A 63,122-nucleotide genomic window follows, 5' to 3' on the forward strand; every position below is an offset into this window, starting at 1 on the left:
TGTTACACTTCTGAATTCTCAGCGGCATCTAGGTACAAATTAGCAAAACTTTCCTCAAGTTCTTCATCCTCTACTAAGTTCTGAAGTCTTGCTTCTGCAGCCTCCCAATCCTTAATGCAAGAAAGCATCTCGATCGTCTCCGGTTTCAATCAACGCCGCCTCTCCTCGATGATCCTGCCAATAGTGTTGAAAACAGATTCTGATGAAACTGTGGGAACAGGAACAGAAAGAACATATCTAGCTAAGATGGATAGAACTGGATAAGTTCTTTTATGCTCATGCCACCAGGATAAGATGTTGAAGTTATCATCAAAATGGGTGACAGTGTCACTGTCCAAGTAGGTAGAGAGTTCATTGCCAATACCCATACCAGTTGCAGTAGTGCTTGCTGCTTGCAGCAAAGCACTTGCAGATGACCTTCTAGACAAAGCAAGAGGTAAAGAGGGAGGAGGGGTGGAGAAAGAAGTACTAGGGAGATCATGAATTCCAAAAGCAAATACACCAGAATCTGAACGAGTGGAAAAAATATCATCCCAAGCACTAGTTTTCTTACCAAAAGTGGATGGAGGTGGAGGAGTTTGCAATTTTACTGCACCAAACTTATCATCATACAGTTTAAATGCAGTAGACAGTTTAGCTCTAACATCAGTGAAGTAAGCAGAATAATCAATACCAGTAAGACTAGATAACAACCTGAGCACATTTTGAAAACCTTTCAATTTAGCTCTAGGGTCCAATATGAATGCAACAGAATAAAGCATAGGAATGTCTCTCCAGTACTTAAGATAGTAATCTTTCATAGGAACAACAACATGCCTAAGCAATTCATCATTTTCATAATGTTTAAGATGCTTAGCAATCAAAATGAGCTGATGCAACATAAGTGGATAGGTAGGATAATAAACACCAGATAGTGCAACAGTACAATTATAAAAGAGTTCAAAGAAGGATAGCATACTCTGTGCAATAGTCCAATGATCTTCTGTCAACAGTAAAGGATCTCTTTCACCCCTAGGATAGTTAGTCTCAATGAAAACATTAAATGTCTATCTGTAAGGGAGCAAATGCTTGAGCATGAGATAAGTGGAGTTCCACCTGACTTCCATGTCCAAACCAAACTTTCTAGGACGAACATTCACAGCTAGACAAAATCTCTTAAATGCAGCAATGCGCTAGTTAGAAGCAATGATGAAAGATATTGCAGATCTAAATGCATCTAGATATGGCTCAATCAGATTAATGGCAGATTTAACCATGAGATTGATGATATAACCAGCACAACGCTAATGTAAGAACAATGATCCAACATAAGCAGCTAATTTAGGACTAAGTTTCTCCATAGCAGTAGAATTAGCAGAGGCATTATCCAAAGTAACAGAAAACACCTTTGAAATCAAACCATACTCCTCTAGCACACTAGTCACACGGTCAGAATTGTTCTGGCCAGAGTGAGATTCATCAATAAGCCTTAAACCAATTAACCTCTTCTCTAATTACCAATCAGCATTAACATAATGAGCAACCACACTAAGGTAACCTTCCTTAGCATTACCAGACCAGATATCAGAAGTGATAGACATAGATGAAACGGCAACACATGATTCAATAAGCTTAGCATGGCAATCAGTAAAGTACTTGCACATATCTCTAGTGGTTGATTGCATAGAGACAGCAGAAAACCTAGGATTATGAGCAAGTTTAATATACTCTTCAAAAGCAGGAGATGCACCGAAACATAGAGGAAGATCTAGTCTAGAAATCAAACGACATAGTTGAGTACGAGCTACCTCAGCAGAGTAATCCCATTGACGGATAGAACCGTCAGGGTTGAAATGGATCAGAGACTGGGAATTACGAACCTTAGCCCTCCTGTTTGGGCATTTCTCAACATGCCTGTTGAGATGGCCAGTGCCAATGGAAGATCTAGCAGCATATATAATGCCACAATGATTACACTTGGCAGAGACCCTTACCTTCTTCCCATTGATGTCCTTGAAGATCTTTTCAAAGTCCTTCCAGCACTCAGAGGTGGTGGAACGGGACCTCTTGGTGCCGCTGCTCACCATGTCTGGATCAGCATCAGGTGCTTCTTGACCAGCAGGTGGTGCTTCAGTCGCAGCTATGTTGATTGGATCGATAGCGCTGCGACCGAAGAGCTCGTCCCGCTCTGCCTCCATGTCACTCTCATCATCACCTCGCTGGCCCATCATCCGAAGCTCGTCGTTGATGGTGTGCTCCTGGAAATCATCGCCGCCGTCCATCGCCGACGCTCTGGTCCCTCAACGGATCAACCAGCGAACACAAAACAAGAACGAATCAGTAGAAGAACACCAACAAATCAGTAGAAGAACACCAGCAGACAACAACGCAACGGCTTACCAACGAATCCGGAGCACCAGAGCGCACGGCGATGGTCAACGAATAACGGATCTGGAGCACCAGAGCCAGGTTGGAGCGAGAGGAGGCAACAGGACAGTGGACAGAGGAGTGGGCGAGAGCGAGAGGTGGGGAAAGAAGACAACAACTCAACGGCTTACCAACGAATCCGGATCACCAGAGCGCACGGCAAGGTGAACTAACAACGGATCCGAACACCGGAGCCAGGGAGGACCGAGAGGAGGCGAGGGTTGGGGGAAGAAGATGACACACCAACGAATCAGTAGAAGAACACGCCGGAGATCAACGGTCGGGAGGCGAGGGGGGCTAGCGGCGCCAGTTGGCGGCCAACGCCGGCCTTCGGTCGCCAGAGAGGGAGGAGGCGGGGGTTGGGGGAAGAAGATGAAACAAGAACGAATCAGTAGAACACCAACAGACAACGGTCGGGAGGCGAGGGGGCCCAGCGGCGCTGGTAGGCGGCCGACGCCGGCCTTCGGTCGCCGGAGAGGGAGGAGGCGAGAGAGCGGAGGCGGAGAGGAGGAGAGCCAGAGGCGGCGAGCCGGCGAGGCGTGTGAGAGAGCGGAGGCGGAGAACCAGAGGAGAGCGAGATCCAGATCCAGAGCGAGAGCGGCAGGGAGGGGAAGGAAATGAAGCTAGGGTTCGCGGACGAGCGGGGCGAGGCGCCGACGGGCTTATATACCCCCTCCCCAACGGCTTGATCCAACGGTCGGGAGGCGACGGGACGCCGGAGATCAACGGTCGGGAGGCGAGGGGTGCGGGGGTGTCGAGCCAGCATCAGGCCGGCCCAAAAATCGTGCTGGGCTCGTGCTGGCCTACCGTGCCGGGAAGGGGGCCCAGGCCCGGCACTATCATCGTGCCGGGCTGGCCCGAGCACCCTTCCACTCGTGTTGGGCCCGTGTTCGTGCTGGGTTTTTTAGTACCGGGCCTTGGGCCACCCAGTGGGCCTGGCCCATTTGGAAAACTTTGGCTGACAACCCATCAAACGCGATCGAGTGGGCACTTGCTGAGATGATGAACAAGCCAGAAATCATGGAAAAGGCAATGGACGAATTGAACATGGTCGTCGGCAAAGAGAGGCTAGTCCAAGAATCTAACATTCCTCATCTCAACTATCTCAAAGCTTGCATACGGGAGGCATTCCGCATGCATCCTTACCACCCTTTCAACCCACCCCATGTTGCCATGGAAGACACCACCATCGTCGGTTACTTGATTCCAAAGGATACCCATGTCCTCATAAGTCGAGTTGGGCTTGGGCGAAACCCCAATATTTGGCTTGATCCTCATGAGTTTCAACCAGAGCGGCATCTGATGAACAGTTCAAATGTAGTTCTCACTGAGCCAGACCTTCGATTCATGTTGTTCAGCACGGGTAGGAGGGGCTGCCCAGGGGTTTCACTTGGCAGTTCTGTAAAAGTGATGCTACTCGCAAGACTTCTGCAAGGTTTCAGCTGGACAAAGCTGCCTGGCGTTCAAACAATCGAGCTCAAGGAGTCCCCTACAAGCATCGCACTAGCTGAACCATTGATCTTGCAAGCTGAACCTCGTCTGCCGGTGCACCTTTATGAGTCTATTTAGCTATCAACATTGTTATAACAGTCTCCATTTATACTAGATTTCTCCTGAAGTTGTAATTATATGTATGATTCTATGGCCATGTATGTCCTCTGAAATGTGGGTGCAATATTGTAAATTCAGTTATGCAAAACCGGGTTTTTTTTCAGAATGAAATAAAGTTTACATTGGGCATTGTGTTGAGCTTCATCTGATTTGCTTATATTTCTACAATCTGCTAGAATGAGCAAGATATATATTTCATTTGCTTTGGGCCTGTTTGGCAGAGCTCCACATAGCTCCAGATCCTTAAAAACAGCAACTCCACCACAGAGCAGTTCCAGCGTGAATCTATGCTCTCACCATGGAGCTGAGGAAAAGTGTTTGGCTGAGAGAACAACTCCAGATCCAGAAATAGAGTTTTTGGTTGGATTGTCCACTAATACCCTTTTGCTTTCCTATTTTTTTTCTCAATACAACTTTATTCCCAGCAACATAATTTAACTATTGTTGTCACATAACATATAATTAACCTTGTTCGTACATAAATTACAAGTGCAATCCTCCGTAGTCCGTACCAACAGCTCCCACGGCCACCACAGGAGCTGATTAGATAGCTATCGCTGCCTTCTCATTCCTGGGCAACAACAATGCAAAGCAACGACGGTGGGGACGTCGTGGAGATGCCATCCTTATTCGTGCCACTGCAGGGTGGGCAGGTGCTGCACAGCGTCCCGCCAGAGCAGAGCACCATGTCCGTGGCATCTCAGGCCCGCACACCGTCGACCGGTCCACGACCGTGGCTGCGCGCGCACTTGACCTGACCAGCCGCGCCTAGGCTTCCGCCACTGGCCACGCCCCCCAGGCCACCTCCACCTGCGCCTAGGCCAGAGGAGGAGCACGGGATGTGGGCAGCGGCGGATGATGGAGAACGGAGAAGAAACGTCGCGAACAGAAAGGACGGCGTCGGGGGAAAGAAAAATAGAAAAAGGTGCGAACCGGTATGCAAGGATGTGTAATTGATGGCATTGGTGGGTAATTTCTACCAACTCCACGAGGGGTACAAAACCATGTTTTGAGAGCACCCCCTGTGGTGCTCCGTGGATTTGGTGGATCTGGGAGCTAGATCTGGATTTTTTGCGGATCTGGATTTCACGGAGCTGGACCGTTTGGCTGAAAAAATTGGAAGCGGAGCTGTTTTTGAGGATCTGGAGCTGCGTGAAGCTCTACCAAACAGGCCCTTAAGCTCCAATACTACCAGTGAGCCTTTTTTTTTTGCAGTCCAGTCATCAGGGATTTAGGGGTATCATAAGGTATACAATAGCAATATTTGTACCTTTGTCTTGAGATTAACTATATACTTACCTCCTTTCGCAAATAAATGATGTTCATGCATAAAGTTTTTTCCTACAAACAGTTAAATCTCTGGTGGGAAACGCCATATATTTCTGACCGGAGGGAGTATATGGATAACTTACTGGAAGCTGAATTTTTCCAGTACCAGCAGGGGTGGATCCACAGTACAGGGACACCAATGAACTCAAACAATTACCTAACACTATTTTTTATTCAATTGATAATCATGTAGCTTGGTAACACCAATAATTTTATTTTCTAGATCCGCCTTCCTCCAAGGACTCCCTTAGTACCTCCAAGGACTGTTAAAAGAACTCGATATCAACCTCCTCGATCCTGCACTGTTCAATTCTTCTTCTGACTTTTCTACTTAATAACCATCGTATTCAGTGGCCCCCTTATTGTAATCTCACAATATCGTTCACTTACCTCAGCATATTGAATCATTGATCAATTCTCTTGCTTCACTACACTACAAGACTTTGGGTATTAACGACGGGAATTGTGGTCGTTAAAAGTCTAATTGTGGTAATATGGTAAAGGCTCCATCGTTAAAAGTATTAACAACCATGTAATAATTCCGGTCGTTAACTCTTTAACAATAGGATATGCATGTCGTCGTTAATTATGCATAAATAACGACCACTTTTATAGTAATAACGACCACTTTTCCTGTTGTTGCCAATGTTACATAGGAGCCATGTTTTGAATGTTAACGACCACTTTGTAGCAGTAGTGACCACAATGTTTTGTTGAAAGCACTGCAGTGTTGATTAACGACCATATATTTTTATTTGAAACAGTACCAATATCACAATCTTACTGCTAGTTACTATTCCATATTGGATAATTCTTCCATCTCATAACACATCAATTAACTTGGAGGAAATACAATTTTTGTCTGATTGTGGTCAACAGACCTGAAATAACATAACCATTTACATAGCAACAAACTAAATGGACCAAAAAACAAATCTACTGCTACATCGAAAAAAGGTGAAGATTCTAATACTTCAGGTAACCTTCTATATTTGCATTTGATTGGACAAATATTGTTTTGCAAGAGCTTTATAAATGAGTAGCTTTCTCCACAGACCAGTGTGTGCGCAACCGTGCACCTACAATAGAAAAAATGAGAAGATATAATAAGTGACTGGCATAAAGTGAGAACATGTGGAGGTAGAACATTATTTACCATTGTAGTTTCGAAACTATAAACTAGTCTAAATGATGAGACTATGTGAACATGCTGCAACAGTATTATTAAGTTGAAAACATGAAACTTACTCAGGTTGTTGGTCCCCAGATGGTTAGGTTCCTACCTGAACAATTCACAGTTGTTCTGGTTAACATATGACCCTGCCTGATTACAAACAGTGTGTCCATCAGATTCACAAGTTGTCTATTATATATTCAGAAATCAGAACTACCACACTTAAACCAATTTAGATGAAGTAAAATCAAATTATTGTAAATTCTCCATCCGTCAACCAACATATGCATTTAGCTATTACTGATCTAGTGAATAGATTGGATCTTGTTACTATAGCAGATGTAACATGATTAAAAAAAGTATAAGCAAAAGAGCTGTTCATCAGTATAAAATCAATAGTAAAAGTATCCGATCAGTAAATTAGAGATCAAAATGTATATTAATCAGCAGGAGCCTTGCCCCATCTGTTCTCCCTCCATAAAAAATAGAGATCTAAATACATGTAGTTAGTAAAATTAAAAAAATAAGTTATCACCTAATAAGAAATTTGTGCAAGGATTTACTGATACAAAAATCCCATTGATAGAATTTGTTGCTGCATTGCCACGTACTACTGCATCCAACATTATTCCAAGCACACAAATTCAGTTACGGAACATAAAAGATTTCAATTATATGTAAGAGATTAGTAACTTACTGATGAAAAAGTTTGTGTAAGTTACACACTAAACCGGATCATACAATCCAATCGAGATTGGGGTGCTTCTGATTAGTCAATTTCGAGTGCTACTAGATGAATTAAGAAAAGTACAGTAGTACGGAACACCTGTAATTTCAATTGTGTAGATGCAGAACACGCAGTTTTGATTACAGCATATGACGAGGAGAGGAATACAAACTAGAAACCACCTTAGCAAAGATTACCTTGTCTGGGCACCGCCTGACCCTAAACCACGCCGCTGCCGGCCGTGGCCGCAAGGTCGCAGCTGCCTCCTGCTTTAAGATGCTATGACTATATGAATCGTGTGTTTCTTATGTTGCAACATGTGATTTGGGGTTTTGTATTTGGTGATTTTTTATATGTTCCAGTGATTAAGAATGTTGCAATACACATTTTAGGATGTTGGTATGTGTGATTTGGATGGGCCGTTGGAGTATCTTCTTTCAATATTGCATTAGGTGATTAAGGATATTGTAACGTGTTCGTCGAAAAAAAAGGATGTTGTAACGTGTTTTGATTACAAAAGCAATTTTGGATATTTCTATTGTTTGGGCTTTGACTGATATTACGATGGGCTTTGTTCTTGTAGCCCAACGTGAACATGTTGGCATGGGAACAAAAATTATACGTGACATGTTAGCCTTGCCACACACTAGGAAAGAAACAATGTCACCTTTTCATTAAAAGAGAAAGTAATGTGACTTGAATTTTCTAAATAAATTCTAATGTGACATGCACGTGGCTGTTGCCATGCAATTAACCTTTTAATATTTAAGAAAAATATAAAGTGATTTAGTGCTATGTATATCACATTTTTTATTGGAATGATGTACACATGACAATTGCTGAATTGCAACTTGGTGGACCAAAACATGCATGGTTCATAATTTAAACTGGCCACTTCAACTTGATATGCACCATAATGTGCGTGGGCTCATCCAATACTTGTGAAAGTAACAAAGGATGAAAAGTGAATCTAATCCTAGTAACAAGCATGACAAGTTGTATGCCTAACATAGAGTGAGGAGAACAGCGGCCACATCTTTTCTCGTTTCAATCTCCGTGAATCCCGTACCTGAGATTTGGGATTGAACCATTGATTTATTGTTCATTTTTCTTCTCTTATTTTTCAGAAAAATTTTCCTATGTCCATGACTTTTTTGTATGAAGCTAAATGGTGGTTGAATCATGGATCTAGCCCACCAAACCTCAGAAAAATGGTTGCAAGAATTTTGAGGTTGACATGCATAATGATCATTATGATAAAAAAAAGTTTGAATTTAATATTGACACGGTCAATTTGCTTTAGATTATGTTTTATATTTTTATTTGAGCACAGTAAGATAACAAATTCGTATTTCATCATTATTTCAAGTTAACATCTTTCGTTCTTTCATACAGGCGCGCATCACGCGCTAACCTGACTAGTTATTAAACATCTGCTGAAATTAGTCCAATTACTCATGTTTTGAGCCTTATATTGCATAATTTTTTGGAAGACAATAAAGGCCATAGTGGCCGCTATAGCGTCCATATCGTTTCAGCCATGCATCCACTAAATCATGTTTAAAACATTGTTTTTTGACATTCTTCATTGGCCCAAGCAACCCACCAGCAACTTAGCCCACATTATTTGACTGCAGTTTAGCCCATCCAACTACCACATTGGCCCACAACTCCATTCCATTTTAGTTCCCAACTGTGCATCAGACTATAGAAAAGTTGCATCAAAGTGTCATTATTAGCCACCATTGTTTTTCTTTTTACTAAGCTTCTCTACGATTTGTGAGGAACATCTGCAAGGGTGTGCCACAGTCGCCACAAAGAAAATGTAAGGCAACCTATGATCCACAGGCAGATGGACTACGTGGTACTAGTTGGGTACACACATGGAACGTGTGCATGCACTCCATTGGCCACCTACAGGCCGACCTACATGCAGTCCCGGCGCACGTCACCATGCTCATCAGGCACGACCCACAGGACGATCATCACAGGTCCTCCAATACTTCAATGGTAGGCCATATTGCCCATGGTTGCTTGTTTCCGACGAATGCATCCATGGGACGACCAACCACTTGTGCTTGACACCACACGCATGCAAATCGTAAATTTGATAAATTCGTGGATAATAATTCTATATAGGGCGGCTGACCTTTGCCACGTTGAGTCGTCGGAATGGTTACTCCATCTTGAATTGATTCAGTCACTTGATGCTTTTGTTAGTTTTTACCGAACCGAAATAAACACTATACAACAAGAAAAAAAAGTTCGACCCATCGGGGGAAAACCCCTCCCCAAAGGCCTTGTGTGAGAGATAGAAGACGATCTCGATCATGGATCGACGGCTTCTGCCAGTGAGAGGATTTCTTGTTTTTTACAACAAGAAAAAAAACATTTGCTAGCCGGTCAATGCACGTGCAGGAGAATGAATCCCAGCGGGATTTGCATATATAGGCTGCTACACACTACCTTGTCATAATCATTTCGGTTTGTGTGGCCTATTCTCGTGCTGCTACCGCCATCAGAATGCAACTCTCTTGACTCCTGGCCAGCATCCAGTGGTTAGCATGGACTCTTATCTGCTGCTTGCTACCAGTACTGCAAAACTTGAAGCAAAACCAAGAGGGGAACTAATGGGTCCAAAGGATAACATCATTACATATTAGAAAAATCCATTTTACTACCACCACAATTCACTTTGGCTGCTTAATTATTAAACTCCCGAATAAAATTTAGGCTCCGTCTACTATCATTACAATTTTATTTCTCTATACATAGAGGTTGAGTTTTAATTTCGAATTTTGTGAGATGACTGGTATCATGATTTTCCTTGTTACAAAATTGCATCATGAATTTTAATTTCATAGTTACTTTTCATGTAGTTTTATATCTCTACGATCAATTTTGTATTAAATATTTCTAACCTATGAAAATAATCATGAACAGTTCTTAAAGTATTGTTCTCTACAATTTAACTTAAAAATAAAGTTGTGTGCAAATAAAAAAAAAGATAAATTTCATAGGGGTTCTCTTATCAGACCAATCTGACGAGCTCGAACCACCATCAAAGCATGGCACTGGCACCAAGCCAGGTGTCGCCTCCCTTGATTTTCTTGTCTACCGGGCCAAAGCAACAACCACCATGAGACGATAGCTGCACCGACTACCGCCAGGCCCAGCCGGATTGCCTATCATCGTCTGCACCGTATAGAATGCTCATGAAAATGAAATCTGCGTCTTTATTAGCTCGGCCGCTTTATCGTGGTGACCTGCATGTGTTTCATGGCGGTTTCTACATGAACACAAAAAATGAATTTTTTTAGATCCTGTTTGTTTGGGATTATAATCCACCTAGATTATATAAGTTGGATTATGGACTATGGGTCCTATGGTAAAAGATCACTTTGTGATCACAATGTGACCGCAATCTGAAATAAGCTAGTCTTGTGATCCCATAATGACCTTTTACCCTACTACCTTTGAACCATAATCCAACTTAGGGACTAGGAGGGAAACAACCAGACCCTTAACGATTATAGCCCTAAAGGAAAAACTTTCGTGGCGGCTTTTATCCATAGCGTTTGGCCATGAATTTCTTCGAAAAACGGTAATTTCAAGGAGCTCGGTCGTGAAAGGAACTTCATGACAGTTGAGACGTCACTCACGGACAAACTTGGTGACTTTTTGGGATCCCCACGTGATTAATCGCCCCATTTCACGTGACAAACATTTCCTTTTTCTGGTATAGTGCGCTGAGAGCAGTGGAAGAAGATGAGGCGGGTCCTCACCTCGGAGGTCCTGTCCGCGTCAATGGAGCAGCGGTTCCATCGCCGGCGAGCGGAGGAGGCCGACCACCTTGTCAGGCTTGTTTACAACCAGTGCAGCTCACCAGCAGGTAACAACAGCGTTGTTGATGGACGTCATGTAGCCCAGCATTTCTGTGGTAACATGATACGGAGACTCATGTTCAGAAAGAGACACTTCGTCGAGCCACCGCCGTCGTCGTTCTCTGCTGGCACCGCCGCCGGGCCTGGTCCGGAGGAGGTGGCGCACGTTGACGCGCTGTTCACGCTGGTTAACTACGTCTATAGCTTCTCCATCTCACATTACATCCCTGCTTGGATTATTGGTCTCGACATTGACGGCCATAAGAAGGTTGTCAAGGGCGTGATGGAGACCATAACAGATTGCATGATCCCATCGTCATAGAGGAGAGGATCCATGAGCGGTCTACTCGAGGTGACAAGAGAGAGCCAAGGGACTTCCTTGATGTGCTAGTCTCTCTTCAGGATTCAGAAGGGCAACCTTTTCTGTCGCTTGATGAAATAAGAGCACAGACAGCGGTAAGATACCAAACTTTGTGCTGCAATCATATCCAAACAATGTCTCTAAGTGCATGCAGATCCGAGTCCTCTCTCTGATTAAAAAAAATGCTTACTGATTGATGAACTTTACCGCAATGTTCAGGAGATAATGTTTGCGATTGTTGACAATCCATCAAACGCGGTCGAGTGGGCACTCGCCGAGATGATGAACAAACCGGAGGTCATGCAGAAAGCAATCGATGAATTGAACACTCTCGTTGGCAAAGGGAGACTCGTCCAAGAATCTGACCTTCCTCGTGTCAACTATCTCAAAGCGTGCATACGGGGGAGGCCTTCCGCTTGCGCCCCTACCACGCTTTCAACCCACCCCATGTTGCCATGCAGGACACCATTGTTTCTGGTTACTTCATTCCCAAGGACAGCCATGTCTTCGTAAGCCGGGGGGGGGGGGGGGCTTGGTCGGAACTCTGCTGTTTGGGAATCTCCTCTAGAATTCCGGCCTGAGAGGCATATGAACAACAATTCAGATTCAGATGTGGTTCTCACTGAGCCAGACCTTAATTAGGTTCATCTCGTTTAGCACCGGTAGGAGGGGATGCCCAGGGGTGTCACTCGGCAGCTCTGTTACAATGATGCTATTCGCAAGGCTTCCGCAAGGGTTCACATGGAGCATGCCTGCTAGCGTTCATACAATGTAGAACTCAAGGAGTCACTACAAGTCTTGAACTGGCTAAACCACTGCTCTTGCAAGCTCAGCCTCGTTTACCAGCCCATCTCTATGCGTGAACCTAAGGTAATGCGCCGGAGAGTCCGAAGTCGAGGGGGTTATTTTGGACTAATAACGTACATTGGTCATTTTTTTTAAGAAAGCAGAATATATCCTGTGGAAGTTTTTTAGATAATGATATCCTATGGAAGTTAATAACAATGATGATTAAATTTTACTGAATTCATGTCGAGATGTTTCTCATTTTGAAAAAAATCTAATATTTATTTTTCTAGTGTTGGCACTGTTGCGGACACCATTTTTATCACATACTCCTCATTGGCCCAACCAACCCGAGAGATCCTATCTATCTTTCAGAAGATAGGGCAGCCACCTTTCCTAGTAGATTCATCTCTACCTCATCTTCTTCCCCACGCTCCTCCCTCACCTTCCTTCTTCCCAGCAGCCTCCGATCCACCCCGCCCCCTCCACCGCCCGGCAGCTGCCCCTTCCGACCAACCCCCACCAGCCCACAGCCCCGTTCCACTGCAGCTTTGCACATCCAACCCATCACCATGGCCCATAAGCCCATTCCACTTCAGCTCGCACACATATCCAACCGAGAGCCTATAGAAAAGTTGCATAAAAGTGACATTATTAAACCATTTTCAGTGAAAATTTTATTCTTCGTAAATGAGGTACCACATAAGTTAATATATATGATGATGGCATTGGAGTTTAGATGGCTTTCTAAATAGTGAGACAACTCTAACACACATCCATTGAGGGTAGAGTTTCATTTCATTCAATCCGGTGTCCAATTAAACGCTTCCAACTCACACATGAATTAAATAATATGGCTATGTATGAAATAACAAAAATGAAATTTGCATTGTAGGGTTGTTTCATTTAAGGTTTTGGTACATTCCGGATGATGTGGTAGTCTCGGAAACAATGAAACGAAATTGAGAATACTGTTAGTCCACCAATACTTTTTTTTATTAAGCTTCTCTACAATTTGTGAGAAACATTTGCAGGAGTGTGCCATACTCGCCACAGAGAAAAAGTGGGGCAACCTATGGCCAATTGGCCATGAATCCCCTAGCTCCTTTCGGGTACACATGGCGTACGTGGGTACTAGTTGGGGTACACACATGGAAGCACGCGCATGTCCTCCATTGGCCACCTACAGGCCGTCCTACACGCGGTTCCGGCGTACGGCACCACGCTCATCAAGCACGACTCGCTGGACGTGCGATCATCACAGGTCCTCGTCGTCCAATGGCACGCCATACGGCCCCATGGGTTGCTTGTCTCCAACGAATGCGTCCACGGGAGAGAGGACCAACCACTTGCGCTCGACACCACGCGCATGCAAATCGTCGGGTACTGAAGTAGCGTCCACGCCATCTGCATGAATGCGCCCAAAAAAGCTCGCCGCATGCAGAAAGGGCCATGGCTGGCGGCACTGTCTCCCTTTTGAGGCCAGAACTCACATCGAATCCCAAGCGAGCCATAAGCTAGCAGTGGGAGCGGGCATTATTGCTTGTGTCGTGCCGGGGCATGGCGGCGCCGGCGCCGGTGGAGGTCGGCGCGCAGGGCACGGTGGGCTCGCTGGTGCTCCGGGAGGTCGAGTACTTCCGGAGGGCGGACGTCGCCGGCGGCGGCAACCACGGCAAGAAGAGCAGCAGCAAGGATGCAGCCAGTGGTGGTGGTGGCGGCGGCGGCAGCCCCCGGGGCAGCAGCAGCGGCAAGAAGCAGAAGAAGAAGGGTGGTGGTGTAGGCAACGGGTCGTTCTTGCCGAGGATGTGCTCGTCGGCGGAGGTGGCGGATTCCCCCGGCGGCGGCCGGAGGGAGCGGCCCGCGAGGATCCGGTACCGGCCTCTGCGGGAGGAAGGGGACGCTCTGGCTCACGAGGACTAGCAGGCATGGCGTGCAGCAGCTGATGCTGATTGGTGGACATGCCGGATGGTTTGTGCCGGATGTCTGTGTCAGATCCGGAGAAGTGTATGTGCCGATAGATACTGGATGATTTCTTGCCATTTTTCTATTTTGGCCTCCCCTCCATATTCAGTGTTAGTGTTTATGACTATATCAGAAAAGTATGTATGAGTGTATGACTTTTCGTTTAACTTGTATCCATCCATTGGTTTGACTGCTTGTGTTCCAACTTCCAAGGATCAGATAAGCCCATGGTAATCTATTTTGCTAGCTATTGACTTGACACAGAATTTGAGTCAAATTTGGTTGCATTACAATAATGAAGAATGTTTTTTTTTCCATTCCGTTCATTTTACTTATTAGTCCTGCATTTGGACAAGGTGAACAAAAGTTTTCATGCTTAATCTTCTTTAATTTCTTGAATTTCAACTAACTACTAAAATTTTGCTGCGAATACTTCCCCGGAAAACTGTACAAGCAAAGAATGCCTGTGTCAGGAAGGTGGTGGTGCATTCTGTGTCAGATCGTACGTAGATTCTTTTTCTTAAGAACTTTAAAAATGTATTTTAAGCACAGAATAACTGTACAAGGTAAATAGTACCCTTGCCCCTTGGATTCCTCTGAAGCGCTGCACCTGACTATTGCTCCAGAATCAGGTTTAACAACTCCAGAACCAAAGCAGACTTCTCTCTAACAAAAGACAACAGACATTTTACTTGGATCATCATCAGAGGTAGATGTTTCCCGTAGTGGATGGATGGCACACAAAACCGAAACAACTATTTCACTACATATTCAGCCTGCTTAGGTTTTCCTAGCTTTACAAAAAAAAACTAATTACCACCATATATCAAATGGAAGCCCTTCATTTTCTGAAGACGCATAACAGCAGGTCCATATGACCATCTTCAGAGCCCAAGTGGTGTAGAAACGTGTATGATGAGATGCATGGGCGTAAGTCCCTGTGCATCAGACATGATTTACTGAATGCTTAATAAATTTATGATCCACGAACCAACATAAGGGAGCAAGAAGACCAGCTATGCAACAGTTCAATTTTGAGTCATGGTTATAATTCTGAGAAGAAAATTGTCTCATAAGTCATATGCAAGGCAATTAGACATAACCTTTCACCAAACTCTTTCCTTTTCTATGTGATTTTATAATATTAGGATACCTCATGTTTTCATCCAGTTTTTCTCAATAGAAAATGCTATCTTAGCCTACTCCATGCAAGAATTGCTAATCCAGTAATCCTGGATGAATTATCATTAACTCATAAGTACAAGGTTCACATGGAATGCAAACCTACTCTTTCATGGCAAATTTGCCCCTTCCCGACTAATTCTGTTACTTCTGTTGTATATCTAACCCTATCAAGAATCAATTTAACAACTGCTGCACCGTAGTTTCTAACTAATGACAAGCAGGAAACACAAGAAAAATGGTGATATGTACAGGAGCTACATCACTCAGTAGAGAACTCAAACAGCATCGTATGCTGGTACTTCTCACCAGGGCGAATGACAATTGATGGAAAATTAGGTTGATTAACAGCGTTTGGGAAGCCTTGCGTCTCAAGGCAGAAGCCAGCATGCTTCCCATAAACCACACCTCCTTTGCCCACAATGCCATGAAGAAAATTTCCAGTGTAGAACTGCACTCCAGGTGCATCTGCCCAAATGTCTAGGACCCTCAAGCTTGACGGGTCTACCACTTTTGCCACATGTCGCAAGCCTAACCTCAGTTCACCAGAGTCAAGCACGTAATTGTGATCATAACCACCAGGGACCTGATCAATTCTGCTTCCGATCCTGTTCCCAGTCAGAAAATCAAAGGGAGTGCCGCTTACTGGCATGAACTCGCCTGTAGGTATTGAGGTTTGATCTACTGGTGTTATCTTAGAGCCCCATATCTGGACCGAGTGTGGAAGCACATCTCCTGAGTTGTGGCCTGCAAGGTTCCAATAGGTGTGCTGTGCTAAACTGATGGGTGTGGCCTTGTTCAATGGTGTGGCTTCCATCTCAAGCTTCAGTGTTGCACTTGGAAGAATGGAATATCTGGCAGTAACAGAAACATCACCTGGGTAACCTGTTTTTCAAAGCATTAATATTCGTCATATTAAGGCATTTATACAAAAATGCTCAGAGAAGTTAACTATCACAGTACCTTCCTCTCCATCTTTACTATGATACTTAAAGGTGATTGAAGGGTTGTCCCCTTTGTTATACTCAGCAACTTCCCATATACTTTTGTCAAACCCTTTAAATCCACCTGAATAAGGAACAGCATGCATTAGTTAATGGAACATGGAATCAGAAAAAACTGAAGAGGCATAGATATCTTATGCATTACATCCCGATTCTTCAGTCATTTAGAGCCAGGATTGTTATAAGAAATTAGACATTATTAATCATTAGTTACAGTTGCATGCTGAAATAGATTTTAAATAATCCACTTATGAAATGTAATATTCCAATTTTTTCGTACCATGAAGAGTGTTTGGTGGGTTGTTGATACTCAGATTATGCTGCACCCCATTTAGAGTGAACTTTCCATTCTTGATCCTATTTGCAACTCGACCAACAATGCAGCCAAAGTAAGGTGACGTTCCATTCTGATCAAAGAAACTCACATTGTTAGAACCAAAGCAATTCTTGATCACTGAGATATATGTAATTACCAATTTACAAACTGCAGATAAACAAGAGTCATAATTGGGACTAATCCCTAAAAGGAAAAGGCACTTTAAAAAAATAAGGCCTACCAGGAAAGCATTGCAAAAAAAAATTAGGAATAAATCCATTTCACACCCACTGTGCTGGGATAACCTTGTAACTTTGGCTACTTTCGAAGGTCATTTTGAAGTTCAGGGATTGAGTTGACTTCTGCGGAATAGAAATGCTAGCAGACAAGAATATCAATGCTCCAAATCATTTTCATTCAAGAAATCTTATTTTTGAATCTTCTCAACAGAGAAAAAGGGCATACCATACCCAGTGCTGAAAACTCCCATACCAGTTGGGGTTTAGGGAACGGAAGTTTTGAGGTAGCCTTATCCTTGCTTTGCTTATTTAGCAAGGTTTAATAAATCTTTTCAACAGATTATTTGACGGAAAGGAAGCTAGCATACAAGGTCATCAAGAACTTCTATTGCAGAGATTGCTTTCTTAGTTATGAGAGAACAATGTGTTAAATAAGTTGCCCAACAGGAAACCTAAAATTGTCAGCCATACAAATCAAGCAGGTTTCATGTTGTTAAATGCGGTGTGGTGTGCCCAGTGGAAGAACAAGTAAAATGGCATTATGCAGAGTAGCAGATTGTAAATGGTCAGAAGAGAAGTACCCTTTTCAGAACAATTTTAACATGCAATTAAGAAAACTTCTCAAAGAGATTTATAAGGGGACATTGGTGATTCTACCCCTACTCTAAACTTCAATGGTGATTTTACCCCACTTTTTTCAACTTTGTGATTTTACCCCTACTTTTTTGGATTGAACCTACCATTTGCCCCTGTTTTGGATGTCTGTTAGATGAATGAGATTATATGAATTAAAAGAAATGGAAAACATTTGGAAAATAGGGGAACAGACCAAACTACCCCTGATCCAATCACTGTCGTGACCCTCACCACTTGACGGCGGCTTGCATCCAAGCGAAATCAAGGTGGCAGTGGGGGGAATCGGCACGGGTGGAGCCGTGGAGGTGCGCAGCAGCCTCCCGAGGTAACGTCGCGCGGCGTGGAAGGCAGGCCCGCGGCAGCCTACTGCAGTAGGCAAGCGCGGCATGGGTGCATGACTTGCTCACACTGGGGCCAGACAAGGGCGAGCGGCGCAGCGAGGCTTGCTTGTGCAAAGCCATAGCAGCCTGCATTCGGCAGGCAATCAAGCCCGCGCGGCAGCGGTGGCCTGCGGGAGCAGCGTGGGCAGCGCCGCACAGAGCTGAAGCGTCCTCTGATTTGTTTGTGTGTCATTTCGCAAACCAATAGGAAAGCAAATAACAGTTTCGCAGCAGCGGCTAGCCCTGGATCTCATCTTTATGTGCAGCCGACAACAACTTTTTGAATATAGGTGCAAGTTATGTCATAATGATTCCAAAATGCCATCAAACTTTTGACAATATCTGTCCAAGTTTGCTTAGATTTGAAGTTTATACAAATTTTATCATGTTTTGCTGTCAAATTATTTTAAGATCTATCAAATGTTATGTAAATATTTAATGTCAAAATAGGGATAAACTATGAGCACTTAGAGAAAAGTAGGGGCAAATTCACATGGGCATGCTAGTCTTTTTCAGCTGAATTGACACCGTTAGGTGCTATTAACGGAATAGGGGCAAACTCAATCTTCGTTTTGAAAAAGTAGGCGTAAAATCACAAGGTTTGAAAAGTAGGGGTAAAATCACAATTGAGCTCCAAAATAGGGGTAAGAACACAAAAGTAGTCAGAGGAACACAACAACACACAGTGATCCAGACATCCAGAAAATTAAGAATACAACACTTAAAAGCAATACTAGTTAGCCTGAACTAGAAACTTGAAGTTACAGAATTTGAAAAGTACGATAAAAACAAAAAGAGATCAGATTAGTGGACTTGCAAAGTACTCCCTCCAGTCAAAAAATTAGACATTTTGGACATGACATGGTATTCAATGGGTATCTTTGACCACTATTTATATCTGAATATCTATATGTAACTCAACAAATGTATGAGGAATTTGAGTGTTTTTAAGACAAACTATGCATATGATTTTTAAGACATACTTCAGAATTCAGTACTGCCAGCAACCATACCATTTCCTGGTTTCTATCATTAAACAATTTTCTGTACAAGGCTAGCAGTGCCAGCTGGCTACCACAATGGAGTTTGGCAAAGTGTGGCTAATGCTGAAAAAGGATGTGGTTTGTGGAAGAGTCACAGAGGCTTAATCTTCCACCAGTTGTTTCTAAAGTAGGTGCTGGAACATCAACTCATGCTACCATTACGTAATATGCAAGACTGAAAAATTTCAGAAATAGGAAAATATGTACAATAACTTACAGTTCACCGAATGAAACTCATAACTACAAGCTAAGGTAATGAACACATATTAAAACAAAGATTAAGTGTGTGACTGAGTGTTGAATAGTTTCAATGTTATTTCAAGATTAAACGCTATGACTTAAAATTATGCTGGCAATTTGAATCATAACTTAAGGAATTGTTAAATCTTTAACAAATGGCACTATAACTCAGATCTTAGGAGGTGAAAGCTGTCAGTGGCATAATCATTAAACTCACACCATATTATTAGTGCTATAAGATACAAGAGTGAGGCAGATCTAAACCATATGAGGCTTCACTTTTAAATTTCTTTTTGCACTTCAACTTCAAAAGGATAATTTCCTTCTGCCATTGAACAAACCTTTATTATCCCATCTACTTCTACAAAATGACACTTGTCTTTTACCCCTACACCATATATGTCCATTTCCTTTTCATCATTCATATCCTTTGACCATGATGAAAGATACAAAAAACAAAACCTCATGGCAATGGAACAACCAAATGTTTAAGTATAGTTGATTTAAGAGTTCAATACACCAGCAGCCCTTAAACTTGTCTCGAGATGCCATTTAGGTCCACGAACTTGCAAAATCGAAATATGGCACCCCAACCTTGTTAAGTCGTGCCACTTAGGTCCATACCCCTTCGATGGCCTTTTAGATCTGATGTGGCACGCCGACGTTGTCGGTGTTTAGACCCGGCAACCTACGAGGGGGGTGTCCGAGGTAGTGTTTTGGTTAGTGAGGCTCGTCGAGATCAGGAACTCGAAGGTAAACACAGACACACGATTTAGACAGGTTCAGGCCGCTGAATAGTGTAATACCCTACGTCCTGTGTGTTGGTTGAATTGAATTGCCTTGGAGGGGGTCCCTGCCTCACCTTATATTGCCGGGGTTAGGGTTACAGGTCGGTTGTTTACAAGAATACTAGTTGGATTCGACTGGACGAGTTCTACTCTTATTGCTACGAGTACTTTTCCTAATCCTCGACTAGTTCTTGTCTTGCCACGTAGACTACGCCGTCATGCGCCATAGTCTCCATGTCAGATACGTCTCGGTGTCCAGCCCTGTATTTAAGACTGTCCAAACCTTCTGGTGGACCCATAGATGTATGTACGACAGACGTGGCACCACATAGATGCATATATGCAAAAAAGCCCTTGATTTTTATCATCTTCTACATCCGCATCCTCCTCCTCGTCTAGTCGCCGGCAGTAATGGCGGTGCCGGCGACCGACGATGCTGCATCCACAGGGGCGACGTTGCCTCGCCTCCTCCACATCCTCGCCCGCACTCGGCCCTCAAAGCCCCGGCCCCTTCTTCTCCTACCTCCCCCTCGCCATTTTTTTCTCCACCACAATAGAGCCCGGCCGCCGACTCAATTCGCTGAGCTACGGCCATCCCCATCAAATCCCCCGCACCCAGAGACCCTAGACCTCATCCACTACGCCCTTGAACTGTCCTCGTACAGCCCCGGCAACCAGACCGCCGAAATCAGGTGGATTCCCGACCGCCCAGGACCACCCATGCCACCACCGACCCTCACCGCCAACAGCTCTCCCCGGACCTCCTTCGATGGAACGAAGCCCCAAGGTGAGCTTCCTTGTGGCCCAGCGTTGGTCTCCAGCCCACCTAATCGTCTTATCCGTCACCGCCGTCGCCACAGCTGCCGGCCATGCTCTGGTGAGCCTCTGGCCATGGCAAGTAGTGCAATGGATGCGCGTCGTCCTGTAGATTCGTTTGGTCGTGTCCTCACCGGCGGAGAACCTTGCTGCCAGCGGGATTTTGCCAGTCAATGCCGCCGCCCGTCACTCTGCCATTGATAGCTTACAGGCCGCTGGCGCGCTCTGGTGAGCCCCCGGCCATGGCAAGCCCATGGTTGAGTGTGGCTAGTCGCGCTGAGCACGTCAAGTGCCTCCTCACCGCCGGCTGTCACCTCTCCGGCAAGCACCCACCGATCAAACGCTTGCCAACCGTGTTTGGTTGGAGATGGAGGGCATGGAGATAGAAGATGATAAATTTGGAGGTCTTTTTTGCATATATTCATCCATGTGGTGCCACGTCAGCATGCTACACCAGATTTCGAAGGGGTATGGACCTAAGTGGCACAACTTAACAAGTTTGTGGTGCCAGATTTTGATTTTGCGACTCCGTGAACCTAAGTGGCATCTCGAGACAAGTTTAAGGGCTGCTGGTGTATTTAACTCTTGATTTAACACATTGGATGCTAAAAATAGAACTTACAGACAAGGTTAAAGCATTTATTACTGGTAAAAGTATTTTAAAGATGAAACCTTTCCATTATAATACTGTAGTGACGAACATCATTTTAATTTTCTAAAGACATGAATAAATCAATTTGCTGCACTTTCTCAGAAAAATATTAAAAATCTCTATTTTATCTTTATTCTAGTACTAATAACTATTACAAAACGCAGGCTATAACTGAAGTAAACTACGAGCCAAAATAAAAAGGGATCCTAGCACAAACGCTGAGACATTTACACAAGCCAACCAAAAATATGCCGCGCTTGAATGCAGAAGAAAACAAAGCTGTTGCATAAGTTGACTTCCAAAAGTCAGAAACCAAGAAAATATCTTCTTGCAGACCTAACTCTAATCCCGCCGAGATCTCGGAGAAAACCAAATGTGCTAATTAATGGCTGCAAATCGGAATGCATGCATCAAGAACTCACCAGATACGGATCCAGAGTGTCGAATCCAAGCACCACATCAGCGAGAACCCCTGGGACGAAAACAAGCAGACCACCGCGAGCAAAGATTCAGAACCACAAACGGCGTAAGCAAGCAGAAACTTCTCAAAAAAAAAACAAAAGAAAGAAAAACGCACCTTTCTTGTCCGGGACGAGGAGCGAGGTGACGGCGGCGCCGACATTGGTGAGGCGGACCCGAATCCTCCCGCCGCGGAGCTCGAAGAGCTCCGGCGCGGGCGGCGGCGCCGGCATGGAGAGGAGGAGCGGCCTGGGAGCGGTCCCGCTGAGGCGGAGCAGCGGCGTGGGGGCGGAGAAGATGGTGACGGAGGCGAGGAGGTAGACGGCGGCGAGGAGGACGAGGAAGAAGGGCGGGGTGGCGCGGAGGACCCTGGCGGCCGCGGGGTGAATCTGGGGCTGGAGATCCCGGAAGCGGTTGGACGGGAGGTGGTGGAGGAGCGGCTGCGGCTGCGGCTGCGCGCGGGTCGGGGTGCGAGGGGTCCGAGGGGAGAGGGAGTGATGGTGGTGGTGGTGATGGTGAACTCCCACCAGCTGCTCCATTTTCTCCGGCGCTCTGCGTCCCGATTTCCCGGGGTTTGGGGGGCTCAGCTTTGGAGCATCTTCAGTGGCGACGGCCGGCGCCCGCCAAGGGGACACGAGGCCGCTGGAGTGAACGCCGTTTACCCACCCCCGTGTTCTTTCTCCCACAGGCTCAGCCGCTCAAGCTCAAGAATCTGCCTTACTGCAGTTGGGGTCTTGGGGGCACGAGGTCTTTGAGACCGATGCACACGTCACCAGCCTTTGGAAAAAAAAAAGTCCGGCTACATACAGTATTAAATACTCCTTTATTCAGTGTATGGCAGTGTAGGTCTAGATGTATAATAATATCTATAATATAGCTAAAAATAACATACAATTTGAAATGGAGGGAGTACGTTGGAATCTCAAAATCTCAACGGAGATAGAGTTGAGGGAGGTGAATCATGTTGGAACATATCTCACAGGAGTTGGAGGAGGATGAAGATTGAGTGGGGCAAAATTCAAGTGTAGGAGAGGGAGGAAGCATACAGGTGTTAGACAGCAGTTTCATAAATAAAAATAAAGAATTACCATATCATTAATCATAGTTTCACGGATAAAAAACAGAGTATTATCATATCATTAAGTATCATTAGATGAGCATCTCAACTGTACATGTCCTTCGGTGTCAAGTCAGTATGTCATCTCTTTGCCCAAGCCACTTCCATTTCGAGTTCTCCTTAAGTTTTGAACTTATTGGCAACTTCTCAACGTGAAAAGTCAGAAGCTTAAATAAACATCAAACTTCTCGTGCAGCTTCCGAAAAATCAGAAAGCTGAGTTTATATGGGAAGCTGAAAAGCTCAGTTTTTCGAGTTTTTCGTAGCTTTTTAATCTAGAAAACTACGAATTGACAAACTTAAACCGGCTCGCCCTGCCTTTTGCATATTGACTCGAATCGTTGAAAATGCTCTGATGCTACTCTTATCTACGAGAAGTCAAGAATAGCAGCCAAACATCCCCAAAATTTTCGACTAAGAGCAACTTTCAAGAAGCAGGCAGAGCCTCATACGTCAAAGTTTTCTTTCTATGTTGAATACCATCCGCATCCGGTGCTCATGCAACCAACAAAGTACCGTCCTAAAATGGGAGGGATCTAAGGAACCTAGCATAGCATTGCATGCTGACCAGCTGAGCGGCCCATCTTTAAATATGTAATGTTTAGGACAAGCTAATTAGTTTTTTCACTAATTAGCATATTCTAAGCGGCATACTTAAAAACGGAGGAGCATCAGGCATCAGCTGATTAGGGAACCCCATATATTATAAAATCATACGCCAAAAATAAACCAACTTTCAGTAGAATGGGTTACTTCACGTTCATGTTTTTACTTAAGTATTTCTTTCACAGAAGAACAGAACCTCCCCTGCGAACTGCGATCCCTCTGTCAATCAAGCCCACAAGTCTTGCATAGAGGGAAAGCACAGAACTAATCCAGCTACCACCTAGTAGGGTTTAACAAGATCCCATAACATCAGTGATATCAAAATCCTCCTTAAAGGGACCTCACTTGGTAATACCTTTTATTTATTAGTCTGGCTTCCTTCATGTGCTCTACTGGAAGATTAGACCAAACCTGCCTCTGCCTAGTATGTGAGGAAAGCACAAAGTTTTGGTACGCAGCGGCGTGGTTTATAGGCCCAACATGTTCCAAAGGGCCCAACTAATAGTAGCAGAACCAGCCCAAAGGCAATTGGAATTTGCAGGAAGCTGATATTTCCACAAGTGAAGAAAAAGTCAACCAAAACATCTTTGTAGTCTCCACACCAAAACTCCTACAAATTGTACTCCACGCAAGTTCAGCAAAAAGGCATTGAAAAAACAGATGCTCTGTAGGTTCTTGGTGACCACAAATGTAGCTATTATTTCCAGCCTATCTTCATAACAAAGTAACCATTAGTCACAACTGATTATCCATAGGTACAGTTAAAATTACGGCTTAGTAACCTGGTAAAGAACCGATTCTTCATAAGAAATTTGAATCTCCACAATTTGTACATAATATGAATGGTTCCAACAGGATTTAACTAGTGTATATGAACAGAACTATAAATGTGTGCTACCTTCAAATTTCTCCGACGTCTTCTCCATTTCAATGCAAAATAATGTCTGAACCTCAGCCAGTGTGTAGAATTCGTCCTAAATTCCATTAAAAGTAAACTGGTGATACTCTAACTAAACCCCTGTCTTGCATTCATTTCCAACTGATTAACTAAAACATTAACTTCTTGAAAACGAAGTGCTACAGGCCTGTCTAAGATCCAAACAAATTCTAGGACTAAATACTGAATTCGAAACTCAAACAGTCACTTCAGGTTAACACAGCAACAAGGGTTAGCTGAAAACAGTGCATTAAGGTTCATCGAGATGCAATAAATGATCAAAGCTGAGAAATGTGTCATTTTAAAATTGAATAGATTCCACTGTTGGTGGAAGACTTCTCAAAGACTTGGCGGAAGACTTTGACCTGGTGTGTAACTTCACAAAGACTTGGTGGAAGACTTTGACCTGGTAGCCTGGCAGAGTGGCAGTATATATAGTATATAATATATCAATATTGATCCTAAGAAGAAACAGCAAGTTCAATAATCTGCACTATGGACATCTCCAGCTACCTGGCTATAGGTGGCTGGTTCATCCAGGTTATCTTCGACAAGTATCTTTCCTACAAGCTCCAGAGGTGGGCAGTCAACTGTGGCATCGACCATGAGCTAGACAGGCTTCGTGTTGCTTTGCTTCGCACACAGTCAGTTCTCCATGGAACTGAGCTGGCGCCCACACTCTCCCACAGCTCTCTTCCATGGATGCGGGAGCTCCGAGATTGCATGTATCATGCAGAAGATCTCCTAGACAAGCTTGAGTACAACCGCCTCCACCATGAAATGGAAGAATCAAGTGCAAATGGGAGCAGCAGTAGCCCAATCAGCACCTTCATGCATTCCCGGTTTCGCAACCAAGGTGCCCCAGCTTCTAGCCCGGAGCCATGTTGGGATAGATCAACCAAGGTAAAGAATGAGATGGTAAATCTATTGGAGCGTATTGAGCAGGTTGCAAGTGGAGTTAGTGAAGCACTCAGCCTACCCAGGAGCATCAGGAGCAACAATTGCAACACCATGACTAGCTCAATAATCCATGGGAAAATCATTGGGCGGGACTTCAAATCCCAACAGTTGGTAACCGCTCTAACAAGCTCTCAGGATGAGAATCCAGTCTCTGTTGTCTCTATTGTTGGGGTAGGTGGCATAGGCAAGACTGCTCTAGCACAGCATGTGTACAACGACACTAGAATAACTGAGAACTTTAATGTGAGAATGTGGATCTCTGTTACTTATCTCTTTGACGAGTTGAGGATCACAAAAGAAATGCTGGAGTCAGCTTCCAGCAGTCGGTTTAGGCATGATGGCACAACAAATTTCAATAGACTTCAAGTGGCGCTGACGGCAAGGCTTGCTTCAAAACGGTTCCTCCTTGTCTTAGATGATGTTTGGAACAATGACAACATTACAATAGCAATAGAACAAGAGAACTGGCAGAAGCTGCTAGCCCCCCTAAAGGGTGGAGCAAAGGGGAGCAAGATACTTCTGACAACTCGGTCACGTATGGTGGCTGAGATGTTGCAATCGTCCTATATAATTTGTTTGGAGGCCTTGCTAGTTAATGACTGTTGGTCCCTGATAAAGTCTTGTATGTTTGATGAGACAAGCCACAACATCAACTCACAATTGGAGAACATCGGAAGGAAAATCGCTGAGACACTCAGTGGTCTTCCTCTTGCTGCAAAGGTTGTAGCTAGACACCTGAAATGTAAACACAGTGTAGATGAGTGGAAACAGGTCTTGCAGAGAAATGCAGTATGGGAGGAAATCATGCCAATTCTAAGGACAAGTTATGACAATCTGCCACCACACCTAAAACAGTGCTTTGCATATTGCAGCATCTTCCCCAGGGGCTGGGAATTTGAAGCTGAGCAGCTGATTCTCCAGTGGATAGCACAAGGTTGCAGGAGAATGGAGGACATTGGGAAGGAATACATAAATGATCTGTGCAATAAGTCCTTCTTCGCAATTCAGAAGAAAGAATTTGTCAGCTATTATGTGATGCCTCCTGTAATTTATGAGCTTGCAAAAGCAGTTGCAACAGAAGAATGCTTCAGAATAGGAGATGATGAATGGACAAGAATCCCATCATCAGTACGCCATCTGTCAGTGCATCTAGATAGCCTTTCAGCACTTGATGACACAATCCCATACACGAACCTGCGCACTCTCATTTTCCTCACTAGCAATACAGTGGCTCCAATCAAAGCTTCCATCCCTCAAGTAGTTCTAGATAATGTAAAAAGCCTCCGAGTATTGGATTTATCACCATGCATGATGGACAGACTTCCTGATAGCATACGGCAATGTGTGCATCTCCGGTACCTAAATATCTCATCAACTACCATCACCACACTACCAGAATTCTTGTGCAAACTCTACCACCTGCAGGTTCTGAATTTATCAGGTTGCAGGCTTGGAAAATTGCCTTCCAGAATGAACAACTTGGTTAATCTAAGACATCTCACAGCAGCTAATCAGATTGTTTCCTCCATAACAGACATTGGCAGGTTGAAATGCCTTCAGAGGTTGCCAATTTTTAAGGTTACCAGAGAGCAAACACAAAGCATAGTTCAGCTTGGGTATCTACTAGAGCTCCAAGGATCCCTGCAGATCAGAAACCTTGAGAATATCAATACACCTGATGACGCAAAAGAAGCCATGCTGTGTAAGAAAGGCCAACTATCTGTGCTGCAGCTAATGTGGGCGCCTGATCGAGATGAGGTAAATACAAATAGGGAAGAGGATGTGCTAGAAGCCCTCCAGCCACACGAAAATCTAAAGAGACTTGACATCATGGGTTGGATGGGAGTCAAATCCCCTAGTTGGCTTGAGAACGAATGGCTTGGTAATCTTGAGCATATTTTCCTAAGTGGCTGCAATGCATGGGAGCAGCTTCCACCACTTGGTCAACTTACTTCCGTCAGAACAATCTGGTTGCAGCGTTTGAAAATGCTGAGGCAGATAGGCCCAGAGGCATATGGCAGTAGCAGCCAACAGGAGCCTTTCCAGTCGCTGGAGGAGCTGGTGCTTGATGACATGCCAGAACTCAATGAGTGGTTATGGAGTGGCCATACGATGATGAATCTACACAATGTTGTGATTAAGGATTGCAAAAAGCTCAAAGCACTGCCTCCAGTACCTCCTAATCTTACAGAGATAACAACTGCAAAAAAAGGGTACTGGATGCCATACCACCATGATGTAAAGTTGGCACATGCAACCACTGCTAGATCCAGTGTCTCATCCCTTTGCATATTCAACTGCCCCTTGTTACTTGCAAGTTTATCCTCACCAACAACCAGTGAAATCACTGCAAGCTTTGGGTTACTTAGAAGCATTATCACTGATCAAATGACAATACTAAGGTCTCCTCTTTTAAGAGAAAGGCTTGAGCTCATTGAGAGCCTAGATATCCAAGATTGCTCAGAAATCACCTCCTTCACTGCACACGATAACGATGTTCTCCTACAGCTAAAGTCACTCCAGAGCTTATGTATAAGTGGTTGCAATACTCTGCAATCACTTCCTTCAACCCTGTCCAGAATACAGTCACTGTATAAGTTGGTCTTATGGAACTGCCCTGCATTGGAATCACTGCCAGAGGAACCTCTGCCACTATCCATTAGGAAGATTGAAGTTGCACTCTGTCACCCACATCTCAAGGAGAGACTGATAAAAGAATATGGCGTTGACTGGCCGAAGATTGCACACATCCCTTGGATCGAAATAGATGGTGAAATTCTGCAGCAGAAATTGCAAATAGGAACATAGTATATTTTCTCATCCTCAAACTTAGAATCCAATGTCGATAGATATTCCCATGTCGATGTAACTTTAATTTTAGGAAAGCAACCAAATATTTCTAAACAAGATTATTTTAGCTCAGAGCTTCACAAGTACTACTAGGTAAACTATCATAATACTTCTGAAAATGATAGTATCAGGTAAGTGCAACTTGATATTTTTAAGGAATATCTTTAACCATTCATTCATGCTGCCATCTCACAAAAAAAATCCAGCTTGTAAGATCTTAGCGTTTCAGGTAAAAGTAATGTCAAATCTAATTCAAATTGATCAAGTTGAAGATGTTGAATCGGTAAACTGTGCAAATGAAAGGAATTATGTGTGGTAAGCCAAATAATGAGTTAATGTAAATTAATTTAGTTGTTTAACTTTAGACAAAACTCCTAGATGCTTCTCAAGACACAGGATAACTGAAACATATATATTAATAATATTCAGTAATTAGCATATATATTCCAAGTTCATAATCCAAAAAAAAGTACTAGCATCTGGAAACATCCACTATGATTCAAGATGTCCAATGCACCCACATATATTTTTACGAGAAGTGTAAATTTAATATGGGAAGCTACATAATCATCATGGCTAAAATTGCAATTATACCAAGACCCAGCAACAGCAATTAACAAACTAACCTAAAAGGTAAAAGGAACAAGGGTACCATGGAACTCAAGGCAACCCAACTATTGGACACATGAAATGTGTAAACCCCTGGTCTGCTGACTGACAAAGGGGGCAAAATTTGCTTTTGATATAGCTCAAGACATCCTAATTGATTCTTCTGTGTTCATACACAACTTGAGCTTAGGAGCATCAGAGCACCAGTCAGAAACCAATTTGCCTATTCTTTTGTACAGTGAGCATCAGTGCCACGCCGTGTACAATCATTGTAACCAACACTAGAGAGAAATGCCCTTATCTCCTGTGTGCTGGTGTTGCTTGCCTGCAGCAGGCGTTCATCTTCTTCATATATAAGATAGGGAGCTTCATCTCTTGTCCTTGAAAGCAATTTCGATGCACCTCTCAATACATGGTATTCCCAACCTTGAACATCAATTTTGATCATAAGAACTCGCTCAGTATCTGGAATGACTTCATCCAATGGAATTGTGGAAACCACAACAGCAATTCCTTCATTAGACTTGAATGCTAACTTTGCACCAGTTGCAGAAATAGCACTGTTGTCAAGTCGGCCAATCACCTAGGTCACCACATTTTTACTCATAAGTTACGTATAAGGCAAGATAGAAGCAATATCCAGACACATAGAAAGGAACCTGAGATTTCTACAATATGCATAACCTCACATGAAAATAAGAATCCGAATAATTGGCAAGCTGTAACATCTTATGTGCATGCATAGCTTTTTATGCACTTATGTCTCCTCTAATTATAGTCCCACATGAATGTTAAAAAAATTAGAAAGGATATAAATTTCCAAGAAAAATAGTAATCATGTAATGCAAGGTTCATTGTGTCATTTTAATAATATTAAAATAGATCAGTATGAGACTGGAATATTGATTTTTTATATAAGCTTGTTCCATCAGTTACATGACATTTATGTAAGCTAGTTCACCAATAACAAGAGCAAAATACTGGAATTATAGTTCAGCATGAAAAAGGTGCCTATTTATTTGTGTAGCATTTTCCATTTCCAAGCGACTCCATTTAGCAATAATAGCACCGATAGAAGATGAATAGATTGAACATTCTAATGATAACTTAATATGTAAGAGAAAACCAAACTCACAAACTTCAGTACATCAAACAAGAAATTATTTGCATACGAGCACCACCATCACCCATAATAAGGGACTCCTCTATGCACCATAATAGACCAGAAAAAGCATGGATATTCAGTTGATCCTTTCAGGAGCGATGTAATGGGTTCAGAAGTGAAACATTGTTCTGCATTGTCTTAAGGTAATATCTATGCCATTCTCACAATTGCGGTAGCAAACAAACTAAAATGATAGTGTTTAATGATCCAGATTTTAAGCCCATGACACACATCAAGAACACAGTTTAAGGTAATTTTGCCAAGTCTGAGCTTACCCCCACAATAGATATGCAGTTATGATATAATACTCGATTGAAGAAACAGCCATTAAAACTAAGTAAGCAGCTCATAAAAACTAGGCTCCGAAGCACTACCTTATGCATAGTGATGTTCCCAAGTCGATCTGAAGCCGCGGCGTGATACACCACAAGACGGTCCTGCACCCGGTTGAGGTACACCCCGTCGCAAATCCGCTGCAGGTTCTCGAACACGGGCTCGAACGCCACCACCCGGAACCCCATCACGGCGGCCGCGAACGACGCCATGCCGACATTGGCCCCCACGTCGACCACGACCCCGCTGGACGGCCCGCCCCTCCCCACCTCCCCGGCGAGCAGCTCCTGGATGGTCTCGGAGATGTCGGGCTTGCGGAACCGCTTGCCCTTGAGGAGGCGCGCGATGTTCTTGTGGGGGTGGTCGGGGAGAGCTCCCATGTCGGCGAGCGAGTAGAAGAAGGGGTGCGGCACGCCCTCCACGAGGTTGGCGACGACCGGGGAGGCCTGCGGCGAGGCGTAGCAGTCGAAGGGGCGGCCGTGGAGGGGGAAGGAGTGCGGTAATCCCAGTAGCTGCTCCTCAACGGAGGAGGAGGAGGAGTCGGCGGCGTCGGCGGAGGTGGAGGTGCTGGAGAAGGTGAGATCCGGGGCTCTGGAGAGCGCGAAGAGGAGGAGCAGCAGGACTGGGAGGATAAGCAGGAGGGATTTGGGAGTGGAGGAGGAGGACGCCGCCGCCGCGGGGCTGGCGTGCCGGCGCCACGCAGCGGAGCGCCACGACGCGCTGGGCGGCGCCGGGGCGGGCGGCGCCGGCATTGGTGGAGAGAGTCTGGGGCTTTGGGAGGAGCAGCCGGCGGCGGCGAGCGGGGGGCGAATCGGCGGCGCCTGGCTTTGCGCTGCTCCTCCGTCGGTGCCGCAACCGTGTCGCGGCGCATGTGGGCCCGCTTGGAACCCGGCTGCTAAATATTGGATGCTAGTTAGGGAAAGCCAGCTAGTTAGCGTTTTATTAGCAGCTCTATTTAGTTGTGTCCCGTTGGATCCTCCGATTTTAGTTACCTGCATTTAGCTTTTTTTTTTAATTTGAGAGGAACCTGCATTTTTTAGCTGGGACGCCAGCCAGCCAGCTAATAGCTTTTTAATTAGTTCAGCGTCCATGGGCCCTGCGTAAGTTGGGCCTGGCATAAGTTAGCGAAAATTGAATCAAATTGCTGGAATGAAAATTGAATCAAATTCCAATTCAAAGGATCAATCACTGTCGAGTGTCGACTGTCGTGCGCCGAACGGAGGAAGAACATCCCCAGCAATCCTCAAATAAATCTTCCTCAGTAACTAATTAATAGAGAATATTAGGAGAATTAATTTTGCTCCTAATAATCTCAATCCAATCCAACTACTATATTGGAGGGCCACAACTCCTCCTCTATTTGAGTAGAGTTGGGATGAATTATTAATTTATCTCAATAATTATTAAGAAAATGGAAGGTAAGAGGTTTGCTGGAGTACTATTTTTTCAACAACTATCCCAACATGATAGTTGGATTAAGTAATGCAGATTTGCTGGAGTTACTCTAAGAGCGAAAGGTGACGTCGGCATCTGGCACAGCTGTTAGGGTGTGGTAGTAGAAATGGATTGGGAGAAATATTTGGATGTTGAGTTTTTTTTTGAGAAATTCTTTTGAAAAAAATCTATAAAACAAAAGGGTTTCCTTAAAACTTTCCGAATTGTTAAAATACTGACAAATTAATGAGATCCATGTAGTATTCATCTTTTTATAAGTTGTGCCTAATAAAATGTTGGGAGATTGCTGGATAGTCGGTCGATTGGTGTGCAAACTTTATTAGATGAAAATAGCTAGGTGAGATGACCTTATGAGATTATAAAAAAAAAACTACTCTCTCCGTCCAGGTTATTTGGTTTTTCTAAATATAAACTAAGACTTTTTAAATGTCCTGTTTGGATCGGCAAGACATTAAAAAAAGCAGGGCATAAGTAATTTGCCGTGTGGTCAAGGGCTTTCCCCTACATGTAACGGTTTGAGTGGCACGAGATGGCAGCGAAACAATCTCCGCAAGAAACACTCCCACCTCACAAATGCTTAGAAAGAATTGGTCAAAAGTTCCATACGCTTACACATGGACAGACCCTCAACCCCTACCCCCCGGATACTAATTCACAGCACAGGGCGATTCAGATCGCAGGGGACACCACTGCATCGGCCGACCAAACAGGGCAATGGCGCAAGACGGTGGTGAGAGGTCCAGTAAGGCGTCGGCGGGCAGCAGCAGTGGCTGCTCCACGCCGTTCCGGTTCAACGTGCACGCGCGGGAGTTCGTGCCGGTGTCGCCGGCGGCCAGCCCCATGGGCGCCAGCGCTCTGGCGGCCGTCGGCTACTACTCGCCATTCTTGCAGCTGCCCAGCGGCAGCGGCGGTGGCGGCGGGCTAGGCGCGGTGGACTGGAACTTCTTTGCCGAGCCGGACCCCACGTTCTTTCTGCCGGACTTTGGACACGCCGAGATAGCCGGTGCTGCCGGCATCACCGGACACCCCAAGGGCGCAAGTCCGGCCGACATCGCACACAAGATTATCAAGCAGGTTTGGAAACCATCGATGATCTCCAGGTTCTCTCCGATGCACACTATTCATTGTTTGATACCGATCGATCAAGGCGTGTAGAAATGTAGGTCGATCCTGAACGACTGAAACTGAAAGTGCAGAGTATGGTGTAGTTGATCTCCGAGCCAAAGATCACGGAGATGGTCTTTGTGTTGATGGCAGATTGTTTTGATTCTCATCCTAAACCTTTGATGCAGCTATTTACGTCTTCATGGTGTTTTCAGTTATCAGATGATCCTCGTGATTCTCGGACCTGTGTAGATCATGCTGTTGATGCTTTCTTTTCCTCACGATGTTCCATCTGTTTCTTGATTTTGGAGTGGCTGGCCTTACATTGTTCTTGCCTTGTGCAGGTTGAGTACCAATTCAGCGACACTAATTTGGTTGCTAATGATTTCTTGACGAAGATTATGAACAAGGATCCTGAGGGCTATGGTGAGTGACAACAATTAATTCTTTAATCCATGATCCATAATTCCACACGCATATGTTCCCTTTTTTTAAGAAGATATCATATGACCCTAAATACAAGATCATCAAAGAGAAAGGACTTCACAGAAAACTAAATGTGCGTTCACCGTTTTGACCAGTTCCTTTGTCTGTTATCTCATCCTGGAAGAAGATCAAGGCTATGGGGGTGACAAACCAACTGCTGGTTAGGGCTCTTCGGACCTCCGAAAAGCTCGTAAGCCGGCCGTCGCTAACTTAGCTTCTTGCAACAAATGGTAACAATGTAGTATCATGAAACACTTCCGAGTTTAATTTCTTGGCTTCATCAGGTTGTCAGCGACGACGGCAGGAGAGTGCGACGGGCGCAGCCATTCACCGAGAGGCACAAAGAAGAGCTGCAGGTCAGTAATTCCGAGAATGACGAAGTTTCGGTTCCTGAAATGGAAACTGCTGCATCAGCCATCCAAAGACTAAACCCTGACTCGTGCAGTCCCGGATGGTCATCGCGGAGAATTTTCCAGATGATTCCACGAGGAACAGCCTCGAGAAGATCTTCGGTGTCATTGGCAGGTCAGAAAACTCAGAACACACATCTGCTCTCTGATCTCCATGTGACCTGTAGTGTATATGCGATGTACCGCCGCTTAACCGTATACCACGCAATGCAACGACTTTACAGTGTGAAGAACATCAGAATCTGTCATCCGCAAGAGCCCAGCTCTGCAAGATCTTCAAAGTCTGACGCAAACGCATTGCTAGTCAGTAACAAGGTACTCAGTACTCGCACACTTATTTCTTTGAACTTCAGTACTCACACGCTTTGCAGAAGCAGACATTGATGCGTATAAGCCGTTCTTCAAATTCAGTTTTCTTTTTGTCTCGTTCCTCTGAAAATTTGGCTGTCTGTTCTGTCACAGTTGCATGCCCTTATAGAGTACGAGACCTCGCAGCAAGCCGAGAGAGCAGTAAGTCAAATTCAGACATGAAACTTGAAAGTATTTGGAATCTGCTGTAGCTCATTTGGGCCTTCGGAATTTGTTTGTGTTTTGTCAGGTGTACAGGTTGAACGATGGGAGAAACTGGAGGAAGGGCCTCCGCGTGCGCGCGGTGCTGCGACGATCGGTAATTTACTGAAGCTCCTCATCCAGTCATCAACGGTAGTTGTCCCATTTCAGAACTGATCACTGAACTTGGCATGCTTGTTGGCACCCATTGAACTCACCGCAGCCCAAGTCAGTAACACGTCTGAAGCGGCTGGACTTGGACCACCTCGCCGCCTCCGACGAGGAGCGCTCGCCGGACTCCCCGACGGCAGCGGCGCACTTGCCTGACCATAGCGTAAGCCGAAACGCCACGCCCCGGCACGCACCATGTCTACCCCTAACTAACGTGCGATTGCCTTCACCTTGATCGGCAGCAGGAGGACCAGCACGCCGCCGGCTCCAAGAAGCCTTGGGGCAGCGGCCGGGGCAGGCAGCACGCTGGCGCCAACGCGGCGCCGCAGACAACGCACTCCACCGCGGGCGCGGCCTGGCATTTGGATTCCTTCGCGGCGAGCCCCCGGCACGCGCCGCAGGGGCCGAGGATGCCCGACGGCACGCGCGGGTTCAACATGGGGCGGGGCAGGCCGTCGCCGGCCGTGGCAGCGGCTGCTGCTGCTGTCCGGGTCGTGTAGGTGGCCAGCTCTGCCGTGACGTCTGACTGACTGATCGGCCAGATTTGTTGGTTAGTTGGTTTGGAGGGATAGGTGTAAGTGGCCGTGTTTTGTTTTTTTCTTCCTTTTTTTGTTTGTTTGTTTCTAGTTCTTTTTTTCTTTTTGAATAAATCGTTTTGATTTTGTTTTGGTGAATAATATGGTATTCTTATGTTGGTATAACTGTTGGAGGAGGACAGAGAAAAAAAAGAACAGATGCGATTATAAAAGAATTATTACCTTCATCCTAAAATATAAGGGATTCTCGTGAGGGAACATAACTTTGTTGAAAGAAAATAAGAACTAGAAATAAAGAAGAAGATAGAAATAGAACTGAAAGATGCGTGAAAGAAGATGAGAACCGGAAACTAGCCTCTTGGAACACTAGCGAAGTGAGCTAAGGTGCTCTCCCCTACGTGAGAAGCACCATCTTTCTTGAGAAAAAAAAAGAGGGAACAGCTATTGTTTCAAGATTACTGCCTTGCGTCCCTGAGAGAGCTAAATTAGCTCTCTCCTAAGGGCACCTAAGATACTCTCTTTAGTGATGTCCACGTAGGATATAGTAGGATATAGTAAGCACGGTAGATTAACCGTCTAATAGTCTTACTACAGCACAGTCTTACTACAACACAGTTAATGTGGGACCCACATGTTAATACTTGTTTAATCCTCTCATCCCCTCCCTCCCTCCTCTCTTCTCCGTCTCTCAACTCTCTCCGCCACCGCCGAGCCGCATGGCGTCGTGGCCATGGAGCCTCGGCGACCTGCGTCTTCCTCCACGCACTCCGACCGCTTGCGCCCGCGTCCATCCCCACGCCGCCGCCGGCCGAGCTCCGCGTCGCCCGCAGCAGCCATCCCGCGCTCCGGAGACGGTCCCTCCGCTGCTGTCATCCACGAGGAAGGAAGGTGAAAAGGGGCGGGCAAGGAAACCCGCGCTTGAGTGGGCCCCGCTGTCATTGTATTCCGTGCTATCGGCTTACGCTAAGTGTATGGACATTTTCCTCTCTCTCTATTTCTCTTTCCTACGTGGAACAACTTATCTACACCCATTGCGGGTGCCCTAAGGTGGCAATGCAAGTTTATTGATGCTTATGTTATCTAGGCGAGGCGAGGCTAGGGAAGCTTGAGTAGAAGCCGAATGGGCCTTTTATCTTTAGTTTATGCTTGTGCTAATGTGCCTTCCTCAACCATAGTTCTCCTGCTCGGAACAAATAATTCATAGGCGCCACCAGGGGCGGATTTGGGCCCCGGGCTGCCCGAGCTGCAGCCTGAGGCGAGGCCCATGAACAGTGGAAAATTGCTTCATAAAAATGGCATAAAAAGGCCTTTCAGCCTATTAGCCCACCCCGAGAAGGAGAAAGCCCAATAGGCTGGCCAGCAGGCCGTCGCCCGTCGCGGGCCTCGCGGAGTCGCTCTAGCTGGCTCTGGCTCGTACTGGTTCGGGAACTCACCCGGCCCGTCGCTCTGTGCCCCTACCTCCCTGTCCGCCTGACCGCCTCCCTCCCGACTCACTCCGCCAGTCCGCCGCGCCGCCACCCGTGCGGCCGCGCCGCCGCCAGTCCTGCGCGTCGCCACCCGCCGCCATCCCCGGCTCCCCGCACGACGATCGACGAGTCCCAGCCCCAGGCTCCGGAGTCCAGCCGGAGGCAGCGCCGCGCCTGGCCGCGCCTCCGCCGGCCGCGTGCGCCGCCACCTGCCCCCGACGCCCGGCGGCCTCGGCGCCCCGCCGTTCGCCGTCCCCAGCTCGGCGGCTCCCCACGCGCCAGCCGCCAGGGGCCTAAATCCGCTCGAGCGCCCGGCGCTCCTCCGACCTCCGGTCTGCCCCTGGCCGTCACGCGGCAGCGCGCCCGGCCGCGCCCGGCCGCGCCCGGCGCCCCCGCTGGCCGCCCGGCCCCCTGGCGCCTGGGCGCCTGGCCCCTGCCCGGCTGCCCCCTGCGGCCGGCCAGTGCCCTACGCGGGCAGCGCGGCGCCCCTGCCCGGCTGCCCCTTGGCCCCTCGCGCTTGGGCGCCTGGCCCCTGCGGCCGGCCAATGCCCTGCCCCCAGGCCTGCTGTCTGCTGAACTGCAATCTGCAAGTGTTGAGGTTTTATTTATTTTTTTTGAAAATTGCTCTATGATTGCTACTGCCTACTAGCAAAAATGCAAAATCATGAATATTTCATTTCATTGACTGATTGAGCAGGACTGGTATTTGAGTGATTGAGTCTTACTTTGCAATTGCAACATTTCATATCTTAGAAGTTAGAATGGAGAAATACTATGCTAAAAAAGATGCAACAAAGAGCGGTGGTAGTGCCAAAACTATAGAGAGCCGGGTTGAGCAAAAAAGACCACGGATTGAACTTGATATAAGAGATATAGTTGCTGATCCAAGACAAAGGAAGCCAATTGATGATTTTCATCATGACATTAGGGATGAGGCAAGGAGAGCATATCTACAAATAGGTCCATATAGGCCAGCTGGTCATAAGTTTCCAAAAACGAAAAAAGATGGTAAAGGTCAATCAAGAGGATTTGTTGGATCATGGTTTGATCAATTTGATTGGTTAGAGTACAGTGTAGCCAAGGATGTAGCTTATTGCTTTTATTGCTATCTCTTTAAGCCACAACAAGCTTGGTTTCATTCTAATGATACATTTACCAAAGTTGGGTTTAGAAATTGGAAGAATGCAAAAAATTATTTCAAGGAGCATGCTCAATCAATTGATGGCTTTCATAATAATGCAAGAAAGCGTGCACTTGATTTCAAAAATCAGAGGTAAAGTGTTGAACATGTGTGGACTGTTACAAGTGCAGCAGAAGAGGAGGCATATAAAGCTCGTTTAAGTATCATGTTAGGCATTGCTAGATTTCTCCTTTTGCAAGCTCTAGCCTTTCGTGTTTCGTGGACATGATGAGTCTAAAACATCAAGAAATAAAGGGAACTTTATGGAGATGCTCGAATGGTACAGAAAGAAGAATCCTAAGGCTGCACTTGTGACTGGTGAAAATGCTCCAGGGAATAATCAAATGAGTAGTCCAATGGTTCAGAAAGATTTGGCTAGGGCTTGTGCAGAGGAGACAAGTGAGTTAATTAAAAGTGAAATAGGAGATCGTTGTTTTGCGGTTCTTGTCGACGAGGCTCGTGATGCATCTATTAAGGAACAAATGGTTGTGGTTGTGAGGTATATACTTTCTCTCTATTTGGTTATTTTATTGGTTTTGTTTTGTTGTTTTCAAGTAACACTATTTTCTCTTTTCTCTTGTAGGTTTGTCAATGATAAAGGAAGTGTGATTGAGAGGTTTCTTGGCATTGAACATGTTTCTGACACCACATCAACTTCACTAAAAGAAGCATTGGATACTATGCTTAGAAGATATGGTCTATCTCTTTCCAAGATTAGAGGGCAAGGATATGATGGAGCTTCAAATATGAGAGGATAATTTCATGGGTTACAAAGACTGGTATTGAACGAAAACCCATATGCCTTTTACATCCATTGTTTTGCTCATCAATTGCAGCTTGTGGTAATTTCTGTAGCCAAGTGTTGTGGCTCAACTTTTGATTTCTTCAATTATGTCACTTCAATCGTCAATGTTGTTAGTGCTTCTTGCAAGAGGAAAGATCAACTCCTTCAAAGTCATCATGATAAGCTTGTTGAGCAGTTAGATAGTAGTGCTATTTTTTCTGGGAGAGGGAAAAATCAAGAAACTAGTCTTGCTAGGCCTGGTGATACACGGTGGGGTACACATCACAAAACATTAGCACGTCTTATGATCATGTGGTCCTCTGTACTGGAGGTGTTGGAGAATATTAGTGAAGATGGAACTGATGGGGAAAAAAAACTACAGCCTCTGGATTGATTCAAAGAATGGAGTCATTTGAGTTTGTGTTCATATTACATCTTATGATTAGAGTACTGGGGATGACTCAAGACTTGTCACAATGTTTGCAAAAGAAAAATCAAAACATTGTTCGTGCAATAGGATTAATTGGCTCTATGATGAGAAATATGAATGAAATGAGGGAAAATGGTTGGGATGCTCTTTTTGAAGAGGTAAAGGAGTTTTGCCTCCTCAACAACATAGAAATTCCTAATATGGAAGATATGATACCAGTTAGAGGTCGTTCGAGATGTCGTGGTGCTAAACTAGTGAGTTACTACCATCATTTTCATCATGGAATTTTCAATGTTGTGATTGATCAAGTTTATTGTGAGTTAAACAATCGATTTCCAGAAAGATCAACTCAACTCTTGAGATGCGTTGCTTGTCTTGATCCGAGGGATTCTTTTGCCAACTTTGAAGTACAGAAGTTAGTTGAGCTTGCTAAGATTTATAAAGATGACTTCTGTGATTATGACTACATAAAGCTTGTGGGTGACCTTCCTATATTCATTGATGAAGTCAGAAATGATGATAATTTTGACACTTGTATTGATCTTGGGAACCTTGCTGAGAAGATGGTTCATACCGGAAGAGATACAGTTTTTCCTTTAGTGTATCATCTCATTGAACTCGCATTGATTTTGCCGGTGGCAACAGCAACAGTTGAAAGAGCCTTCTCTGCTATGAATATTATCAAGACTGAACGAAGAAATAAAATGAACGATGATTGGTTGAATAATAGCATGATGTGCTATATTGAGCGAGATTTGTTTGCGTCGATTGAAGATGAAAAAATTCTAAAGCGCTTTCAAGGCTTAAGAAACTGTAAGATGAATTTGCCAAACGAGTGCTCAATGTGCGTGTTGTTTACTTGTATTAGTCTATTTCAATACATAATGTTATCTTGCTTTATATAGGGCTGATATGTTGAAAATTTTAATGATTGAGGACGTCGGAACAAGTGGAAGTGGTGTTAATTCATGAAGACATGTATGGTTCTTTTTTTTATCATGGAAGACTCTTAATTTGGTACTTTTCTACCTTCAATATTCTATGTATTGTTTGAGTCTATTGGTTGAATTGTGCTCTTTGAAAAATATATTATATCTAATAGTGTATGGCTAGTAAGATTTTAAGCCTTATATTAGTTAGCCCGGGGCGGAGCCCGTTTCTGGATCCGCCACTGGGCGCCACCTTAAATTACTCGAGTTGAATTGTTCATGATAATGACCCGAAATGTTTTTGATAAGTTTCATGGCTCGTCCCTAATAATTTCGTTTAAGCTGTCCGCCGATCATTTACTTTTTTAAGAAAATATACCTTGGCACTTATTTCATTAAGAGAAATTGAGATTAAAAGCAGTAGTGATCTAGTATTCTGTACGCAGTTCACGCAAGGAGAGTTCCCGTGTACAGCACCGGCCGGCCCGCAGCCTAGCCGGCTTTGCATTGGTCAAGGCGGACGACGCTGGCGATCGCGTCGCCAACTCGCGATGTGCCTGTGCTGTGCCACATCATCCGGATCGACGTTGGACGGAGCCACGTCGTCTGCGTGCCCCAAGTGGAGGCGGTGCTGTCTGTGCATGCCATGCGGTGAACGCGCAGAGAACGTACACGAGCAACTACCCAGCCGGGCGGTACTGTACAGTACTCCACGCACGTACGCGAGGTGCCACGTTTTTCTTAGAATGAGATATTCCCTCCATTTTCAGCAATATATAATGTTTTTGGACAGCGATGGAGATTCGGGATCCATTATACGTACGTAACAATAATATATCGTCTCTACTTGGAATATAGGTTAAAGTTGATAATTTAGGAAATAAAAATAAAAAGGATCCGTATTTCAATTTTGAACTATCACGCCCATCTTAAATTCCACACTACACATTTTCACCGTATCCAAACCGAACACACTACCCTCCTACCTCGAGTTAGTTCCATCCGGCAATGTACACGTCATATGTCTCGGAGTGACATCACTTGCTGAGTCAATATCGTGGACCTAAATGACCTTCTCCCTCGACCCCTTTGCACTCCCTACCCCCTCCCAGAAATCCCTCACCCCTATCTGAAAACCCTACCTTGGTGCGTAGCGGCGGCGGATCTACTTGGCAAGCACTCAAGACTAATCCACCTTCGTCGTCTGCCACCACGCTAACCCGGCTTTGTTGGAGGCATCGTGGCGCCCCCACCTCAACACCGGCTGCCCTCCGCCGACCGCCACCACCGTCGGGCCGGCAACCTTCCTGGAGCTCCCTCTGCATCTAGCAACATAGGTAACCCCAATTCAAAACCCGAAACTCTAAAGCCCGTCACCATAGCGCCCCCGTCGACGTGGTCGCTGTTGTTACTTCCTCCATTCTTCTTCTCGACATCAATCTCGTGCGCTTTGATTTTCCAAAACAAGAGTCCTTTCATTTTAGATTTTCCGTTCGTTTTTTCCCTTCGAAAGTTGGTGCTCGGGTTCATTGTTGGCTTTGCTGCCCTGCACATGCTGCATGCACACGAGCTATCGGGCCGGTGTCGACACGCGAAATGCGCGTTGGCATCAGTACAGCACATGGTTCGACGGTCGTGGCTCTGGCTCTCACGGTCTCACCCATCCCACGCCTCACCTCAACGACGGTGACGCGGGCAGGTGGACAAGGACACGAGCAGCGGCTTGCCTGCGACACCTGTGGACGATCACCCTGTATAAAAGGACTTGCAGGAATGCAGTCTCCCTCTCCCACTCCTGTAGCTGCGCTGGTGACGACGCCCCTACTGGCAGTCCCTTTGCCCTTCCTTCCCATCCCGGCGCCTTCCGGTACCAAGTTTTCTACACTTGGCCTGTTCGCTTCAGCTTATTCAGCCAGCTTATCAGCCACCAAACAGTGTTTTTCTCTCACAACAAATCAGCCGGTTCAGCTTTTCAGCCGGCTTATAAGCTGAAGCGAACAGGCCTTCATGATGAGAAACTTTTGCCATTGCTCTTCCATTTCACTGATCATAACTCTCGTTCGGAGCCTCAATACAAGTATATAATTTTGAGCCCTATTTTGAGCCCTCGTTTTTTCGAATACGATTTTGCCCTCGAATACGATTTTGCCCCTAGTCATCGGTCAAAATAGAAGCAAATATGTAAAGATCAAGGGTAAAATCGCAAAGATTTAGTTGAGGGCAAAATCATAAAGTTAGAAAAATGAGAATAAAAACACATTGCACTTCAAAGTTTTTTCAAAAAAACGGACATCAGAACTTGCAGAGTGAATGGTTGTGCATGTTTGGAGAAAACAAAGTTACCATAAGCGTATTGGTTTGCTTTGAACAATATTGTTGGGAACTCTATTACTCTACCAGCATTTTTTTTTCACTTTTTTTCAGATCTTTACTGAAGAACAGTTCCGTCGGCGGCCTGACAGTGGCAGCTGCCATGGCCAGGGACGTGCCGCTCGTGGTTCAAGGAGTCATCTCGGCCACCGAACCCTCCAGCAACCTGGCTCACTTCCTCCTGCCCCGCGCAGAACGCGGCCGTCTCCCGGCCCCGCCCTCGCCGCCCTGCAACGTCCGCCCCATCCGCCACGGCGAGCTCCAGGTGGAGTTCAAGGGCTGGCCCGTGGCCCCGGACCTGTGGAAGGTGTGGGTGGACAAGCTCCGGGCGCGGCACGAGCCCCTGTGGCGGGATGCCGGCATCCTCCACGCCATCCTCGCGACGACGTGCTGGGTGGGGCGGGACGACGGCACGCTGCTCCAGCTCGCCGCGTTCTGGTCCGGCGACACCAACACCTTCGTCTTCCCCTGGGGCGAGGCCACGGTGACGCTGGAGGACGTGGCCGTGCTCGCGGGCCTCCCCCTGCGCGGCGAGCCCGTGTGCAAGAAGCTCTATGGCTCGGCGCGCGGGGACGTCGACGCGCTGGAGGACGTGCGCTCCTCCCTGTGCCAGAGCAGCTGGAACGCCAAGCCCAGCCACGCCGCCTGGGCGAAGCACTTCTCCGAGCTCCCGCCGGAGGATGAGTTCGAGGTGCTCGAGCACGAGGGGTTCCTGGCCATGTGGCTGTCCCTCTTCGTGCTCCCGGTGCCGCCGTCAGACGAGGTCCGCCCGGAGGTGCTCCCCGTCGCGGCGAGGCTGGCGCGCGGCGGGACCGTGGCGCTCGCCCCCGCCGCGCTCGCCAGCATCTACGCCGACCTCTCCGCGCTCAGGCGCCACGTCGTCAGCTCGGGCGAGAGGCAGCCGTTCGCGGCGTGGGCGCCGCTGGACATCCTCCAGCTGTGGGTCTGGGAGCGCTTCCCCGAGCTACGCCCGGAGGCGGCGGCGAGGAGCACCCCTCCCCGCGACGCGCCGAGGGCTGTCCGCCGCTGGCACGACGCCCACAAGGTGTTCGACCCCAGGTACGTCCACGCGGTGCTCATGTCGCCGGCGAAGTTCGAGTGGGCGCCCTACGGGAGCAGCGGCTTCGCTCCGCCGCCCGGGAGCTACGGCCGCCGGGACATTGCGAGACGCACCGAGCTCCTATTGTTTGCGCATTGCTTGCGAGCTTGCGAGATGGTGGGCATGAACAGCATAGAGCAATACCGCCCGCACCGCGTGGCGAGGCAGCTGGGGTTCGATCAGGACGTGCCGGGAGCTGTTGCCCGCGCTAACTCGAATCAGTTTTCTGCGTGGGCAACGTACAAGATAGGGCTTGTGAAATTTTCCTTCATTGTTCCGAGCAACGAGCCGGCGGTGACCGCCGAGTATGAGCAGTGGTGGGAGCCTTGCTCCAGGGCATGCGCCACCGCCGTCGCTGAAGCTGCAAGGATGAAAGTTTCTATACTGACGCAAATTGCTGGGGATGTGAATGGTATGATGCCAGGATGGGTTCGGAATGCTGCGAAGAGATCAACCTTAAGGAGAGGGAAAAAGGTTTCGCAAGGTTCATCAGGTGCTGCCGCAACATTGATGAGTGCAGTCGATGAACCTAGTGCATCGGTTGCTGAAAAGGAACGATCCAAATCTCTCCAGCAACAAAGTCAAGAGGAAGCACCACAGCCTGTTACCATGCCTGATGAACAGAATAGCATTTCAGAACAAGCTCAAGTGCTGGCGCATCACCTTGTCAAGCAAACGCAATTTGGAGCTACAACATCCTCATTACTCAAGCCAAGTGAGGAAAGGCGGCCGGTCAGCACTGGAAACAATGAGCCTGCTGCTGCTCCAGAGGATCTCACTCTTCAACAAGAACCAGCTGATGGTGTTGCCGCTGTTAGAACAAATGCTGGTCTCTTACCAGGACCAACTGAGGAAACCCGGACTCGCGCTGTTACAGTAGAGATGGGTAAGAGAGCGCTAAAATACTCCTACTTCATTTGAGTTGAAATGCAAACCAGAATATCAGATAACGGAATAAGCTTATTGCATACCTTTTTTTCCCGTTCCCTTTGACTCTGTCTTTCCTTTTCTTTTGTAGGAAATGGTGAGATATCCTCAAGCGACCCGGTTTTGGAGGTTGATAGGGTGCAAAAATATTGTGTTTCTGATCTTGCTGCTGCTCTGAAGAATATAACTCTTCAACAAGAACCAGCTGACCCTCTTGCTGCTGTTACAACGGATGCTGGTCTCTTGCAAGAACCAACCGAAGAAACCCGGACTCGTGCTGTTACAGTAGAGATGGGTAAGAGAGCGCTAAGATACTCCTACACTCCTACTTCATTTCAGTTGAAATGCAAATCAGATAACAGAATAAGCTTACTGCATACCCTTTTTCCCATTCCCTTTGACTGTGTCTTCCCTTTTGTTTTGTAGGAAATGGTGAGATTTCCTCTAGCGACCCGGTTTTGGAGCATATACATCGTGTTTCTGAGCTTGCTGCTGCTCTGAAGAATATCACTCTTCAACAAAAACCAGCTGACACAGTTGCTACTGTTAGAACAGATGCTGATCTCTTACAAGAACCAACCGATGAAACCCGGACTCGTGCTGTTACAAGCGAGATGTCCAAGAGAGCGCTCAAGGGAAAGTTTTCTTCACTGGAAGGTAATAACAAAGGAACTAATAACAATGTCTCATCACCAAACCAGCAGATGGAGTGTGCAGAATCCAATAACAAGAGTTCAGGTATGAGCACCGAAGTCTCAGTCCTACTTCGTTCTGTTTTCTTTTTCAAGAAGATACTCCTACTTCATTTCAGTTTAATACAAATCAGACAACAGAATGAGCTCTTACACATGCCTTTTTTTTTTCCCACTCCCTTTGACTCTGCCTTTCCTTTTTCTTCTGTAGGAAATGGTGGGACGTCCTCTAGCAGGCTGGCAGGTGAAAATACGGCTCCGGATAGCACTGAAGTTTGTACTAAAACACTCTATTATCTTCGTCGGTCGGATCGGACTGAAGATGCTTGGGCCAACGATGCAAATCGCAATGCTGATTTCTTTCATCCGAAGCGAGCGGTTGGGACGATGGAAATGATCGAGAAGGCATCAGCAATTCGACAGGCTGAAAGTTCTAAGTTGAGGGAAACAATTATGAAACAGATGGAAGAGATTCGGGCGCTAGAGGCGGCAGAGAAACAGGAGCGGCGCAATCTTAAAAAATAACTTGAGATGCAAGTGGTGATCTTGGTCATTTGCAAGACATCATATATCTCCCAGTGATATTTGTTCTGTAATAGGATTTACAAGGGTTGTAATACTTTATTTTGTGAACTGAAGATTTCAGTTGAGGTTCGTTTGCGCAGGTAAACAATTTTTTAGAAGGCTTGCTGTAAAGCATTGAAAGAAGCTGAAGACGTGTTGTTCGTCGTTTCAGCTGTAAACAATCGTCATCTAAAAACTTTGATCAGTTCTGTTTCGGTTCTTTTCCATGCGATTTTGCTATCTGGAGATGGCAGCACTGTTAATTTCTTAATTTTGCAAACTGGAATTCGCAATGCTCGTACTTTTCTGTGGGGGATCAGCAAGGTTGCTAGTAAATCTGGTTCGTTTGCGATGACGATGGCGGTACTGCTAATTTGTTCAATTTGTAAGCTGGAATCCTTAGTGCTCCTACTTCTATCTTTAATATCAGTTGTGCTGATCTGTTTTTTCTCTAAACTTGTAAACCACTATAGTTTTGATGGATCTTCGTTGAACTCCGATGCTTGTTAAAATTCCTGCCTTAGATTCTGGTTCGAAGTACATTACCTTTTTTTTAAAAACAAATGGTATTTCAAGCAAATAGTAGATGATGCTGTAAATGCTGTATTAGTTCTGAATCTGATGACCATTTGTCTTATCCAAAAAATTACGTAAGTATTATTTATTTTGTTTGTGGTTTACTTTATCATTAAAAGTATTTTAACACCAATTTATTTTTTTCTTATGTTTGCAATAAATTTTTGAATAAGACGAATGTTCAAATGTTACGAGAAAAAGTCAACGACGAATATTTGAGTGGAAGGTGGTCCAGTCCCTCTGACGGAATTTCATTGTCCGTCAGTATAAACTGATAAGTTCATTCCTGACAGTTTAAATTTAAAACACGAGTCCTCGGAGCCGCCTCAGGTGTGGACACCAATCAACGCCAACGGTCAGCGTAAACAAAGCCGGAGGCTTACCGAGGAAGCTTCCCTGCGTAGCATTTAACGAAGCCCCCAAAAAGCGTCTCCCCTTTCCTCTCGCCTTCCCACCTCCTCCACCCACGCCCCCCTCGCTCCCCAAACCCCCAACGAAACCCCACCGCCGGCCACCGCAATGGCCGCCGGCGAGCAGCCCCTGGTCGAGGAATCCACGGTCCCCATCGCCTCCGGCGCCGATCCCACCCTCCCCTGCGTCCGACCGGCACTCTTCCTGCGGCCCCGCGCCGGGGACGGCGCCCCTCTCCCGGCCCCGCCCGGCGACCCCGGCTCCGGCCCCGTCCGCGTCCGCGGGATCCAGGCGGAATTCAGGGGCTGGGCGTGCGTGCCCCGGCGGTGGCGGGAGTGGGTGGACAAGCTCCGCCCGCGGCACGAGGCGCTGTGGCGGGAGCTCGGGATCCTCGGCGCCGTCCTCGCGAGCACGTGCCGGCTGCGGCGGCGCAAGCACGAGCGCGGGCTGCTCCAGCTCGCCGCCTTCTGGTCCGGAGACACCGGTACGTTCGTCTTCCCCTGGGGCGAGGCCACGGTCACCCTCGAGGACGTCGCCGCGCTCGCGGGCCTGCCGCTGCTCGGCGGCCCCGTGCGCGCGCCCGTGTCGGGCCAGCTGGAGAAGGACGTGGCCTCGATCCAGGCCGTCCTGGCCGTGCTGAACCGGAGCAAGAAGAGGAACGCCACTTATGGCGGGTGGGTAAAGCACTTCGTCGAGCGCGCGCCCGACATGGGGAAGGCGGCGTCCACGGGCGTTGGCGGCGCCGGCGAGGCGGCGTGCGAGCTGGTCGAGCACGGCGCGTTCCTGGCAATGTGGCTGTCCTTCTTCGTGCTACCGGCGCCGCCGTTCAGCGTGGTCCGCCGGGAGGTACTCCCCCTCGCGACCCGCCTCGCGCGCGGCCAGAGCGTCGCGCTCGCGCCTGCCGCGCTCGCCAGCATCTACCGCGATCTCACCGCGCTCAAACGCCACATAAGCTTGGGCATGGAAAAGGAGCCGTTTATCAGCTCAGCACCAGTGCACATCCTTCAGCTTTGGGTCTGGGAGCGTTTCCCTCAGCTTCGCCCTGAGCTAGCAAGATCCCCTGCTCCTGGCGATCATGAAATGCCAAGGGCTGCCCGGTGGCGCGATATTGTCAAAAGGTTTAGTTCCAAGCACGTGCATGCAGTGTTCATGTCACCAAAGGAGTTTGAGTGGCGGCCATATGGAAGTTGCAGTTTTTTTGCTCTGCAGCCAGAGACCGGTGGCTCTCAGGTCCGCAGCCAGGATATAGCAACAAATGAAGCGCTCTTGTCCTTTGCGCGGTGTTTGCACGCTTGTGAGCTTGTCGGCATGAACTGCATTGTGCTTTACAGGCCTCATCGTGTTGCAAGGCAGCTAGGCTTCGATCAGGACATTCCTGGGATGATTTCCTTTGCAAACTCAGATTGGGAGAGAGCATGGGACACATACAACATAGAGGCTGAAAGTTCTGAGTTTATAGTTCCAAATCACAAGCCTGGTGTGACGGTTCAGTATGCACGATGGTGGAAGCCTTACTCATCAGCATGTGGTACTGCCGTTGCTAATGCTGCACAGATGAAAGAAATCTGTGCTTTTGTTAGTCCGGTGAAAAGAAAAATGGAAGGGGTTCCTGCTGCTAATTCTGGCAAAAGGCTGCGTGTGGACACTGCCAATCGGGGCTGGCCACCCCACATACTGGCTGGCACTAACGTCTACCCTTCCCACTCCTCAGCCAGCCAGGCTGCAATAAGACGAGCTGTGGCAGCGCCAGGGCTTGTTCTCCGTGCGTGTCCGCCCCACCTAAGATTTAGAGCTATGCCCCCCACTGCTGCCACCAGGATGGCTCAGACAGCGCCAGATGCATCCAATGACCAGCTTGATCATGTTTCTCTTTCTGAAAGGCTTAATAGCATTACTAAGATGCCTAAGCAGCACAGCGTAGAAGGTTTGGTGAAGGGTGGTGACCAGGAGAAAAATGTTGGAAGCCTGAAGAGTTTTATACCAAGATCTGAAAGTGTTAGATCAAAGAAGGAAGTTTTACACACCGATGTTGGGCAAGCTTTGGCTGATGCAGTGGCAAGCACATCTAATGTAGTTCATGAATCGTGTGGCAGGTCAGTTACTAAAAAAGCACAGGGCAAATGTCTCCAACAAAGTAGAGAGGAGAATCTTAATATCCCCTATGAGGAGAATAATAACAGATCAGAGTATTGTGCCGTACTGCTCCCTAATGTCGTCCCTGGTGCAGTTAGCTCTGGAAGCAATGAAACTACTGGAGCTCGGGCTGAAGTTGATATGCTGCCAACACATGAAGACTTGCTGATCACTGATGATAATGAGTGCGATAAATTAAGTGGCACGGAACGTGAGGTGAATGCAATGCATGTGGAATCTCATATGTGGGGGAAAAAAACATCCTCTATAAGACTGGGAAATGAAGACACACAGCTGGTTGACGCAAGAAATGACGCGCAGGACGGACATGTTTTGGAGAAAGTGACTGTCCAAGGAAATCATTTCAACATTGTGGAAATCAGTGATGATGATCTTGATGAAGAAGCAAGCAAGGAAGATATGGTGTTTGATGAAGCAACGAGCAAGGAAGATGGATTGGATACCATGCATATGCATCTGAAATCCCCCAAGATGGAAGCAACGTGGTCCATCTTACAAGAACGTAATGAAGAAAAGCAGCTGGTTAGTGAAAGAAATGATGAGCAGGACAACCTAGTGATGAATGAAATTATGGTGCAAAACAGTCGTGATTGTGAGCTTGGAAGTGTTCCAAATAACATAACTCTCGCACAAGAGCAAGATGTATTAACTTATGCTGCTACTCTTCAAGCCGATGGTAATCTCTTAGAAGGACCAACTGAAGAAATGCATACATGCGTTGTCACAGGAGATATTGGCAATACAGACAATGTGTCCATGGAAAAAAATGGTTATCTGGATTACAATGAGAAAGGAAATGAAGATATCTTAGTATCAAACCAAGATTTAGAATCTCCTATGGAAGACTCCACAGGAGCCAATAGAAAGAGATCAGGTATAAGAATTTTTGAAACAGCAGACCTACACTCCAAATTCTCAGAAATGGAAATCAAATACCACAATAATCTCTTTCTCTTTGCCTCCTTTTCTTTTGCAGGAGATAGTGAGAGGTTCTCTAGCAGGATGTTAGATGGAAATACTGAACTTATTAGCAGCGAAGTTTGTACTAAAACGCTCTACTATCTTAGTCGGTTTGATTGGGTGAGAGATGTTTGGGACAAAGATGCAAATAGTACAGGCACATATCAAGATGTTTACTTGCCAACGAGGGCAGTTGGTACAATGGAAATGATAAAAAAGGCATCTGCAATTCGGCATGCCGAAATTGCTGAGTTGAAGAAAAAGATTCATAATCTTAAGGAAGAGATTCTGGTGCTTGAGGCAAACAAGGGGAGCCCCTCGAATAGTAAAGTATGACTTGAAATATAATAGTAATATTGCTCTATAAGACACTAGACGTGTCCTGATGGTTTAGTTTAGTAATAGAGTGAGCTAGGCTTGCTGGTGAAATTAGTCTCCTTTGTGGATTGTGGGTGTCAATTGTCAAATGTGCCAATGGATCCCAGTACTGAAATAACTGCAGCACTTAAATCCAGTTAAGCTCCTATTACTAGTTCATAGAATTGACTAGTAACCAGTGTTAATATCTGTCTTTTCATAGAGAAGTACTGCTGTTCTAGATTCGGTCTTCTCGGATACCCTTTCGACTTCTAGAAGATAACTTTATCACAATCTGCTGGTCTTCTGGACAGCTTGAAGTCTTACAGGACCTACTAAGCTAATGTTATCCTTGGAATCAACACAAAATATTTGAATATAAGGTAGCATTTTTATTGTTTGCTTTGGTGAAGAATGAGCTATTTATGTCACATTTAACCTTTTCACTTCCGCTTTGGTACCCGAGAGTTAAAAAACCTTTGTGTGTAACTAAGTCAATTAGAAGAAAATGGTAGAAGACACATAAATGGCCTCTGCTGCATCATCATCTGATAGTAAGGTGATGAGAATAAAATGGCAGAAGGAACTGCCATTGCATAAAAAGTGCCAAACTGTATTTACACAAATGAAGAAGTTTCTACAATCTTTTCTCTCAGTACCAGAGATTCTTCTCATTGTTTTATTTTGGACTAGGATTTGGTTCATAGCTGTTTCTGAAATCTGAACCTTGGGTTTAAGATGGTTTGTAACCGTTAAACTTAGAATTTGATACAAAGGCAACTGCCAAATATCTCTCGCAAAATTTTGTAGAAGCACCTGAATGAGTTCATATAATCATACATTATCTGAAATTTTTTTAGGTGTTTGGAGTAGAAGTACATATGTAAGTACAAAAGCTAAGAAGAAACAATAAGATTGTTGGTACCAAACTGTATATTTGATTTGTTTTCTATTATGACAAACCTCCCTTCGAAATATAGTTGCCCATATTCAAGTATCAAACCCCCGTTTCATATTTTGGTAATTGCCACAAGTTAGAATGCATTCAGGCTGCAGTGTTTCAGTGTGGATCAGTAATCTAAGCTTCATTGCTGAGCTTTACCGGTCTGTGCACCATGGAGATTGACAGAAGCTGTTGAACTACTCTCATGCAACCTGAACCTGAGAGAAGGATTGTAGCCTTCCCATGAGGAGGCCTGCATCCGGATGTTAAGTAGACCATGCGGATATTGTCAAGATCAGCAAGGTTGAGCTTGAGTTCTTAATAGGCACAGACTTGGGCGCAGGATGGTACTGTCATGAAGTTCCTGTCCTATAATGAAGTCTCTCCTGGTGACTCTTGGAGATAAAAAGAATGCTAGTAAAATGCCAAGGTATGCTTTATAATTCTGTCCAAGATGTTTATTTATAACATGTTATTCTCATCTTCAAATTGAAACTTCTATGGCTCATGTTTTTGCTAGATGCTATGTATGCATTTATCATGTAATTTTTATAGCTATGATTTTTGTCTGTTACTTGAAGACTAACTGCATCTCGGGTTTAAAAAGCTTATTGTAGTTGTTGGAGGACCCTCATGTAATTTTTTCATTCCCAAACAGTGCAATTTGATACAACATTTGCAGTTGATGCGTTCATTGGTGCTCTGCTCACAAAGATCATCCAAGATCCATCATCACCACAGGCATACTATCCAAAACACATCCTTCAGTGTTTGCTCTGTAAAAGAATATCACTTTAGAGTTTAAGGTATGACAACTAGACATGGAAAATATTGTTGGGGTCGAACGTACAACGCTAGAAACTTATATTAGATTTTGGTCTCTGTTGAGCAGTTATCAGGTAAATGTGATTTGATGCCCTTCAACGTCAGTTACGATAATGCTATTGCTTTTGCCTGTTGTTTGGTTGTAAAATTAGTCATTTTCCTTTGAATTACTTAGGAGTTCCTCTCTACCATGGAAGGCTTAGAAAGGGGGGAATACATCCTGTTATTGACAAAACTGGAGTACTCAGTTGAAGAGGAAGGCCCTGCTCTCGAGGGGGCAGATTAGTTCTTGTGAAGTCTTGACTTGGTTGCATTCGGATTTATCTTTTATCTGTGATTAATTTTTCCATCATGGACTACTGAGGAAACTGTTTCCCATATGACTACGGAGGGCAAACTGTCAGGTAAAAGGGTTAAGTATCGTTTGCTATGTATAGCCTTCTGTGTTGTCCTTAGTAATGAAAATGATTCTATTATTTGAAACAGAAAATATAATTCACTGGCCATTTATTCAGTTCAGTCACTTTATGCTATTGTCAACTTTGTAGGCCTAGTACCTATTTATATACCTGAAAATTGGCAATTGTGAGCCTCCCTTAAATTATTGTTTTCTTATGTTTATATTTATATCTCATAATAATCAAGCATAAGGGATAATCTAGCTAGGAGGCAACATATTTGGGGAATGATTACATCTTAAGAGACCTGCATTTGTTGGATCGTGCAGGGATTGGGGACAAGAACTGTCGGATATATAAGCACTTTTAGTTTCAATTTAATCCAAAAATAAATCATGAATACGATGAACAGCCAGCAGATTAAACTAGACATGTCTACGCAAGATCTAGACAAGTCTATCATTGCAAATAGAATCACACACTCTACCATACTATCCAGTGCTATCAGACTGCAACAGATCATAATAGCTAGTATGGAAGACATAATTTGAGTTAAGAGATCGTACGTTTCTTTCTTGATGAAGACCGGCTCCTGGACGACTACTGGGTACAGCAGCCGACGACGATCAGCAGCCTGACGTTGTTCGCGACGGCGAGTGAGGCCCGAGCGACGAAGAGGTAGACGAGCCGTGGTGAAGGAGTCGACGAAGAACTTGACGAAGCGATCGAGCAGTCGCGTAGAGCGCTTCCCAAAAACCTTATTCGCTCTCTTCCGGTGCAGGATCGTTGCAGACGACGGTTCTGGAGACCTGCTCTCCCAATCGCCGGTGCACGCCGACAATCGGGATGGAGTAGACTACGGTGGCGGCGCAGCAGCGAGAGGAGGCAAAAACCCTAGCTCGAATAGATCTGTTTCTGGTAGAGGCCGGTAGGTCGTATATATAGGAGAGCTCACGATTCTCACGTCGCGATCGTGATCTAAACCGGTTAATAATAACCAAGTAACCAAAAAATAAAATGGCAAAAGGAAGCCGCGCCTCGCAAGGCGAGGGGCTGGATTTCGGCGGACCATTCACGCAGGTGCCGTGCGCCCGCGCCCTTTGCCCGGCGAGGCGTGGCGAGCGAGCGCGCGCGTGTGGAGCTCTTCTTCCCTCCCCACACACAGATTTAAGTTGGTCATCCCTCCCCTCCACTAGCAATGTGGGACTAAAGACTTGCACCACTCCACCTTTTACCCACATGGGCCTTTGAGATTTATTTGAAATTCTGAAATTCCTTATGGGCTAGGCCCATTATTTCAACAAGAACTGGGAAGACGCTCAAAATTTTTTGGCTGTTGTGCTGGGACTCCAAGCAGCGGACAAGCGATGGGCTTTGCTAGGAACTCGTGTCGTTATTTGAATAAATGAAACTTTTTCTTTACTTTCTCTTTGGAAAACTGTTGGACTCAAAAGTCTCAAATAGCCTTCTAAAACAATTAACTTTTTTCTATTGCGACTTACGGTGTGTGCACCAATGCTTCTATGCTACAATTTTCCATTTCCTATGCAGGCCCATAAACAAACCCATTGGACGACCAAGTGGGTTGCATATATCTTGAAAACAGCTAAAATACCGGAGTGTTTAATATTGATGCTACGGTAATTGGAAGGTTGAGATGAGGTGGGGGCAATAAGCCAATGAGCAGGTGGCACAATTTGATTGGGGAAAATGTATGGGTGATTAATTAGTTTGAATCTCGAACTTAAAATGCTTTCCCCCCCTCAGATGTTACCTTGGTCGGACTTTCGGGCGTCACCCCATCCGCGGTTTCCGCAACCGGAGGAGCTAAGCTAGTGTTGCTTATCTTGTCGTTAAGAGTGATAGGCTCGAGGCACCCTTAGCAGGTACGCCCGAGTGAAGTCCGTATCCGTCGTTCGTGATGGGGGCGGTCATGCCCTGCATGTTAGTTTGTTTGAGTGACAGGCTCGAGGCACCCTTAGCAGGTACGCCCGAGTGGAATTCGTATCCGTCGTTTGTGAAGGGGGCGGTCATGCCCTGCATGTTAGTTTGTTCGAGTGACAGGCTCGAGGCACCCTTAGCAGGTATGCTCGAGTGGAATCCGTATCCGTTGTTCGTGACGGGGTCGGTCATGCCCTGCACGTTAGTTTTCCACTGCTTTTACCTGTCTCCCGTCGGATGTCTGAACCGTCCGATCAACCCAAGTGCCTACCGACCTTGGTTCGATGGAGGCTTTGATGGTGGGTCCCCTCGCTCCATCCGACCAACCCGAGTGCCTACTGGCCTCAGTTCGGTGGAGGCTCTGACGGTGGGTCCCTCTGCTCCCCTGCCTCGCAAGGCGAAGGGGCGCTTGCGTGTGATTGTGCCCCGTTTTTCGCGGCTTTGCTGCAGAAGTAGGTGGGCCCCTCTCGAGCCGCGCCCCGTCACGTAGGGTCGCATCTCGTTGGTTGCGTCCTATCCGTCAGGACTCCGTGCCCCCTTCCCTGTTAAATAGGAGGAGATGCGGAGGTCTTCTAGCCCGTCCTTTCACCTTTCCTTGATCGCTGCTGCTTCCTTTTCCGCTCTTCTGCCAAAACTTCCTTGCGCGCTGTGGTGAGTTTCGAGAGAGAGGAGGGTCAAGGGTGAGAGCAAAAGAAGCCTTATAGATCCGTTCGTTGCCTCCCATTGCGCGATGTCTAACTGGAGGCCGTCCATCGTGAGGGAGGTGCTGCTAGAGGACTTCGCGAGGAAGGAGTTGCTGCTGCTGAAGGCAGTTGCGGGTTGGAGAGCGCCGGAGGCAGGGGACATCGTCCCACGACCCGAGCCCGACGAGGTCGTCTCCTTTCTCGCTTTCCACGAGCGTGGGTTTGGATATCCCGTGCATTGGTTCCTGTGCTGGCTCCTCCACCGCTAGGGGTTGGAGTTGCAACACCTCAACCCCAACAAGGTGATGCATATTGCCGGCTTCGTCACCATCTGCGAGGCCTTCCTCGGGATGGAGCCGCATGCGGACTTCTTCACGAAGTTCTTCTCCGGGCGAGCTTGATTCGAGGAAACGGGGAAGGCAAGCCTGCCAGCCCCGGTCGGAGGGTTTGCGCTTCAGAGGAAGCCCAAGGTCACATACCCATCGTACACCCCCAACGATTCTAATCGGGGATGGCATGGTGAGTGGTTCTACATCTGGAACCCGGCAGAGGCATCGTTCCCGAAGTTCATCGGAGGGAGGTCGACGAGACAGGACAGCTGAGTGTGGGGACCTGCTTCAAAGCAGAAGAAACACATGGAGGTCCTCGAGCCGGCGCTGCGGCAACGTGTGTAGGAGAGCCTCAATGGGCTGCGGATCTTCGACACCTTCATCCGTTGTCGGATCGCTCTGCTGAGGTAGAGGACACGACCGATGTGGAAGTATTCCGGCCCATTGGATCCCAATCACGTGTCGTCAGTGGAGTTGCCGGAGAATAAGATCGAGGCGCCTCGATCAAGTGTTGCAGTTGGGGGCTGACGTGACTTTCAGTGGGATGCTGGAGCCCTTCCAAGCTGGAAGGCAGCCCGACTTGGTATGTCTCTCCCCTTGCGCCATGCTTCCTCTTCATCCAGTCCTTCAGACCAATTTTGAGCCATTCACCTCGTAGGGGCTCAAGTGTTACAAGTCCCGACCGAGCCTCCCGAAGGAGCCGAGGGTGCAGCCCGTCAGGCTGCCCATAGGATGGTAGCGGATGAGAGGAAAAAGAAGAAGGCCACGAAGTCCCAAAGGCAGAAGGTAAGGTAGCGAGAGATTAGCCGGCGGGTTCGTGGTGGCAAATGTCCTGGAAAAAATATTCAGATATTGATGAAGCACTGAATAAGTCAAGACAAATAGTGGGAATTAACTATTATATAGAACCAGCAGAAAAAGAATACATTCAGAAATTTAAATTGGCAAAAAAACAAAAATATTCCAAAACAATCTGCCCCAATAAATATTAAAGAAGAAGGATAAAGTAAACCATCATACAAACAATGCCTACAACGAGGTTTAGATCCTCTTGATAGTGAATATTTGGATTGGAAAATTATCAAAAAATTTGAAAACATATCTCCTGAATGGAAAAAAGAAATGAAAGATCAAATTACCATAGAATTAAAACAAGAATTGAAAAATCAAATCCTACAAGAACTAAAACAAGAAATTCAGGAAACATTTGAAAATATGAAAAAAGAAATTGATGACAAACTTGATTTCCCATTAATAGATGATAAAATGGATGATGATAAATCACCAGAAGACAAAATGGATATTCGTGGCTACAGCCAATCAAACTAAAATTTGTAAAACCTCATGGTATATTAATATTCTCGCGAATATCAATAATTTGAGCGTGGAAGACCCATAAAGCACACTTAATTTGATAGTAATACTATCAAATATTCGGGCGTGGAAGGCATACCCAAATACACTCCAAATCTGCACCCTGTAAAAAATTTAGCTATGATATACTGATCCAGACAAGAATGAATCATCAGAAATAGTCACTGCATCAATATCTCTTCCTGGCAAAGAAGCAACGAATGCCGCTGAAGCAGGAGAAGCCAAGAACGCCGCTGAAGAATTTTGTACTGTCTCATGAACTTTTGCCATCCAAAGGCTTGAGTCCATGCATCAGTGCAATACTAGAATATGTAAAGAATTCAACAGCTCCAGACAAGTCTCAGTTAGGCCCATAGAGATAAGGATCAACGAAGGAGGCAGTGCTCCTCGCTCCGCTATAATAAGGAGTCGACACAGTGCAGAACGAAGGCATCGGAGAAGTTTGCAGACCACAAGCACCGGAAAGCCTCGCATACTCTCTGAGCCACCCTAAGCATAATAGTAGAATACCACTTGTAAATTAGCTCATCAAGTGTATCATAAGCGGCTATAAGGTATTTTCCCTTTTCTTTACCTAGTGTTTGGGATTCCCGAAAGGGAAAACCATACGTAAGCTTACTTGTTTTAATGAAGTAGTTTCTTTTTTAATGAAGTAGTTTCTCAGTACGAGTCTCTGTGCTAAGGACTCTATATGAGAAACCTCTTCGGTAGTTCTTGTTTATGCCGAGTCTGGCGATTATAGAGAACCATTTAGCTATAGAGAAGTGCTCCCTTCGGGTGGAACTGCATGGGGAGACGACAGAAACTCTTGCTGATTAGTTGCGCCTTTAGATAACCAGGGATAGGGAGAATGCTTCTTAATACAATCTAGCGATAAATAACCGTCTACTGTAATTAGGTCTAGCAAGCCAAAAGATCCTGCGAAGAAAGAACCAATATTAAATACAAACCATATAAAACGAAATCATCTATAAGCACAAAAGTACAAAGAAAAATTTATACATACCCAGCATATTCTAATACGAATATCATAATCACACAATACAAGCCAAAGAACCCAATCTGAATATTCTAATCAATACCCTTAATCATATAAAGCCAAATATGTATGGATGGATGGATGTATATGCCTCCGCTATTCGGTACCCTGCGTACGGAATAGTTATTTTGTACCCGAGCCCCACTCTAATATATTTATTCAGCCCTATATATATATATATTCCTATATATATATATATATATATATGCTTTTAAGCCAATTGATTATTTGCATTTCCTTGGCAGGCCCATGACTATAAATTTAAATTTCACAAACTCATCAAAAACGTATAATTATTTTCATATGCCCAGCTACCACAGGGACCTCTGGTGGTCCATCCAATTTGGTTATATCATGGACTCGAAAATGGGTCTGAATGGCTAATCAGCTGTGTAAAGCACCGCTTGAAAAGGAAACAAAAAAGGAAAATGAAACTGCTAGCTAAACAAGAGAGACAGGCAAAAGGAGTATATTGCTGTCTTAAATTAATGGATCCCACACAAGTGCAAAGGTGAAAAAGGGACGTGATAAGCTTGTGTGCTGGCGACATGCAATAAGAATTTCGGCAAATTACCCTTCAGCGTACATAAATGGAGAGAATAAATTAGTGTGCGGGGCACATGCTATGTAAATATTAAAAAATTACCCTTCATCATACACATACATGGAAAGAATAAATTTTGCATAGGCATTTTGTTTAAATAAATGTGTGTGAGCATGTATTTAAAGTTTTGTAGTGTTCCATTTCGAAAAATAAATCCAGTTTTTATTTAAAATATCCATATTGATCCTATATTTATTGCTCCGAAGTAGTTGAACAATATATGTGCAAGTGCTACAACTGTAAAAAAAAAAACCAGTCGACGAGAAGCCGCTAAAGCATTTCTTCGTTTCCTACTCCACCCTGCATACCATCTATCCATCAATCCCTCTTCCCTCTTTCAAACCATAGAACTGTTCAAGAACAATTAATCACACACTAACATATGCACTATAACAATCCTATTAACATCGATCAACGAACAGACCCGCTACCATATCAATATCTACTGCTGCTATCACTAGGTGAGAACTCCCATGTTGGTACGGACGTAGACGGTTATCAGACATGGGTTACAAATGACTCGTCAAAAGTAATTAGCCATTTACCCATTACATATAACGAACTACCGGTAATGGGCAACAATCATATCCCCTTACCGTAGATGCATCATCAGCGACCCACACGAAGTTATAGGTATCGGGCACATAACATTGCATGTTACCTATAATTGGGTAATACGTAACAGACTAAATTCTTTGCCCGTTACCTATCTCTTATGCCCCTAGGTAGAAACAACATTGCTCTTTCTCCACATACTATAGAAAACTCGCACTAAAGCAAAATTAGTGTCTCATGCACATGTTGTACTTTCTTGATAACCCCAATCTTTATCTTCTGCCATATTGGACTTATAAGCCACCGTCTCAAGTTTTATAAAAAAGGGAAAGTTCAAGATATTTTGGGATACAAGAATAAGCAGATATCTCATTCACAAGATAAAAGATCAAGTTCAGCATTGTCGGAGTTCAACCTGTTTAGCTGTACACATCCGTCTATATGTTCTTCTTCTGTTCTTGTTTGTCTATTGCTCTTCTCTTGTGAAACTTCTTTCTTTTGGACCTGGCGTGCGAGCTCGATCGACCATTACCAAAGTAATAAAAATTCTATAATTCAAGCTCTAGACGTTACTGGTCACTACAAGCACACAAACGGTCTTTAGTTTGTCTATTATCTTTGACATAATAATAAGAACGAGTCTGTGAACAATGTTTAGATAGGATTGCGGTTGTAAGATCAAATTACAATTTCTTTTATGGCTCACCGCTACATAATATTGTACAACTCATCAACTGGCTTGCAATATAAGGCAAAACTTTTTTTTGTGGAGTGAGTTGTTCATCTGGAGACATTCAATCCCTTGAGTGTTGACGGCACATCACTAATATATGTGAACACAAACACAATGTGCACTAGGAAACAAACCCTGTCTCAAAAATAGGCCACAAAAGAGTCACGATTGCAAATCTCCAAAGCAACTGAATTTAATTATACAAAACAACTTGACTAGTTTACTTTTCCAAAACCATCAAGTTAGGTACCACGTCAATTTCCAACGAGCAGTCATTTTAAACTCCCAAAATCAGCTATATATCATCAAGCTTCAATCAGACCCAAGTGTTTGAGCCATACATGTGTATAATTATTTCCCAAGCTGGTAACGTGAATACATTTAGATTCCAATCTTTATGAATGTACACAACTACTTCCAATCAGCAGAATGTACACTAGGTTCTTTGGTAACGTGAATACTACATGAATGTACACTAGGTTCGGATCTTTATGATCGTCATGACACCATGCGACCCTTGACATGTCACAAATCAGCAGAGACCGGGGAGCTTAATTGCCATCACTGGCCGAAGGTCAGAGATTTCTATGACCGCACTTCTGTGCCCGTTCACTTAGCCTAGATAAAATGTCACTTTGAGTCGAGTGCAGAAAAATCGATGTAAATCACTACGTGTATATGCAGAGAAACCACTTGCGCCAAGTGACGGTGAAAGGGAGCAATAAATTAGGATCAATATCGATAATTGAAAAACTGGATATATTAGTTACGTTTAGCATCACGAGGATTTCTTTTTCAACAGATCTGTATAATATCGATTTGTTTCGAAATAGAACACTATAAAAATCTAAATACGTACTCACACATATTTATTTAAATAAAGTTCCTATGCAAAATTTATTCTCTCCATGTATATGTATGGTGAATGGTAATTTGCCAAAATTCATGTAGCATGTGGCCCGCACACAAATTTATTCTCTCCATGTATGCACACTGATGGGTAATTTGCCGAAATTCTTATTGCATGTTGCCTGCACACAAGCTTATCGAGGCCGTTGGTTGTGCATCCAACGGATGCACCCGCCCGGGTGCTCCCCATCTGTTCTCTATAAGCATTGGCAACTTCTTTTACCGTTGACTAGCTGGGGTTGGTAGGGAAATTAGCTATTTCGTTTTTACCATTGCAGCCCTGCATGTGTCCCGGAATTAGGCCCGGCCCAATAAGAACAGTTGTGCCATGCCCTGTGCTATGCTTGGGCTGCTCCCCCGGGCACGGTGCACTAGTAGACCCGACATGGTCTTATTAACAAACCACTACGAGAAACAGTAAAGTTGCCAGAGTATTTTCTATTTGCCGAGTACTTTATCTTGGGCACTCGGCAAAGGAGGTGTTTGCCGAGTGTCAAACTGAAAACACTCGGCAAACACATGTCTTTGCCGAGTGTCAACCGCGGCACTCGGCAAACTTGTAACTTTGCCGAGTATCTGCAACGGACACTCGGCAAAGGACTAACGTCCGGCAAAGACATGTGTTTGCCGAGTGGTTTTCTCCGGCACTCGGCAAACATGAATGGTTGCCGAGTGTTTTTTGCAACACTCGGCAAAACCAAAATAATTTTTCCCTCCTCCACCCTCCATACTTTTTGTACTCCTCACGTATGACATTTGGCACTGCATGTTAGAAGGTGGTCTATTTCTTGACCTGTTTGCTATATTTAATGAATTAATTTCATTTAGAGTAATTTGTTGATTTAAGTCAAATTTGAACTGCAAGTGATTGGAATAATGGAATAATATGAGTGGAAAAATCATATTCTTGTTAATGAGTCCGAATTGAGGTCTCATCTGGGAAATGAAAAGAAATTTCGAACATTTTGTTAAGAAAACACGACCACGAACGTGTGGTCGAATGATTTTTAAATTCTCAAAATACAAACGAAGTCTGAAAATCACGAGATTTGCCAAGATGCCATGATTTCATATGTGGAGGCTGTGGTAAAAAATTGAGAAGGTTTCGCACAAATTTTGACATATGATGCTTAGAAATCGAAGCATCTCCGGAGAGGATTCGTAGAAGTTGGAAGGATCTGGTAAGATTTTGAGTCGAATTGACACTTGAATTTGGGATTGAGTTCAAAATTTTTTGTGTAGGCCATAGACAACATAGATTGGTTCATGTCAATTTTTTAGAATTTTTCGGATCCATTTGATAATTTTTATTTATTAATTGCAATTATATAAATTTAATAGATATAAATTCAATTTGAGTTATAAATCCATGAAATAATGGAATGATATTAGTAGAAAAATGAAATAGGCATTTTTTAGTGATTTTGACTAGGTTTTTGCAAAGTTTACGGACAAAAAATTACTAAAACACGTTAGTGAAGGTTTACACATGAAATATAAGCGTACTTTGCCGAGTGTCCTGTCGAAACACTCGGCAAAGGACCCTACTTGCCGAGTGTCGCATCAAGGCACTCGGCAAAGTACGCTGTTTACCGAGTGTCACATCGTAACACTCGGCAAACGTTCCGCGGGCCCACCACCAGGCGGCGACCCTGTTTGAAAATCCGAAAAAAAATTAAAATAGGGCCTTTGCCGAGTGCCCGCGATCTCGCACTCGGCAAAGGCCGGCCGCCCGCCCTAACTCACGCACACACCCAGACACCCACACGCCACACACACGCCTCCCGCCTGCCCCCGCGCCCCCGACCGCCGCCCCCGGACCCTGGCGCCACGCCCCGCCCGCCCCCGGCCGCCGCCCCCAACCCTCGGCGCCGCGCCCCGTCCGCCCCCGCCCGCCAGCCCCCGGCCCGGCGCGCACCCGGCCCGACGCGCTCTCAGCCGGTAATTTTTCAATATTTGCTGTTCAAATTAATTAGAAAATAAATTAGAAATTAGAAAGTGATAGGATGAATTAGAAAAGGACTTGTAGATTAGAAATTTGAAAAAAAATTAGAAATTATAAAAGGGTAGGATGACTAGGGAGGTGATAGGAGTTTCTTTTAAAAATTAGAAGAGGATGAATGATGTATGGATTATTTTCTTCCTTTTGAGTTGTGTGTGGTTGTCGGCCATCGTGCCGTTAAATTGGAGTGGATGTGGTTTGTCAGCCATCGTGCCGTTTGATTTGATGCAGGTTTTAGAAACCTCCTCGTGCAGGGGAGGTGCTGCCAAAATTACAACTTGACAGTTCTATATTTCTTTTCTTGCAGGAGAGGCTACGTTACCGTCCATGACTCGTCACTTTGCAGGATAGCAAGGTGAGGCATCCTACACCTCTCTTTCCGTAAGATGTTCGTATATCACGAAACCTAGGTAGACGTCTCCCGTTCGAAAGAGATACGGTTGGAAATATGCAGATCTTTGCATATCTATAACCGTATCTGTTTTGAATTGTCCATGTTTTTTGGACAGCCCGAGGATGTGTAGGTGGAGGGGATCATATCGGGCCACCCAACTACTGAAGAAAGGAAGGTGATGCACCGCAAGGTTGTCAGTACAATTTGACTAT

At 45.4% G+C, this 63,122-nt stretch overlaps 7 protein-coding genes and 2 pseudogenes across 9 annotated transcripts; 7 read left to right on the forward strand and 2 right to left on the reverse strand.

The window, feature by feature from the left end:
• Positions 1 to 3,975, forward strand: part of LOC101775957 — a 5,518-nt pseudogene extending 1,543 nt beyond the window's left edge.
• Positions 3,976 to 9,143: 5,168 nt separating this feature from the next.
• Positions 9,144 to 12,355, forward strand: LOC101776364 (annotated as a pseudogene).
• A 1,301-nt stretch (positions 12,356 to 13,656) lies between these two features.
• Positions 13,657 to 14,501, forward strand: LOC101771727 (transcription factor SOX-4). The gene has a single exon (XM_004982491.3). It carries the CDS (start codon positions 13,839 to 13,841, stop codon positions 14,196 to 14,198), a length of 360 nt encoding a protein of 119 aa, XP_004982548.1. The 5' UTR covers positions 13,657 to 13,838; the 3' UTR covers positions 14,199 to 14,501.
• A 954-nt stretch (positions 14,502 to 15,455) lies between these two features.
• Positions 15,456 to 22,714, reverse strand: LOC101772132 (aldose 1-epimerase). The gene is made up of 5 exons (XM_004982492.3): positions 22,114 to 22,714; positions 21,959 to 22,008; positions 16,707 to 16,833; positions 16,386 to 16,490; positions 15,456 to 16,307 (listed from the first exon to the last, which is right to left on the reverse strand). The coding sequence occupies exons 1-5, from the start codon at positions 22,532 to 22,534 to the stop codon at positions 15,685 to 15,687; spliced, it is 1,326 nt and encodes a 441-aa protein (XP_004982549.1). The 5' UTR covers positions 22,535 to 22,714; the 3' UTR covers positions 15,456 to 15,684.
• Positions 22,715 to 23,845: 1,131 nt separating this feature from the next.
• On the reverse strand, positions 23,846 to 31,464 carry LOC101772538. Of its 3 annotated transcripts, XR_002675944.1 has the most exons (5): positions 30,613 to 31,464; positions 29,091 to 29,656; positions 26,461 to 28,392; positions 25,168 to 26,349; positions 23,846 to 25,068 (listed from the first exon to the last, which is right to left on the reverse strand). XR_002675944.1 is itself a non-coding variant. In XM_004982493.3 (2 exons), the coding sequence occupies exons 1-2, from the start codon at positions 31,321 to 31,323 to the stop codon at positions 29,297 to 29,299; spliced, it is 1,071 nt and encodes a 356-aa protein (XP_004982550.1). In that variant the 5' UTR covers positions 31,324 to 31,464; the 3' UTR covers positions 28,865 to 29,296. The 3 variants fall into 3 exon arrangements, 1 of the variants encoding a protein (XP_004982550.1); XR_215826.3 differs by having other exon boundaries at positions 23,846 to 26,349; XM_004982493.3 differs by lacking the exons at positions 23,846 to 25,068; positions 25,168 to 26,349; positions 26,461 to 28,392 and having other exon boundaries at positions 28,865 to 29,656.
• LOC101773081 (putative disease resistance protein At3g14460) lies at positions 25,150 to 27,101 on the forward strand. Its single transcript, XM_022829675.1, has 2 exons — positions 25,150 to 26,753; positions 27,056 to 27,101. Exons 1-2 carry the CDS (start codon positions 25,150 to 25,152, stop codon positions 27,099 to 27,101), a joined length of 1,650 nt encoding a protein of 549 aa, XP_022685410.1.
• A 1,276-nt stretch (positions 31,465 to 32,740) lies between the features above and the next one.
• LOC101776764 (la-related protein 6C) lies at positions 32,741 to 35,442 on the forward strand. Its single transcript, XM_004986358.2, has 10 exons — positions 32,741 to 33,100; positions 33,475 to 33,556; positions 33,712 to 33,806; positions 33,901 to 33,972; positions 34,062 to 34,141; positions 34,251 to 34,341; positions 34,489 to 34,536; positions 34,625 to 34,693; positions 34,799 to 34,909; positions 34,989 to 35,442. The coding sequence occupies exons 1-10, from the start codon at positions 32,741 to 32,743 to the stop codon at positions 35,244 to 35,246; spliced, it is 1,266 nt and encodes a 421-aa protein (XP_004986415.1). The 3' UTR covers positions 35,247 to 35,442.
• Positions 35,443 to 42,544: 7,102 nt separating this feature from the next.
• On the forward strand, positions 42,545 to 45,856 carry LOC101777585. The gene is made up of 4 exons (XM_004986360.2): positions 42,545 to 44,426; positions 44,559 to 44,762; positions 44,894 to 45,205; positions 45,371 to 45,856. Exons 1-4 carry the CDS (start codon positions 42,545 to 42,547, stop codon positions 45,682 to 45,684), a joined length of 2,712 nt encoding a protein of 903 aa, XP_004986417.1. The 3' UTR covers positions 45,685 to 45,856.
• Positions 45,857 to 46,760: 904 nt separating this feature from the next.
• Positions 46,761 to 52,245, forward strand: LOC101773486. The gene is made up of 2 exons (XM_004982495.2): positions 46,761 to 49,738; positions 49,841 to 52,245. Exons 1-2 carry the CDS (start codon positions 46,819 to 46,821, stop codon positions 50,158 to 50,160), a joined length of 3,240 nt encoding a protein of 1,079 aa, XP_004982552.1. The 5' UTR covers positions 46,761 to 46,818; the 3' UTR covers positions 50,161 to 52,245.
• Positions 52,246 to 63,122: the final 10,877 nt, after the last annotated feature.

The sequence above is a fragment of the Setaria italica genome, chromosome IX, assembly GCF_000263155.2.
Source record: "Setaria italica strain Yugu1 chromosome IX, Setaria_italica_v2.0, whole genome shotgun sequence".
In the NCBI taxonomy this organism is placed as follows: Eukaryota; Viridiplantae; Streptophyta; class Magnoliopsida; order Poales; family Poaceae; genus Setaria; species Setaria italica.

Coding starts and splice junctions, on each gene's coding strand:
- LOC101773081 (XM_022829675.1), top strand. CDS start 25,150: ATGGACATCTCCAGCTACCTGGCTATAGGTGGCTGGTTCATCCAGGTT. Junction 26,754..27,055: donor CCATCATCAGTACGCCATCT/GTCAGTGCATCT, acceptor TGAATTTATCAG/GTTGCAGGCTTGGAAAATTG.
- LOC101776764 (XM_004986358.2), top strand. CDS start 32,741: ATGGCGCAAGACGGTGGTGAGAGGTCCAGTAAGGCGTCGGCGGGCAGC. Junction 33,557..33,711: donor CAAGGATCCTGAGGGCTATG/GTGAGTGACAAC, acceptor CGTTTTGACCAG/TTCCTTTGTCTGTTATCTCA. Junction 34,342..34,488: donor CATTGCTAGTCAGTAACAAG/GTACTCAGTACT, acceptor GTTCTGTCACAG/TTGCATGCCCTTATAGAGTA.
- LOC101771727 (XM_004982491.3), top strand. CDS start 13,839: ATGGCGGCGCCGGCGCCGGTGGAGGTCGGCGCGCAGGGCACGGTGGGC.
- LOC101772132 (XM_004982492.3), bottom strand. CDS start 22,534: ATGGAGCAGCTGGTGGGAGTTCACCATCACCACCACCACCATCACTCC. Junction 22,009..22,113: donor CCTCGTCCCGGACAAGAAAG/GTGCGTTTTTCT, acceptor TTTTCGTCCCAG/GGGTTCTCGCTGATGTGGTG. Junction 16,308..16,385: donor TAGTAAAGATGGAGAGGAAG/GTACTGTGATAG, acceptor TTTGAAAAACAG/GTTACCCAGGTGATGTTTCT.
- LOC101777585 (XM_004986360.2), top strand. CDS start 42,545: ATGGCCAGGGACGTGCCGCTCGTGGTTCAAGGAGTCATCTCGGCCACC. Junction 44,427..44,558: donor CGCTGTTACAGTAGAGATGG/GTAAGAGAGCGC, acceptor TTTCTTTTGTAG/GAAATGGTGAGATATCCTCA. Junction 44,763..44,893: donor TGCTGTTACAGTAGAGATGG/GTAAGAGAGCGC, acceptor TTTGTTTTGTAG/GAAATGGTGAGATTTCCTCT.
- LOC101773486 (XM_004982495.2), top strand. CDS start 46,819: ATGGCCGCCGGCGAGCAGCCCCTGGTCGAGGAATCCACGGTCCCCATC. Junction 49,739..49,840: donor AGCCAATAGAAAGAGATCAG/GTATAAGAATTT, acceptor TTTCTTTTGCAG/GAGATAGTGAGAGGTTCTCT.
- LOC101772538 (XM_004982493.3), bottom strand. CDS start 31,323: ATGCCGGCGCCGCCCGCCCCGGCGCCGCCCAGCGCGTCGTGGCGCTCC. Junction 29,657..30,612: donor GGAACATCACTATGCATAAG/GTAGTGCTTCGG, acceptor GTGGTGACCTAG/GTGATTGGCCGACTTGACAA.